This window comes from Tamandua tetradactyla, chromosome 4 (genome assembly GCF_023851605.1).
Source record: "Tamandua tetradactyla isolate mTamTet1 chromosome 4, mTamTet1.pri, whole genome shotgun sequence".
NCBI classification, from domain to species: domain Eukaryota; kingdom Metazoa; phylum Chordata; class Mammalia; order Pilosa; family Myrmecophagidae; genus Tamandua; species Tamandua tetradactyla.
This window is the reverse complement of record NC_135330.1, coordinates 163,023,619-163,095,707: the sequence shown is the minus strand read 5'-3', so window position 1 is coordinate 163,095,707 and position 72,089 is coordinate 163,023,619. Positions and strand designations below refer to the sequence as shown.

Genomic DNA, 72,089 nt, shown 5'->3' with positions numbered 1-72,089 from the left:
GTGAGGTTAAATTCTCCACACAAGTTCAGAAGTTTAAAGACCCACTCACCCAGAATTCATCCTGTGACCTGATCCAGAATTAGGAATGTGTGTTTAAGTGGCATGCTCCAAGGATCAGCCTTCACTCGGTTTATCATTTTCATCAATGAGTTGGGTTATGAAGACAATGATGAGAAGCCAACCAAATGTGTGATTTAGAGAAAGGCAGGAATGAGAGAAGATACACTGTTTGACACTTCAATTTAATATGACAAAACATAATAGAGACAAAGTAAACTCTTGCATTTATACTCCAAAAGACAATTCCATAAGAGTAGAGATAGGAGAGCCATTTGACTTAAAAGCAGCAATAGGAAAGAGGCTTAAAACTTTCAGTTGACTTTAAGTGCAGTAAGCATCAAAATATTTTCTCACCCTGAAAGGGGGAAAATTCAACTTCCCCAAGTTGAATTCTTGACATTTTCACAAGCAGTGCAGACAACCAAAGCTATAGGCTGAACCCCCAGTCTTGGGGTTTGTTCATATGAAACTTAACCCAACAAAGGATAGGTCAAGCCTACTTAAAATTAGGCCTAGGAGTCACCCCCATGAGAACCTCTTTTGTTGCTCAGATGTGACTTCTCTCTCTCCAGCCAACACATGAGCGAACTCACTGCCCTCCCCCGTCTACGTGGGACATGATTCCCAGGGGTGTGGACCTTCCTGGCAACATGGTACAGAAATCCTAGAATGAGCTGAGACTCAGCATCAAGGGATTAGGAAAACCTTCTCGACCGGGGTGGGGTGCGGGGGCAAAAATGAGACAAAATAAAGTGTCAGTGGCTGACAGATTCCAAACAGAGTTGAGAGGTTATCCTGGAGGTTATTCTTACGCATTAAACAGATATCACCTTGTTAGTCAAGATGTAATGGAGAGGTTGGAGGGAACTGCCTGAAAATGTAGAACTATGTTCTAGTACCCATGTTTCTTGAAGATGATTGTATAATGATATAGCTTTCACAATGTGACTGTGTGATTGTGAAAACCTTGTGTCTGATGCTCCTTTTATCTACCTTATCAACAGATGAAGAAAACATATGGAATAAAAATAAATAATGGGGGAACAAATGTTAAAATAAATTTAGTTTGAAATGCTAGTGATCAATGAAAGGGAGGGGTAAGGGGTATGGTATGTATGAATTTTTTTCTGTTGTCTTTTTATTTCTTTTTCTGAATTGATGCAAATGTTCTAAGAAATGATCATGATGATGAATATGCAACTATGTAATGATATTGTGAATTACTGATTATATATGTAGAATGGAATGATCAAAAGTTAAAAATGTTTGTGTTTGTTATATTTTTTTAAAAATTAATTAAAAAAATGTACTTGGAGGGTGCACGTATGGTTCAGTGGTAGAATGCTCACCTTCCATGTAGGAGACCTGGGTTTGATTCCTGGACCATACACCTGAAAAAAAAAAGGTACTTGGAAATTTATTGCTTTTTTTGTATATATGTTATATTTCACAATAAAAAAAATTTTTAAAGGTAAACAAACAAAAAAAAGAAAGATTTAGCACAATTTTTATTTTATTTTTTGTTTAAGTCCAGGGATGCATTTTTTAGATAGTTTTGGTTTGTTTCTCACTTTACTTTTTTTTTGTGGCCTAGATTCCCAAACATGCTAAAGAGATTGATCATCTTAGGGACCTTCGAACCATTCATATTTCTCTAAATATTTATAAAATATTTACAATTTTAAGAAATTTAAAAGTTTTACTATATTAAATTAACTTCCTTGGTAGTTCTAGTTTGCTAGCTGCCAGAATTCAATATACCAGAAATGGTATGGCTTTTAAAAAGGGGAATTTAATAAATTGCTAGTTTACAGGTATAAGGCTATGAAATTGTCCAAATTAAAACAAGTCTATAGAAATGTCCAATCTAAGGTATCCAGGGAAAGATACCTTGATTCAAGGAGGCCAGTGAAGTTCAGGGTATCTCTCTCAACTGGAAAGGCACATTAGCAAACATAGCGTCATCTGCTAATTTCCTCTCCAGGCCTCTTGCTTCGTGAAGCTTCCCCAGATGTGTTCTCCTTCTTCATCTCCAACAGTTGCTGGCTAGTGGACTCTCTGCTTTTCATGGCTGTGTCATTCTCATTCTCTGTTCTCTCAGAACCTCCCTCCTTATTCTCAAAAGGAACTGTCTCCAAAATGTCTCCTCTTTTATAGGATTCCAATAAACTAATCAAGACCCACATAGAATGGGTGGAGACACATCTCCATCTAATCATGTTTAATACCCACAATTGAGTCACATCTCCGTGGAGATATTCTAATCAAATTTCCAACCTATACTGCTGAATAGGGATTAGAAGAAACAGTTGCTCCTACAAGATTAATTAGGATTAAAACATGGTTTTTCTAGGGTACATAAATCCTTTCAAACCAGCACAGTAGTTAATCAAGTTTTTATGAATTGAACAGTTTATTTTTTTAATCAGATTATTTAAAATGCTTTAAATATCTTTAAAAATAACAGCACAATAACATAATGATTACAAAATCAATCAGTAATCTTACACCAAAACAAGTTAAATGAACTTTAATATTATTATTTTCTTTGTGCTATTATTTTTTTCCAGAGTGACTATTGGGTCCAACAAAGTCTAGATCCTTTCTCAGTTCCATTTCTCACTCTACCTTACATTAAGAACCTCAGTAACACTCCATTCCTATTTTCATAACAACACTCTTACATTTTATATCTTTTAAAAGCTCAAATAAAGCATATTCTGGGTGAAATGGTTAATCATCAATCTAGTCATGAAGGCTTTGCTTTTGGAGACCAACTATTTTAGCTGAGTTAAATGATCCAGATCAGGGGAACTGCCCTTGGAAAAGAAATACCAATTATCCCAAAACTCACCAGTAAACTTGTCTTGATATCCAATTCCTTGAGCTACTGGCCTTTTTCTGTTTTGCTTTAGTTTCATATGTATTTTTTTTCTTTCTTTTGGAGTAGACGTATCTTCAATGTGAATATTATTCCTAAATTGGCAGAGTCCAGGAGTGGAATGCAGGCTGTGCTGTGAGCATTTTCCTCGCATCACAGGAAAATCAATTAGTATCCCACCATCTTGCCTGCATCTGAGGTCCAGTTGTTCAACTTGCAGAGGGGCAAACTCAAAAAGGAATAGGCTATGAAATGGACCAGTATGCAACCCCAGCCCACCGCCATTTCCATCATCTGTTAGTACCGGTTCCTTTTGAAGGTACATGTACATTTATAGGTACATATGCCAGGACTCCTTAGTCAGTTAGAAAAAGTCTCAAACCTGTTCAGGTCATTACCTTTGGTTTTTAATGCCAGGGGAGTTTTTAGTGTTAAAGGGATTTACACTAATTTGTATTTAAATTAGGATTCAATTTATTGTATGTGGTTGTAGATCTTCAACACTTATTTTTTTTAAACTTTAAGCTCAGATAATCTTAATATATTTATAACCCTAACACAATTGGTGATAAAATTTAAAACATTGACTTGTTCTTCAATTAATGCTCAATTAAATTTCACATTTATGCATTAAAGATGGCCCCCTCCCTGCAACATTTAACTATCTGCAAGCTTGGTTAATTTAAACTTGTCAGATAAAGACAGGCTCAATATTACACATTTTTCCTTTTGCCTCAGTGTCCAAGATAGTTCCAATGTGCACTGTTACTGATTCTGTCTCACAAAAAATTATATTTTGTTCATCATAGATTAATTTTGATTTCTAAAATGAGTACGTTAAAATACGTAACTTGATTACTGAGATTTTAGCACTCATCCCTCCTTACATTTTGCTCCTGTTCTATTTGTTTCATCCTAGTCCCGGTCCTCTAGTAGATGCAAGTTGCATCCCCTCCTCTGGTTGTGACAACCAAAAATGTCACCAGACATTGCCAAATGTTCCCTCAGGGGCAATATCACTGCTACTTGAAAACCCGTGATCTAATGGTATTAAATATTACTTTCCTGACTCATCTCACACCTGACTTGCTGGAATTCTGATCCCCTTAATAGTTCCCCTACTCTCTTTCATTCAGATCATGTTTTTAACACTATAAATTGCTTCTCTCTTGTGTCCCCAGATTAGAAAAGGTATATACATTTTCTAACTTGTAGAAAGTGGCAGCAAAAACCTGGACAACTCCTCTTAATTTTTGAGGAAGAGCATTATTGGCTAAGCCTGAGAATGCAGGGACAGATGAGATAGGACCTGGCAGCTTCAGCATGTTCCTAATCTGTACCAGATACCTCTGGCACATGCCATCTCCTGACTTTCAAAAATGCATTTTAGAGATGGGCATTTCTTAAGTACACAGCAATAACACTGTAACAGTAAGATCTAGTTTTAGTTTCTTCTCTAATCAGCTGTGTGACTTAAGTCAAAACATGTAGTTTCTCTAAGACTTAATTTTCATATTTGTATAATAGGCATCAAAATAGTTCTTGCCCCAAGATGGAAAGGTCATCTAAAAGATGTTTTTGACTTCTCAGACGTCACCACCAGAAAGTGCTCAATGCCAAAAACTCCATATTCTTTTTTTTTTTGTATAATATAACATATATACAAAGCAAAGAAAGGAAAAGCAATGGTTTTCAAAGCACTCTTCAACAAGTAGTTACAGGACAGATCCCAGAGATTGTTATGGGCCACAATTCCATCATCTCAGATTTTTCCTGCTAACTGCTTCAGAACATTGGTGGCTAGAAGGAATAAATATTTTTTATCATCACAATCAACTTTTTTTTCTCTTTTGTGAAAAATAACACACATATATATTCTTTTTTTAAAAAAGTTCTGCAAAAAATGTTCTAAGAAATGATCATGAAGATGAATATGCAACTACGTGATGATATTATGAGTTACTGATTATATATGTAGAACGGAATGAGCATATGTTAGGAATGTGTTTGTTATATATTTTTTTAAAAATTAATAAAAATAGTAAATATTTTCTTACCCTCTCTATAAGGATTCTCCTTCTTGAGACTCTTCCTATGGGAACAGCAGGCTTGGTCATAGACTTACTTTGGCTAATGGAAAGTGAGAGGAAGTGAGGTGGTCCTTGTTGAAGCAGTGGTCCATTACTGCCCTCTTCTTTGCCCCCAAATGAGCAATATCATGAAAGGAATGAAAAAACGTTTTTCATCCTGCATCCTGGCATGAAGACAACATACAACATAGGTACAAGAGATGTGTGGTAGTCATAGAGTATAAGCAAGAGATAAATTTTTGTTTCATAAGCCAGTGAAATTTTGAGGTCGTTACTGCAACATGACAGCCTAACATGATGGATACAAAATTGATGGGATAATATGGCTATTAAGCAAAGCTTTGAAGTAATTATCCTTAGTCATCTTTGTTCAGGCAATATTAGGAACATTGTAAGTTAAGGGAAGCACACAATGAGAGGTCCAATGAAAAACTGGATTGTCCAGAGAAACAGAAATCTGGCTAATTGGGGTGGGTTAAAACTATGTTATATCATTACTTAACAACAAGTCTTGAGTATCTTCGAGGCATTTCATATATAATATGTTCATAGAAGGGTTGGGCATAGTAAAAATATTTATTCTAAAATATCACATTATTTAAAATAGTACCACTCACTATCACTTTCTTTCTTCTTGCCATCCTTTCTATTCTACAAACCATTTATATCTAAGAGTATATCAGGTGCTTAATTATTGCTTACTATCTCCTTCATGAGAATTTAAGTTCCCGAATGTGCTGTGGTTTTTTTGGAAATCCAGTACCCAAGTAGTTGCTCAAATATATTTGTTAAATTAAATAATTAATAATATCAGTCACCCTTACTAAACTGGACTCAGAGACAGAAATTGTCTCTGTGTTTGATAAGCATTATTTTCACAATTCCTACCGGGTAGTAAGTAATAAATGCTTTTTGACTGCTTTAATACATAGAATATTAGGGTAGGGCAGGCTTACAAATGACAAAGGAGGATAGAGTTGCAACAAGGAGTAAAATGATCCAAAACGGCAAATGTTGAAAATAGGCTGACGATGGCAAGAATTAAAAGATAAAGACATTTGATAATTAAATAATACTTAATAGATTTTAAGTCCAATTTAAGTAGAGAAGCATATCAATAGCAGATTATAATTGGCTAAGGAATTATTTAGAAGTGCAGAGGTAGCAGCCTGAAAGGTAGGCATGATGTAGTTTCACCCCCATATGCCAGTACTGAAATTCTTATGTCATTACACCAGTTTGAACTCCAATACCCCTCTGCCCTGTACTTAAAGGAGCCTTCTTTCTACTCGACATCTTAAACTTAAAGGATTGGCCTTTTTCACTTTCATTTTTGTGTGGGGAAGGAGCCAGAACTTGAAGACAGAAAATTGTAGGAATGTTTACTACCAAAATGAACATTTTACTCTCTGAGAATTATAACCTAAATATAAATAATTTTTCTTATTTGTTAGTGTAAGGGAAATAAGGAAAAAAAAGCAAGGTGAAACTAGAATATAAACAAAAGACTTGTAGTCCAAGAGAACATTTGCTAATTTCTCAAAATTTCCATCAGTTGGTCCCCTTTTGTGAGGAAGAAGCTGTACATCCAACACTATCAGGGCAGAATATTGCTCTAAACTTAAGTTTCAGAGATGGTTACATATAGCGGGTGTTTGAGCTCTTTTATTTAAATATTGAAATTTGGAGGTATAAATAATAAGGGTTGACTCAGTTCCATGTTTGCTAGTCTATCAGAATTTCTCTAAGCTTAATGATTTTAAATACGTTTAGCAGGACTACACAGCTTGCATACTGGTGGAAACGAGATAAAGAGGGGCATCATGGAATTGCAACCTAGGGAATATTAATGATGTTATGCAAAAAGCAACAATTAATCCATGAACCAGTTCAGCAAAGAGCTTTTTATCATTGATTCCAAGCTGGTCAGAACAAAAAAGCAGGTTCAGATTGTATCTTTGGTAAGCATGTGGACGATGACTCGGCTGTATTTGAGTTCCTATTATACTAGCGCACACTCCTTGCAACAAATAAACAAAGGATTAAGAATATAAGGGAGACTTCTGGGAAGATGGCCGACTAGAGTAGCTCGAGATTAGCCCTGCTCTATGGAAAGGTTAGAGAAGGGACAGGAGGGTGACTGAGGCAGCAGTTCTGCAGTATGGCTGACCTGGGAGAGAGTTCAGCACCACATGCGGCAACCCTGGTTGCAGAGGCCCAGGAATTGAGGCAGAAGTCTGGAGCCTCGTGCAGAGAACTGGAGCCCACGGGAGTACACGGACAGGAACATGGGACTAGGAAGTAAACCAGGCTGCATTCCTTGGATGTGCTACCCTCAACAGTGCAGCCCCGTGACCGGCAGCTCACCCCATACTCCATGCACCTGAACTCCATAACCCGCTCCCATTCCCCGAGCTCCAGGCACCCCCACCCCACCAGTCCCCAGTGCATGTACCTGCTCCACACCCCCACCCCAAGTGCAGCCCAACCCACCTCTCCTACAGCCCTTCCAAGCACTGCCTCCCTCTCCCTGTTCCCTGCAGGATGTGGCCAGCACATAAAGCTTTTGTGGGCACTAATCTCCATACCTAGGCTATGCCCCCCCTCCCCCGCGCCTATAGTGTCACAGAGCCTCACCCACCCTTCCTGAACTCAGCACATCTGTTTATGGCACTCCCAGGCCCACGCATGTGTATGGGCCCCAGTCACATCATTCAGCTCCAGGAATCTCACTTTACAGCAGTCCTAGAACCATGCATGCGCACAGCCCTCAGCCTCACTTCTCATCTATGATGAAGTGCCGACCTGCACAGCCAGGTCACATCTGCCCCCAGTCCACAAAGTCATAGCGCCGACCTGCCACAGCTCTACACATGTGAACAAAGGGTCCTGTGCCTTAGACCACCACACACTAGGGTTACGCCCCCCAGAGCAGTGCACCCACACAGCTACATCCTCCCTGGCCACTGGGCATCATGTTCATAAGCATCAGTGTAACATCCCCAACCTGTGCCCATACCAGTCCTGAAACAAATCACTACACTGAGTGCTCCACCCCTGCCCTGTTCCCTGCTGTACAAGCATCCCACAAACATAAGGCCTTAGACTACTGAAAGAAATCAACTCCTAAAGTAAATCAATCAAGATATTTACATGCCACAAAGACAGCAGAAGATCACTAAGCATATCACAATGCAGACAGGTATAGCCCTGCCTAATGACCAAATTAAAACACGAGAGGAAACACAGATACTGGAAGAACTAATCAAAGATGTTCATACAACTCTACTTAATAAAATAAGTGGGATAGCAAATGACATAAAGGAGATCAAGAAGACAGTAGAAGAGCAAAAAGAGGAATTTGAAAGAATAAACAGAAAAATAGTAGAAATCACAGAGATTAAAGGCTGTTGATCAAATAAAAAACATAATGGAGGTACGCAACACTAGATTTGAAGAGACAGAAGAAAGAATAAGTGAAACAGAGGACAGGATAATTGACTTTGAAGACTTAAAATGGCAAACAGCCAAATATGGAAAAAATTGAATGGGAACTCGGGGAAATGATAGACAAAACAAAGCACACAACATACGAATCATTGCTGTCCCAGAAGGAGAAGAAAGGAGTAAAGGGCTAGGAAGAGTAGTTGAGGATATAAAGGGGGAAAACTTCCCAACCCTCAAAGAGGACATAAATATACAAGTCAAAGAAGCCCAAAGAACTCCAAACAGAATAAATCCAAATAGGCCTTCCCCAAGGCACATACTAAACAGTCTGTCAAATGTTGAAGAGAAGCAGAAAATCCTGAAAGCGGCAAGAGAAAAACAATCTACTACATATAAGGGAAATCAAATAAGACTGAGTTCAGGCTACTTAACTAGCACTCTGGAGGCAAGAAGGCAGTGGTATATATATTCAAGATCCTGAAAGAGAGAGACTTCCAGCCAAGAATATTGAACCCAGCCAAATTGTCCTTCAAAATTGAGGGAGAGATTAAGGTTTTCACAAATAAAGAAGTCCTGAAAGAATTTCAGTCTCACAAGAGACTGGCTCTACAAGAAATAGTAAAAGGAGTTCTGCCATGAAAAAAAAAAAAAAGACAAGAGAGGGAGGTCTGGAGGAGGGCACAGAATTGAAGAGTACCACTAAGGGTAATTTAAATAACATGAAGAGAAAGGAAAAAGAACACATAGAGCTGACAAATAAAATAAAGAAAGGTAAGATGGTGGAATCAAGAAACACATTTTTAGTAATAACTTTGAATGTTAATGGACTAAATTTACCAATTAAAAGATACAGATTGGCAGAATGGATTAAGAAACATAATCCAGCTATATGCTGCTTACAAGACACTCATTTTAGACACAGGTTACAAATAGATTGAAAGTGAAAGAATGGAAAAAGATTTTCCACGCAAGTTGTAACCAAAAGAAAGCAGGAGTAGTTATACTAATATCAGACAAAATGGACTTTAAATATAAAGATATCATAAGAGACAAAGAAGGACACTATATACTAATTAAAGGATCAATTCACCAAGAAGATATATCTTTATGTTCCCAATCAAGGAGCTCCAGAGTACGAGACAGACATTGGCAAAACTGAAGGGAGCAATATATGTTTCAACAGTAATAGTAGGAGACTTCAGTACACCACTCCCCTCTATAGCTAGAACAACCAGACAGAAGAATAGCAAGTACATAGAGAAGTTAAATAACTTGGTAAATGAATTAGTTCTAACAGACATATATAAGTCATTACACCCCAAAGCACAAGTATATACATTCTTCTCTAGTGCTCATGGAACATTCTCCAAGATGGATCATATGCTGGGGCACAAAACAGGTCTTCATAAATTTAAAAATAATGAAATTATTCACAGCACTTTCTCTGATCACAATGGGATGAAGCTGGATCTCAATAATGACCAAAGAATGAGAACATTCACAAATATATGGAGATTAAATAACACACTCTTAAAACAACCGATGGGTCAAAGAAGAAATTGCTAGAGAAATCAGTAGCTATCTGGAGATGAGTGAAAATGAGAATACAACCTATCAGAACTTATGGGATGTTGCAAAGGCTGTGGTGAGAGGGAAATTTATTGCCTTAAATGCCTATGCTAAAAAGCAAGAAAGAGTAAAAATCGAGGACTTAACAGCAAACCTGGAGGAACTTGAGAAAGTACAGCAAACTAACAACAAAGCAAGTAGGAGGAGAGAAATAACAAAAGTTAACATAGAGATAAATGAATGGGAGAACAAAAGAACAACAGAAAGAATCAATAAAACCAAAAGTTGGTTCTTTGAGGAAATCAGTACAATTGATGGGCCACTAGCAAGACTGACAAAGAAAAAAAGAGAGAGGATGCAAATAAATAAAACCAGAAATGAGAAGCATGTGTTACCACAGACCCTGAAGAAATAAAAGAAATCATAAGAGGTTACTATGAACAGCTATACACCAACAAACTAGGCAACTTAAGTGAAATGGACAAATTCCTGGAGACACACAAACAGGCTACACTGACTCAGAAAGAAATAGAAGATCTCAACAAATCAATCACAAGTAAAGAGATTCAATCAGTCATCAAAAATCTTCCTACAAAGAAAAGCCCAGGGCCAGATGGCTTCACAGAAGAATTTTATCAAACATTCCAGAAAGAACTAACACCAATTGTGCGCAAAGTTTTCAAAAAAATTGAAGCAAAAGGAACTCTATATAACTCATTTTATGAAGCTAATATCATTTTAATATCAAAACTGGGTAGAGATGCTATAAGGAAGGAAAACTACAGGCCAATCTCCCTAATGAACATAGATGCAAAAATTCTCAATAAAATATTAGCAAATGAATCCAACAGCACATTAAAAGAATTAGACACCATGACCAAGTGGGGTTTATATCAGGAATGCAAGAATGGTTCAACACAAGAAAATTAATTAATGTAAATACAGCACATTAACAAATCAAAAGGGAAAAAAATCACATGATCATCTTGATTGATGTTGAAAAAGTATTCAACAAAATTCAACACCCTTTTCTGATAAAAACACTCCAAAAGATAGGAATCAAAGCTAACTACCTCATATGATAAAGGGAATATATGAAAAACCAGTAGCCAGCATTGTACTCAATGGAGAGAGACTGAAAGCCTTCCCCCCTAAGATCAGGTACAAGAGAAGGATGCCCACCGTCACCACTATTATTCAACATTGCGCTAGAAGTTCTAGCTAGAGCAATCAGGCAGGACAAAGAAATAAAAGGCATCTAAATTGGAAAGGAAGAAGTAAAATTCTCATTATTTGCGGATGATATGATACTGTATTTGGAAGATCCTGAGAAATCTACAGCAAAGTTACTTGAGCTAATCAGCAAATTCAGCAAGGTGGTGGGATATGAAATTAATGTGCAAAATTCAGTAACATTTGTATACACAAGCAATGAACTGGCTGAGGTGTGAGTTAAGGAAAAAATTCCATTCAAAATAGCAACTAAAAGAATCAAATACTTAGGAATGAACTTAACTAGGAGTGTAAAGGACCTGTACACAGAAAACTACATAACATTGCTAAAAGAAATCAAAGGAGATATAAATGGGTGGAAAGACTTTCCTTGGTCATGGATAGGAAGGCTAAAAATAGTTAAGATGTCAGTTCTTCCCAAACTGATTGACAAATTCAACACAGTACCAATCAAAATTCCAACAACCTACTTTGAAGATTTGGAAAAGCTAACTACCAAATTCATCTGGAAGTGAAGGAGACCCTGAATAGCTAAAAGCATCCTAAAAAAGAAGAACAAAGTGGGAGGATTAACACTCCCTGACTTTAAAACCTATTATAAAGCCATGGTGGTCAAAACAGCATAGTACTGGCACAAAGACAGAAGCATTGACCAATGAAATTGAATCGAGAGTGCACAAATAGATCCCTAAATCTGTGATCAACTGATTTTTGATAAGGCCCCCAGATCCTCTAAACTCAGACAAAATAACCTTTTCAATAATTGGGCATGGAAGAACTGTATATCAATAGCCAAAAGAATGAAAGAGGACCCTTGCACCCTACACAAAAACTAACTCAAAGTGGATCAAACACCTAAATATAAGAACTAGCACCATAAAGCTTCTAGAATAAAATGTAGGGAAACATCTTCAAGACCTAGTAATAGGAGGTAGCTTCCTAAACTTTACACCTAGAACATAAACAACAAAAGAAAAAATAGATAAATAGGAACTCCTCAAAATCAAATGCTTCTGCACCTCAAAAGACTTTGTCAAAAATTTAAGAGGCAGTCAACTCAATGGGAGAAAATATTTGGAAATCACATATCAGACAAATGTTTGTTTTCCTGTATATACTAAGAAATGATACAACTCAGCAAGAGAACCAACAATCCAATTATAAAATGGGCTAAAGATATGAATAGGCATTTTTTTGAAGAGCAAATGCAGATGGCTCAAAAGTACACGAAGAGATGCTCATTTTCACTGGCTTTAAGGAAAATGCAGATCAAGACTACAATGAGATACCACCTCACACTATGAGAATGAGTGCTATTAAACAAACAGAAAACTATAAATGTTGTAGAGGATATGGAGAAACTGGAACACTTATGCATTGCTGGTGGAAATGTACAGTGGTGCAGCCACTATGGAAGACTGTTTGGCGGTTTCTTAGGAAACTAAATATTGAGCTCCCCTATGATCCAGCAATATCACTATTTGATATATACCCAGAAAAGCTGAAAGCAACGACACAAACAGACATTTGCACATCGATGTTCATAGCAGCATTATTCACAATCGCCAAAAGATAGAAACAAACCAATGCCCATCAACAGACGAGTGGATCAACAAAACGTGGTATATACATACGATGGCATATTATGCAACAGTGAGACAAAATGATGTCCTGAAGCACATGACAAGATGGATGAGCCTTGAGGACATAATGCTGAGTGAAATTAGCCAGACACAAAAGGATAGATACTGTATGATTACACTTTTATGACCAGCATAAAGGTAATCAGAGGTTTATAATACAGAACATAGGGGACTTAGAGATACATGGAAGCTAGAGGTGGATGAACTGTTAGCTAATGAGGTTAAACTCCAATATAAGGGAATAGATAGCAGCAAAGGTGATTCTCTAGTGGGTGTAGAAGTAATATTACCATATTGAAGAAGAACAAGATTGAAAGCAGTTGTATAGACCTATGTGTTCCACTGACTCACAGTAGAAATATGAATGCATTCTCATAAGCATTACTTCAAAGATATGATTCTTGTATAAAGAGTGTTTAAGTCCAGGGTACAGGGGAAAACTGCTATTGCATGCTATGAGCTATGTTCAAAAGGAAACCATCTGCACTACCACAGCAACGCAGAGGTAAATAATGGGGTAAGGGAAAAGAGTTAAGAGGAGGTTTAGATTTCCTATTTGGTGAGGGTGTATTTATTGGTTTTCCGTCTCTTGGAAACAATGAAATGATCTAAAATTGAAAATGTTGATGGACTGTGTACTTTGGGCCCCCTATATGATGCCTGATGAATGCAGGTGGCTGAAGGATGCACTGATGGAGAAGTAGATTGGTGAACAATGGTGCATATTTATGAACGAAGGTTATGCTGCTGCAAAAAGGAACAAAGTTGTGAGGCATGCAATAATGTGAATGAACATGTGGCACATTTGGTGAGACCAAATAAGCCAGAAACAAAAAAAAACAACAATGATATGGTCACCTTTAGAAAATGCTTATAAGAAAACAGGGGTCTAGACAGTAAGCTTTTAGAGCAGACATATTATTATTATTTCTGGATTTTGAGAGACTGTTTTATATATATAACCCGATATTTAGAGATAAGAATGAAGCTGAACAGGTTGGGGTTAAAGTAATTTAGAATGTAAGCATAAGGAAGATAGTGTGTATATTTTAGAACCACACATACTCTTTGAGACCAATGGAAGGAAGGTTTATTTTATCTGGAACTGAAATTTTCTGTAGTGCATAATCTAATTCAACCTGTCTGTATGGCTCATTTGAACAATTGAAACACAGGAAGTACAGAATAATAAAGAGGTTCTTTAATCCTGTATAGATTATTGTAATGCCTGGGAACATCCTTGACTATGTTAAGCAGATAATCAAAAGGTATTGGCAAAGTCTCCTGAGAAAGACTATGGAACTATTAAGCATTATCAGGGAATCCCCTGATACTGTGTCAAACATTAGTGACACCCAAATCAATAGGCCATGCCCTCGACCATGAGGCTTACTCTTATGAAGCTTATGTAGGTAGCTGAGAAGCTTAGATTACATATAGGTATGCCTAGGAGTTACTTCTGGAGGACCTCTGTTGTTGCTCAGATGTGGCCTTAGTCTCTCTATGCCCAACTCTGCAAGTGAAATCATTGCCCTCCTCCTATGTGGGACATGACATGCAGGGGTATAACTTTCCCTGGCAATGTGGGAGATGACTCCCAGAGATGAATCAGACCTGGCACTGTGGGATCAACAATTCCATCCTGACCTAAAGGGGAGAAGAAGTGTAATTAATAAAGAATCAGTGGCAGAGAGAGTTCAAATAGAGTGAAGTGGTTACTCTGGAGGTTGCTCTTATGCAAGCTTCAGATAGACCTTGCTACCTATCATAAGCTGCAAACCTCCAACGAGGACCATTCCAGCCAATCCTAAAGAACACCTAGGGCAATATATATGATTCCACAAGGGTTCCATGCACTGGACTAACTTTCCAGAAACCTACAACCTCCAAATGAATCCCTGACCCAGATAAGTCCTGAAACCTAGCCCAGCCTCTCCAGAACATCAGATAGTTCCATCTCCCTACCCCATATTAGTGGCAGACCCTTACAATATCAAAAATTTAGAATTGCCATAGCCCAAACAACCCTAAAGAGAGGGATGGAAAGATCAAAGGTGACGGTGGAGTTATGCATAGAAGATAGGACTTAACAAATGAATATGAATGCTGAATCGTTAAACTGATATCTCTTTTTAGTCTCCAGTATTTTAGAGCTGCTAGAAGTAAAAACCTAAAGTTGTGAAATTGTAACCCATGTCACAGTCTGAAATTTGATCTACAACTTATTGTGGTGCTGTGCTTAGACATTTACAGCTTTTTTGTATATATGTTATTGTTCACAAAAAAAGAAAAAAATAGAAGGCAGATCTAATATATTAAAATCACAGATGCAAAAAAAAAAAAAGAATACCCAGAGCTCTGAGATCATATAAAAGTTGCATGCACTAAGTTCACTTTTCAGAAACCTACAACCGTCAGATGGTTCCTAGGCCGGGTGAATCCCGAAACCCAGAGGGGTCAGCCTCTCCAAGAACATCAACCAGTTCCATCCCCTCTTGCCATATTGTTGATACCCTTTTTCAACATGAAGAAAGTTGGGATAGTCATAGCCCAAACATCCGTAAAGATTGGGAAAAGAATCAAAGGAGGAGGAGTTAGAACAGAGAAGATAGGATTTAACAAATGATCATGACTGCTAAATCATTATGTTGATATTTCTTTTAGTCTCCAGTGTCTTGGAGCAGCTAGAAGGAAAAACCTAAAGTTGTGGACCTGGAACCCATACCAAACCCTGAAATCTGTTCTAAAACTACTTGTTAAAATGTACTTTGAAATGTATTGCTTTTTTTTTTGTATATATGTTATATTTCACAGTAAAAAAAGTTATAGAAAAGAATACACAAGAGTAGATGCTCCCGGGACCTTGTATTTTTCCTCAGAGGCAAGTCCAAGGTTCATTCCTATCAGCATCTCATACTGGGAGATGAGGGAGGAATTGTCCCAGTTAGCAGAGTGCAGAACATGAGATTTTGGTCTTTTACAACCCAGGGGTGGGGGTTGGGTACTGGGGATCTGGGGGAGCAACTGGGGGTTGAGGGCTGGTGATATTTGCACTCAAGTACTGGCACTCTTATTTCTTAGTGCTTCATCAGGCCAAACTTCCAGTGTCACAGGCCAGACTTAAGATACCACAGACATCACTTAGAAAATCACCCATCCTCCCAAAGGAGGTAGGAGGAGAAGTTCATTTCACAATTTCATGCTCACTTTAGGAAACAGAGTTGTATATCCAGCTAATAGAAAATAACCATTCCTTGGGTAATAGGCCTCTACCATTTTGCTGATCATAGCTGAAAGCATAAGTCCCCACAGAAATCAATAGTCTGTACTTCAAACCCATCACAATCTAAAATAGATAACAAAAAGAAAAGAGTACTAAAATAAAGACATGAAATCCTCTTTCAAATCCCTCAAATTAAAGTGTGAAATTATTGAAATCCAGAACATAAGGCAGAGAGACTCTTGATTAGACCAAAATAAACATTGTTTTCCACTCAAGACATACTAAGGATGTCATTTGTCTAAGTTTAAAATTAGTTATTCATTCATTTCCTTTTTTGGCCTAGGGTACGTATTATTCAGAAATACAGTAACCTCTTTCAGGATTAAAAGGGAGGAAATTTTTTTTTTAACCGTTAAAATGATGAATTTTATGTCACGTGAATTTCATCTCAATTAAAAACACAGAATATAATTTTTATATGAAGGTCTTTCATTCATTATGTTTCCATTGGTCATCTGCTGTGTAGCAAATAAAATGATCTCTTCTATTTAGTACAGTGCCTTTACTGGAGATATCAAAAACAGTCCATGGAAATAATTCAGTTTAAAGTCAGTCACGTACCAAGTATTGGCTTTGGTGCCAGAAATATATTTAGGAGACAGTACTGATCCCCACACAAAAATATACAAAAATGAATTAATTATAATAAAAATCACTGCTATTCATTGAGTACTTGTTGTTATGCTAGACTCTATGCTGGGTGCTTTTGTAAATATATATTTTTTAATTTACTTTTTATTTATGATATATAACCACATACAAACACAAACATTCTTATAAAATCATTCCATTCTTGTATAATCAATAACTCACACTATCATCATTGTTGTATATTCATCATCATGATAATTTCTTAGAACATCTGCATCAATTCAGGAAAAGCAATAAAAAGAAAACAGAAAAAAATTCATACATACCATACCCCTTACCCCTCCCCTTCACTGATCACCAGCATTTCAATCTACTCAATTTATTTTAACATTTTCCCCCTATTATTTATTTTTAATCCATATGTTCTACTTGTCCATCGATAAGGTAGACAAAAGGAGCATCAGAAACAAGGCTCTCACAACCACACAGTCACACTGCGGCAGCCATATCATCATACAATTATCTTCAAGAGACAGGGCCACCGGAGCACAGCTCCACATTTTCAGGCAGTTCCCTCCAGCCTCTCCATTACACCTTAACTAAACAGGTGATATCTATTTAATGCGTTAAGAATAACCTCCAGGATAACCTCTTGACTCTGTTTGGAATCTCTCAGCCATTGACACTTTGTTTTGTCTCATTTTGCTCTTCCCCCTTTTGGTTGAGAAGATTTTCTCAATCCGTTGATGCTGAGTTCCAGCTCATTCTAGGATTTCTGTCCCACGTTGCCAGGAAGGTCCACACCCCTGGTAGCCATGTCCCATGTAGAGAGGGGGAGGGCAGTGAGCTTGCTTGCTGTGTCGGCCCAGAGAGAGGCCACATGTGAGCACACATGTGGAGAAGAGATTCTCTTGGGGGTGACTCTTAGGCCTTAAGGGGGGAAATTTGACATAATAAATGCATTAAAACTATACCAGCTAATCAGAATTTACCTAATCATGAAATTTGAATGGAGCTTCCTAGTCTAAAAGTCTCCCCATTCCACACAGTTTTCATTTCCTTATGAAGTTATACTTTTAAAAATCCCACCAAAAATTATACTATATTGTATTTCCAGGGAAAATGAGTGTACATTTTTTTTTTTAGGTCACAGCTGATCTTACTTATCTTGCTTAGATAAAATTACATAGAAAAGAAATATTAGAAATCCAAATGACTATTCCACAGATTACCTCATTCTGTGATTTCTGAAGCTACAGATAAAAGAAAAATGCTCACTCACAAAGTAAACTAGTATACTGCTGTTCTAGTTTGCTAGCTGCCAGAATGCAACACACCAGAGATGGATTGGCTTTTAATAAAAGGGGATTTATTTAGTTATAGTTATTCAGAGGAAATGCAGCTAACTTTCCACGGAGGTTCTTTCTTACGTGGGAAGGCACAGGATGGTCTCTGCTGGCCTTCTCTCCAGGCCTCTGGGTTCCAACAACTTTCCTTGGGATGATTTCTTTCTGCATCTCCAAAGACCTGGGCTGAGCTACGAGTACTGAGATGAGGTATGCTGAGCTGCTTGGGCTGTGTGCTACTTTGAGGTCTCTTATTTAAGCACCAGCCGATTAAATCAAACATCATTCATGGCAGCAGGCATGCCTTCTAGCCAACTGCAGATGTAATCAGCAACAGATGAGGTTCACATGCTATTGGCTCATGTCCACAGTAATAGAACTAGGCACCTTCACCTGGCCAAGTTGACACGTGACTCTAACTACCACAACTGCTATGAATGATTCCTCTTGAGGATAAGATACACAATATAGTCATTATTGGCAAGTTCTAGGGCGTGGGTATGTGCCAACAGACAGGCACTTGTTCAAAATTGTACAAATTACACTAAAAACATGGATCAAGGGGAGGTCAGAAAGAGTACATTACAAAGAATGAGGAGATGATCACTTAGTTTACCTAATGGAGTAGACTTAAGGATAAAAAAGATTATTGACCCAGTGGATGCTTATATGAGACAACCCATCCTCCCCAATTAAGAAAGTGTCATTCTCATAGTCCACTTAGTTTTTCATCACTTTTTAGGTATTTGCTTTTTACCAGAAACTAAACACTAGGAAATACAAAAATCTAGAGAAACCATAGGATTTCAGTAGGGTGAGGAACTAACACAGACAGAAAGGGAACTTTAAGCAGTTTAGGGTCAAAGGGACATTGGATTGGAAGGAAATAAAGTATCCATAGACCTACTTGAAGAGATAAAAAGCACCCACGTTATGAAGCCTTGTCTAAAAGTAAAGGAGACAGAGAAGGTAGGGGGTGATGGGGAGTAGGGTTGAAGTAGCTGTGGATGTTAATATTTAAAAAATATATTTCAAATACAATTCCAATGTTCGAATGCCAATACCTAAAAATACAAATAAATAAATGAAAAGGGAGAGGTTAAGGATACCCGAGTTTCTCTTTTCTTAAGAAAACCTGAAGGGGTATGTGGCAGGACTTTATGAGAAGGCTGCTGTAGAGAATGGAAGGTACAAAGTTTGGGCACTTAGAAGAATTACCAGGGCCAGACTGAGATGGGCGATCACAAATGTATTATGGTTCTCATGGTTTTGTGATTTTGCAATAGCACGCGATAAAAACAAACAAACTATCAAACAAAAAACCTATGTCAAAGGGGGAACAATTCGAGGAACTGAGGATATTTAGTCTGGAATAAGAGAAGTCTGAGGAGAAAAATCTCAGTGAAAATGACGATACCTATTCTAAGGGGTTTGAGGGGTTACCCAGGGCTCATTGCTAGAGGCAACAGGCAGGATGATTTAATTTATCAAAGAGGAAGAATTTCCTTACACTTAGCCCTGTTCCTGGAAAGTATTGAGAAACTTATTACTAGAGGTATTTAATGAGACAACAGTGAAATCTTGGCAGAAAGATTAAGGAGGGAATTTGCTGTGGGGACAGGGGTCAGATTGACCTGGGCCCATGGTTTTCAGACATTGGTAGCAGTATAACAAAGTCTTACATGGAACTTCCAATGTCGTAATGGTGTTGAGTAGTCTAAATCTATTTATACATTCATATTAAAAACATGTAATCATTATAAAGCCAATCTCGATAATACTGAGGCTCTACTTATGAAGGTAAAAATTTGAATGGGGATGTTTATTCATCAACAATTGTCAAGCAGTCTCTATGTACCAAGCACTGGCTCTCAGTTTTGGGGAAACAATACAGTTAAGGTTCTTCCCTCCTGGAATTTATACTCTAGTAGAGGAAACAGATTATCAGCAACTAAACAAATAAATAAGGTAATTTTAGATAGCAATAAGTACTTCTAAGAAAATAAAATACTGCCGTGTGGTAGGAGGTAGGTGGCTGGGTGTAGACACACTGAAGTGAGGGTCAGAGAAGGCCTCTCTCAGGAACTAAAAATTGAGCTGAAACCTGAAGGACAGATAGGATGCTAAGCAAGAACATGGGAAAGGGAAGACCAAGGTGGAAATGAACTCAACATATTTAAGTAACAGAGAGTGACTGTGGTCTTCAGTGGCTGCAGATCAAGAAGGAGGGAGAGAGGGTTAGATGAGGGACAGATCAGACAGGATCTTATACACCACTTCTCAAACTATCTAAAGTAAAGAAGCATTTAAAACTTCTTTTTCCAATTTCAGACCAGCACGAGATCCAGTTGTACGTGATTAGTTCTTAGCTTGTGTCTCATGATAATCATCATGTGCGTTTGATGTGTTTCAACCGGATTATATCCTCTTCAGTGAGATAAGCCTGCCGATCACCGGCTTGATAGTTGTGGCAATGTCAAGTTGTTGTTAAAGTTTCTAAATGTTTACTTTCAACTTCTGTACTTACTATACTTATTGTGTGCAGACTGGAAATGTACAGTTTGTGGACCTGCAGACCACACTTTGAGTAGCACTACGGTAGGCCACGGAAAGGAACTTGAATTTGAGTGCAGTGGGAAGTATAGATGGGGATTCAAGAAAGAGAGGAGTTGAGGAGGGCTCTAAGGATTTCGGCGGTACTCTTTGCTAAGATAGAGAGACTGGTGGAGGAACAGATTTAGTGGAGAGAGTAGAAAGCAAATCTCTATTCTGACCATGTTAAGTGAGGATGTCTAGACCTCCAAGTGAAGAAATCAAGTAGGAAGTTAGATATATGAGGCTGGGGCTTGCAGTTGAAGTCCAAGCTAGAGCTGTGATTTTGAGGAGTCATGATAGCCTGCATTTAAAGTCATGGGACTAGACGAATTACCTAGCAAGTGCTGTTTTGGATAAAAAGACATCTCAGGACCTAGATGTGGTGCCATTGAAACCTGAGAGTTGTCTCCATTTGTCTTAGTATCAAAAAAATTTGCATCTAACATTTATGGAATCCCAGGGTTTCACAAAACAGAGAATAAAACCCAAAAGTACCACAATACTGCCATGAAGCAGCAGTCAGTAATACACATGGAATGAAATGAGCTCCCCTAACCCTTCCAACTCTGAGATATTGTGATTCTAGTATTATTCAAGCTTTTTCCCACCCATGGTATAGTGTGGGTTGAATGGTGGCCTCTCAAAAAAAATAAGTCCATGACCTGGAACCTGTGAATGTGGTCTTATTTGGAAAAGGAGCCTTTGGGCAGATGTAATTAAATATCTCCAGATGAAATCATCCTGGATTATCTGGGTGGGACCTAAATCCAGTGACGAGTGTCCTTATAAGAGACACACAGAGGGGAGACAGAAGAGACAGAAGAGGAGGAGGCAATGAGAGCACAGAGGCAGGGACAGGAGTGGTGTGGCCTCTAGGCAAGGAAGCCAAGCATTGCCAGCAGACCCCTGAAACTGGTGGGGACAAGGAAGGACTCTCTCCGAGAGCTTCCAGAGGACGTATGGTTCTGCCAACATCTCGATTTTGGATTTTGGCTTCCAGAACTGAGAAAATACATTTCTGTGGTTTAAATCTCTTAGTTGGTAATAATTTGTTATAAAAAACTAACACACATGGTAGTTTTTAGCTGACTTTTGCAACATTTCCTTTGGAGCTGTGCTTTATTTTGACCCAGTAGTTCTCAACTCTGGTTGCATATTAGAATCATATGGTGAATTTTACAAAATGCTGGTGCCTGGGCCACACCCTCAGAGATTCTCATTCAGTCAGCCCAGGGTCCAGGCTGGCATTGGTTTACAGCCAGAATTGAGAAATACCAATTAATTAGTCACAACAACAATATCAGGGGGTGACACAGAGGTGCCTGGGGTGGAGATAGGAGAGCAGCTGTATAATCTGCTTTGGAAAATAACATTCTGCATCTTACGTCCAAGTAGAAAGCATTGGAAACCGGCTGAAGTTGTTTCACATCAGCTCTTTATACAAACACTTGAGGCACTAAGATTGTCCTGTTTGCTCCTTGAAGGAGTAAATGAATGCTCTGCCAGGTGTCCTCAGAAGCCCTGGGGAGGCATTACCATTCAGACTGAAGCTTGTTGATACTTAACTTCTAGAGTAAATCAAAAGATGAAGCGTGTGAACCTTCACTCCAAATTGTCCCTCTGCCTTCATTAAAATTAGGCAATGACAATTTTGAATTTCTGGAGGCAGGCTACTTTGTGTAAAACAAAACAAAAAAAGACCAAAACTCACGTCAAGGGGTGTGTGTGAAAGGGTAGTTCAGTGATAGAATTCTCACCTGCCATGGCAGAGACCCAGGTTCAATTCCTGGTCCATGCATTTCCCAAAAAACAAACGAAAATTCAACAAATGGTGCTGCAATAATGGGGTACTCACATGGAAAAATAATGAAATGTGACCCCACCATACAGCATACACACAAAAAAAGAAACACGCACATATACACTCACATACACAAAACGCCACCTGATGATGTGCCAAAGAGAAGAGTAAGTTATTATTTGGAGGGAAGAGAACTGCTAATTGTGTAACCAATCAATTCCCTATGCGTACTGCTAAATAAATGTTTCTTTATTTCTAAAGTTGTGTGACCTCCTCTACTGATTTTTTCGCACATCAGTGAGCAGTCATGAGGGAACTGTACTTAGCAGTAAACCTTGTTTGTGAAGCTCCTTTGATGAAGAACTAACTGCATCTATTGACTCCCTGGGAAGTCTTCGGTCACAAGCTTGGTTGGAGTATATGAGCCCAGATAAAGACGGTGGTTTTATTCTCTTGAAACATAGCCAGAAACTTTATCTACTTCATTGTTCACTTTGGGTCATGTGCTAATGATGAGGATTCCTCTAATGCTAATCCCCCTAATGATGGCTTCTCCCAGCCGTTACCCAAATCCCACAAGACCCCATGGCTTGGCAAGCCAGACAGAATAAAGGCAGCGTGGTGTTTGGCTTTTGAACTGAGTTCAAGGCAATTAAAGTCAAGAGCTAAGGGGAAAAGGAGGGGGTTTTAGAAATACCAGTGTAATAAGTAGTCCGACTGGAGTGCTCTGTAAATTAACTCAATTAGACAAAGCCGAGTTTAGGAGGGGAAAACGGTAGGAAGTGCTGCCCTCGTTAAATTTGCCTGTTAGAAGTGCTTCTAATGAAATTAAATTTGCTTTAGTTGTTTCAATCACATAAAATAGTGTGTGCATGTGCATGTACTCCTGTGCACACGTGTGGGTTCTGTGATTTTTTGGATTTTTTTTTAAGGAGAGAGGAGTAGAATGCAAAACTAAATTCAGAAAACAAGAAAATTTTGAATGAATGCTCAAGAGTGGAAGACAAAGAGAGAGGCAGGAGAGAAACAAGGAGTGGAAGCGAGAGAAGGGACTGGAATAAGAGTGAATTCTCCTAATTGCAAAGCCATGAGCCCCATTCAGTGGGGGCTTTTGTTGAGTTGCCTGGGCTTTGGGATCCTGCCTGGAACGTGGGCTCAGTTTCCCCGAATCTGCATGACGGTGGACAGCCTGGTGGCCAAGGAGTGCTGTCCGCCTCTGGGCGTGGAACCAGCCAACATCTGTGGCTCACAGGAGGGCCGGGGCCAGTGCACAGAGGTAAAAGTGGACACCAGGCCCTGGAGTGGTCCTTATATCCTGCGGAACCAGGATGACCGCGAGCAGTGGCCAAGGAAGTTCTTCAACAGGACCTGCAAGTGCACAGGTGAGAGACCCGTGGGTGATGCTCAGTTGGGTGGGGAGGGCCCCAGCAAGGAAAGCGAGCCTCTGCTAAGAAAGACATGAGACTACTGACAGAGACTGTTAAACAAGGTTTTGAAAGGCAAATGCATATTGAGGTAAGGCTGCTGACTCAGTTATATTCTTCTCACTCTCTCATACATTTAGTTAATGTGAATAACTGAATAAATATTGCACAAGGCAAGTCTGGTTGTATGAATCTGTGCCAATTTACCATTGGCTTGCTTCTTGAAAGGGCAGTTAAAGAGCTTAGGCATCAGCTTTGAAACCTGGAGCAAGTCCTTTCAGGATTGATTCAGGGCCCTATCTTCTGAATGGGTTTATACTTGTTGAAGGGGGTGAGAGGGCGTTGGGGCTTGGCATTTAAAATGAAGGCATTGGAGGCAGGTCTTCTATACCCCTAGCCTCAGCGTTTCTAATTATTTGAACAAATCTTAAGCAAGGTGTATCTTTCTCGTTAAGGTTATGACTGGGATGTAACTTTGCCATACTTGGAGGGAGGTAACAGGACAAAACTTCCTTAGGATGCTGGGGAAGGGATGGTTGTTCTTAGATAAAAATGGGGTTTATTCACTCTTGTCTGGGTTTGAACTGAGCATTTGAATTTTTCTCTGTGTTCTGTGGCTCACCTCCTGCTCCTCGACGATTTGCTCTGGTTAGACTCATTCAGGACTGTTGCTCTTTCCAGACCAACTTAGGATGGCCCCACTTCTATTAGCAGTCAGGGCCTCCTAGGTGGTGCTCTTTCGCTTTGAATTTCAGGACATCTGACTAAGTCCTTAGTGGCTGAGCTGGAAAGTTATTTAGCATACATGATAATCACCATTCTGTGATTCCTACCCTGTGATCCAAAGCAAGATATGTGTCCTTCAATTTATTCTCCTCCAAGAGGAGAATTGCTTTTTCATGTGTGGATGGTGGTCTTTAGCTTCCTTCCCCAATGTCCAAGTTTAAACCCCAGAGATTCTCCTCCCTGGTAGCCTCAGATTTCCTCTGCAAATAATGTCCCTGAGATGATCCTGAGGCTACTCAAAGTTTCTTAAGGAAGAGATGTACGTTAGCTTCTGGCAACCAGACTGTTGATGACCCCAAATTTTGTTGGTTCATTGGAAAATAAACATCCCATAGTCTCCATGATTGCAAAGTTGATCAAAGATTTTAGCTTAATAGATAGAAACAAATACAAACTTTCAGGGAAAAACTCAATTCTGTGCTCAAATTCTCTATTATCCTCTGTAAGACTAAATTGGAACAAAAAATTAATGACCTTTATTGTCAGGATTGGCAGAATTTCAGGATACTTTGGCATTAGTAATTCACTTTACAAGGTTTACAAGCCAGTTAGCATTTATGAGAATATACCAGTTGCAGCTGTGTCTTTGGGCTTTTGAAAACAGTATGCACCAAATTGTTTTTGAACAGTTGGCTGAGAATTTCTTGTTTGTACAAGTATTAAGTACCTCTCTTTTTCAATCTCTTAAATGGGGATAATGATCAAACCAAACTTGTAAAGTCCTTTTGAGCTCAGTAGATGAAAGGCACTGTGTGAGCATAAAGGATTGCTATTAAAATAATAGAATCTTTAATTAAAAGGAGTTGTCTATTTAGAACTCCTTGTAAATTCATTAATCAGTGGTCTTTAAGCTTATTTAACCTAAAAGACTTCTAAGTTGAGTTGATGTAGTTCTTGTAGGAACGTGCATAGTTTGGTGATTCTTACTCTCCTTTTTTTTTTTCCAGTTATAAGTAGGTGTAGGACTCTTTTTGTCTTTTTTTTTTTTTTTAGGTGGGGGACTCTTAACTTTTGAAATTTGATTTTTTGCTCAAATACAGACTCTATGGTACATAGATTGGGATCATTAAGGAATCTGTTTTTCTTTATCTTCATTTCCTGGTAAGATAACACAATCCCTTTAAAAAGGCACATCTTCTTATGTTTTTTTTGTTGTTGTTGTTGTTGCTGGTATTAGTAGGTTAAGGGGGAGAAAAGTCAACCCATGCTACATGGATATAATATACTCATAGGAAATCTAAATTAAAGAAATAAACATTTGTGTGCTGGTCTTTGGCTTGGTTTCACTTTTCCATTGTCTTCAGCATATAAACAAATCTTTAGGCCAGGTTTGTAAGCTTAAAAACAAAAGGGACCCGATTGTAGAGTTTGGTACATTTTTTAAGAGATGGTGGAATTTTTTTACTGGTTAAATTTCTGGGTTATAGGTGAGCTCAAATTCAGACAAATGCGCTCTTATTAGTATTTATACGTTGCTTTTAGGCGGAAACTCTAGTTATGTTGAAGAAGACATTCCTTATTCACCGTCATTCTGAAGCATCTCTTGAATCTTCTGAGTCAGGTTGAATCATTTTCTCCTTTGTTATGCCACAGGGTATTGTTTATTCCTCTGCTTTTATTTTTCCCACAATTAGACTTGAGTTGATATTTCATTGTGTATATGTCCTTCTTCTTCACTAGACTGAGAAAGGCATTTTGCCTTATTTATATTTGTGTCCCCTAGTGTCAAATGCCTTTTATTCAAATAGTCATTGATTCCTTTATCACCCACACAATTGACTTTTATTTAGCATCAACTATGTTAGTTCTTCTGAAATAAAGAGGGTGGAAACCAACATGATTCTTAAGGTGTCCCCAGTAGAGTGGATAAGTAAGACAGACATAGAAACAAATAGTTGCAATTCTATTTAATTAGTGGTATCTAATAACACTAGTCTACTAATACTTAATATAGGATTTACTACGTACCAGACACTATTCATGTATTAATTTGTTTGTTCTTCATAAGAACCTTATGAAGTAGAGCTTCTATCTCAGAGTGAAAGGCTCTGAGAGGTTAAGTGATTTGTCCAAGGTTACCAAGTATGACTATTTGTCTGATGTATGAAACCCAATGGAAGCAGAGGCAGGCATGCTTAGTGTAGATGGCCTGTTATGTAATAGGTGTTGAATAAATTGTTGACGATAACTGAGGAACACAATTAGTCATTGATTCTTCTGTTTCTGCCAATGAAAAAGAATCATTGTGAGGAAAGTGCAGCAGTCTTACAATTGATAGCATAAATTGTGAATTACTCAATTTCAAAGGTGAGACCCCTAATTTTATGCTTTTAAATATAGACATTTATTGAATTTATTATTACAGAAATTGGATGTGCTATTTCTTAGTGTTTTGAAGGAAGGAATTACTCTCCTATAACAGAGATGTGACCATACTTTCACCTCCAATCATCTGACTATAGGTAAAAACTGGAAATTTGACTGAATTTTCTATCAGGTATTTATTTTTCTTCAGATGCTGCATGTGTTCAATCCCTTCTCAAAATATCCTCTATTTCTGTAAAAAGCTGTCAGGGTAGGTGAAACATTTTAATCAGAGATGCTTTAAAAATATAGAGTTTTATTAGGTAGTTTGAGGAAAAATAAGTAGATTCCAAGCTCCAAGAAACCAGAGGGTAGGACTGTGTCTGGTTTTTGCTTATTAGTGAATCTCTAGCACCTTGCATAACATCTAATATTCTAGTAACTGCTCGATAAATTTTGTTAAATAAATGATATTTATTGAAGAGCTTCATTTCAGTATTCAAAAACAGATCTTAATGTTAATTCAGACACTTCAAAAACATGATTTTCAGTCTTGAGAAAAGTATAATTTTTCCTTTTAAAGTATTTTTCACTTACATTCTCATATGGTACTAGAATATAGGAAAATACAGATGGAAACTTGAGCTATGTAAGGGTAAGTAGAATACTTTGAATATTACAAAGATCATAGAACTTAAGTGACCAATTACCGTCTTTTTATTTCTATTTATTCTATTATTAAGGGAAAAAGGTCCATCGTGTTAAGAGAAAGGAAGCATGTACATTTTCTTTATAAAGTACAAATGCTTATCATTTTGTTTTCATGCTATTTGGTAAGTGTTCTTTTCTTTTAGAGATAAATAGCATTCTCTCTCCTAACATCACAATATTTTTTAGTTATCTCTATTTTAGTACTTATAATTGATCAAAATTAGTTACAGGGCCTATTTTTTTCTGCTAAGAAATGTGAAAATCCTGAAGGGCAGGGAGAGAAAGGAAGAAGGAAATTTATGTTTATTGAAGTATCTACTGCATACTTGATTTTTCCCTCCTTCATTCACAGTGAAGTCCAGGCCTAGAGAGTTGGGATCACTGCTTTCCAGGTGAAAAATGTGATGAAAGGGGAATTAAGAGGAGCTGCAGGAGCAAAGTGCCAGAGAATCTGACCCTGATGTGCAGAATCAAGAAAGACCCTATAGAAAAGCCTATACAAAGCTTTAAGGAGTAGGGTAACCCAGGCAAAGACGAATTTGGAGAGGTGGTGAGGAAAAAGTGTTCCATGTAGAAGAAATAACAGATAAAAAGCCTGGGTGCCTGGGGAGGGGAGGGAGTGAGCTGGCATGTAAGTCAAGTGCTTTTCGTAACCCCTTTATTCCTCTCAGCTCCTACCAGAGTTAGTGCTCTTATCCCCTTTTGTTTCAATGAGTTCTTTCCAACAACATTTAAACTTTTATGCTCTTACTTATCACCACCTAAGAATGAGGTGCTGGAAATACCAGAAGCAGTACTCGAGAAGGCTAAGAAGGGGGAAATCCAGGGAAAGCTACAATAATTTAAGCGTTAGACACTAATCAGAAAGATGTTTCGAGCTTGATATTAGTAATCCTCATTCCCTGGGTGTTGATAAAGCAGAGACATTTGTAGGTTTGACAAGGAACCCTGCAGAGATTTGTACTTCCTGATATCATGGGAGCTAATTCACCTTTATGACCTGCCAGCCGCCATTGATTTTGTCTTAGCTTTGTCTCTGTGAAATAAACCAGACTTTTTATGTTGGATTTCACTTAAATTCCTGGAAATCAACTTATTTATTTTATTTTGGTTCTTCCTTTAGCTAGATGTATGTTCTCTTTCTTCTCTGAATCGAAGGCCTGTTTTGTGTCAGCCAGCCCTCTCATCTGCCACAGAGATGGCAGGACACAGCAGCGTGAGCAGAGTCCCAAGTTGGGGAGGGGAGAGAGAACAGGAAGGGACACCTTTGCATGATCCACGAGAGGAGTGAGAGTTGGGAAGAGAGCAAGGAATGCTGTTTCATATCCTGTTTCTTTGTGGGAATATTTCCCAGGAATTCTTAAATCCTCTGGCACTCTATTTCTAGACATAAGGCTCTCAAGAGGAGAGGAAGGGAAGGGAGTTGACTTTCTTTGCCCTCTGTAGAAACTTCTCTTCCATTCTATCCAAGAGTTTCAAATTCACAAATTACTTCCAGACTGCATAAATCTTTTTTTTTTCTCTTTCCCTTTTTTTTGTAAACTAGGAAACTTTGCTGGCTACCATTGTGGGGACTGCAGGTTTGGCTGGACGGGCCCCAACTGCAATCAGAAGAAAACACCAGTTGTTCGTCGGAACATCCATTCCTTGACTCCTCAGGAGAGGGAGCAGTTCCTGGGTGCCTTGGCCTTGGCGAAGACCACCACTCACCCCGACTACGTGATCACCACCCAGCACTGGCTGGGCCTTCTGGGGCCCCATGGAACCGAGCCACAAATTGCCAACTGTAGCATTTATGATTACTTTGTGTGGCTCCATTATTATTCTGTTAGAGATACATTATTAGGTGGGTTTTTTTCCCCCTTGGCTTACAGTATATTATTAGAGGTTTGGAATTGCTAAGAGAACAAGAAAACAAAGAAGGGTTAGGTTTCTGAAAGTCATGGAATTATCAAATTCTGCCTGAGGTTAGAAGGAATCAGTTTCTTCCTATACATTGACTGCAGACACTTTAAAACATTCTCTTCTCTAGTTTGTGTTCTTGGTTCAAAGTCTAAACGAGGCTTTATGAAGCTGTTAATCCTCAATGGTAAGAGTTGCTGAAGTGGAGATGGATTCATTCTGAAAACATTTCTAAATCTGGTGATGCAAGGCCTCTGTGAACCTCATTTCAAATTAGAGGAATTAACTGAACATGTGCCAAAGCCCGTGAAACTCTTTATGCAGAATTAGTGTTTGTGCTGGAAGCGTTACACTCGTGTATGTCTGTCTGCAGACTTTTGGATAATCATTTGTATTAACCATGCCCATTGTTGGAAATCCCAAAGATTTCTGGAGTTGTTTGTCAAGGAAAAGCATAAGCTGAGACACAGCAATCTAGAGTCCCTACTGCCTAGCCCTCTGAACCTAAGTTATGTGGATGCTTGAGAAAGTGGTCTCTGCCCTTCTGGATCCTAAAAATTGGGGTCTGGGTGGGATTTGAAGTGGGGGAATTATCTGTCATGAGCATCATTAATCTAGTAGGTCCAGTTTCATCCTCAATGATTTTTTCTGTTGGGGAAAGGAACAGACAGACTAGTTTATTCCTAAAGTGTTTGAATATATCCTAGGTTCCACTCAGAGCTATTCTGAGCCCTTGGCTGGACCTGCAAATGTCCTTACTTTTGGGGTCCCTCACTGGGGTCAGAGAAAATGAGGACATAGAGCTTACTTTGAATAGTGAGCATCTCCTTGGGAATTGTCCATCCTTGTGCTTATTTCTTGTCCCTCATTATTCAAGTCCCACTCATCATTTTCCTTCAGGACTTTAAACATTTTTCTCAGTAAGAGCTGTGTAGCCAACAGCAACAACAGCAGTTCATTTCTCAGTGTGGATCTTTTGAAAACTTGCCTCACTGGTAAGCATCTGTCTTTCTCTGCCAATAGATATGGAGGCTTTTCTGGCTATAAACCTTTATAGTTTTCCTGTCACCACTCTGAGGAATTTTTGCTTTATGAGAGGGTAGTTTCTCAAGGGGAAAAGAAAACTATCGTTTCTGCTCATATCTAGGAATTAAATTTATATTCATGGCTGCTCAGCCATCTGAAGTTATTATAGGTACTTTGAAAAAGAATCAAGCTAGCTAAACTTTCTACATAACCATCAAGGCCTGTGGTGAAAGGTGGAAGAAGGATGGAACAAGCAGTAAGAAGGCCATTAAATCACCCAAAGCTTTTCATTAAAATTGGCAGTTCCAGTGGCCAGCCAAATATTTGAATATATTTTTCTCTCTTCTAGTTTTGACGACCATACTTGTCAGCTGGTAGCTGTAACAGATTGATGGGTGACATAAAATCTGTGGAAGGTCTTTTTGGTTATATACATACTTCATTGAGACCAAGTGCAACGAAATTGCTGTATTACTAATTAACCCTTCCCTAATATACAAAGAATAGGTTAGAAAATGTCTTTCAGGGTGCACAGGTGGCTCAGTGGTAGAATGCTCACCTTCCTTGCAGGAGACCCAGGTTTGATTCCTGGTCCATGCACTCCCCCCCGCCAACTCCCCCCGAAAAAGTCTATTTAGTTTAGGTTTCAATGTTGTACTATTTTGGTTATTCTATTTAGTATTGAAGAATTGTTGCTTAAAAATTAAGTAAGTGATGGGGCCTTTTTAAAGCTGAAATTAACCTGGATTTCTGGATCTCTGTTGAAAAATTAAACTTTTGAGAGTGAAAGGAGAGCTTATTCTAAAAATGTCATTTGCTTTTGAAATTGTTTTGTTATTGTTGCTTTCAGATAGAGAAATGCCAAAAAAAAATGTTTTTTTTAAACTGAAATATCATGGTCTCATTGGTTTTGCAGACACATCCCAGGTAAGGTTTTAAATCATTTAAATTAGATTCTGTGCTCTTTAATACTTATCCCAATTGTTTTAGGACCAGGGCATCCATACAAGGCCATAGATTTCTCACATCAAGGACCTGCCTTTGTTACCTGGCACCGGTACCATTTGTTGTGGCTGGAAAGAGAACTGCAGGTTAGTCCAAATTTTGCATTTGGTGTTCTTAATTTTGTTATAAATTTGGTCAAGACCCAGATCAGTGTTTGCCTTCTAGTTTCTTGTTGTATCTAGTGGCATGAGTTAAATGACTGTGCATAGTGTTTGCTTTTAGCAACTCACCGGCAATGAGTCCTTTGCTTTGCCCTACTGGAACTTTGCCACTGGGAGGAATGAGTGTGACATATGTACAGACCAGCTGTTCGGGGCATCTAGACAAGATGATCCAACTCTGATTAGTTTGAACTCGAGATTTTCCAGCTGGAAAATTATCTGTGATAGGTAAGGACATATGTACCTGCAATGGAGACCATATTTTCTTATGCCTTAGTAAGGCAGATAGAAAAACACTTTATATTTCTGTTTCCAGTGCATGTTGGGTTCTGTTTATGGGTTTCTGAAAATGATTTACCTGTGGAAGGTGGGATTTTAAAAAGTCTAAGCCCTTTAATAAAAAAGCAGATGTATCAAATTCACATTAGTGAATTAAGTGTGCTTGGTCATAATTTTGAGAGATCAACTCTATTAAAATTAGGAGTGCTTTCTGCATTCGGTCAATATTTGCTAAGCACTTTTCATATTCTAAGCAATGTGATAATACTGAGAATATAAGGATTAATAAAATATAGCTACTCCCTTTTTAAACTTTTTTATTTTTACAATTTTTATTATGAAATATGACATATATACAAAAAAGCAATAAATTTCAAAGTACATTTTAACAAGTAGTTATAGAACAGATTTCCAAGTTTGTTATGAGTTGTAGTTCCACAATTTCAGATTTTTCCTTCTAACTGCTCCAAGACACTGGAGATTAAAAAGAAATATCACTATAATGATTCAGTAGTCATACTTATTTGTTAAATCCTAACTTCTCTGTTATAACTCCTCCTTCTTCCCTGATCCTTCTCCAAATCTTTAGTGATATTTGTGCTATGCCCATTCTAACCTTTTCATGTTGAAAGGAGTGTTGACAGTATGGGATGGGGGAAGGAACTGGTTGATATTCTTGGAGAGATCGACACCTCTGGGTTTCAGGACTTATCTGGCCTAGGAACCATCTGGAGGTTGTAGGTTTCTGAAAAGTAAACTGTACATGTGACTTTTGTAGAATCTCAGATAGAGCCCTGGATATTCTTTAGAGTTAACAGGAATGATGTTGGTTGTGGTTTAGCAAATCATGGTAATTAGCAATGTCTAGGTGAAGCTTGCAGAAGAGTAGCCACCACAATAGCCTTTTGACTCTATTTGATCTTTCTTAACCACTAGTACCTTATTTTGTTACATTTCTTTTCTCCCTCTGGTTGGGAAGGCATTGTCAGTTCTACGGTGCAAGGGCCAGCCTGTCCCTGGGAGTCATGTCCCATGTTACCAGGGAGATTCATATCTCTGGACATCATGTCCCATGTAGAGGGGAGGGTAATGATTTTACTTGCAGAATTTGGCTTAGAGAGAGAGAGAAGCTACACCTGAGCAACGAAAGAATAGTAGTCCTTTTGAATATCATTTTATATTTGCAAAGAGGGGCTACTTGTAAAGAAATTACAGTACAACACGAGAAGTTCCATACTAGCTGCATGGGCAAAACTGAGAACACAGGGAAAGTATCAAAAAGGCAGAAAAGATTTTTCCTGAGACTTTAAGTGTGAACAGACCTGAACCAGATATAGGGGAGGGTGGGAGGTGGTATCCTAGCTGGAAAAAACAGCATGTGTGCAGCTGGAAAGTCTTCTGGAGTCAGTCTTGAATGGCTGGACTACAGGGTGCTGGTGAGTTGAGTGGAGTAGGGATGGGAGACATAGAAAGGATGGACTGCAGCCTGCAGTTCACGAAGAATTTGGTCCTCAGAGTCTTTAGGTTTATTCCTCTTTCTGCACATCTTAGAAAAAGATTCCCTAAGAGGATTCTTTGCTTTCCTTGATTCATTTTTTTCCCACCTGAATCCCATTTTTGACCCCGGTTCTCTAGATTCCCTCTCCAGTGTCTTTAGGCTGCTCAACTCACAGAGCTCCAGTTCGTGGTCCAGACTTCATGTCAACACCATCTGGACTTAGGCACAGCCGTGTTTGTTGCATCTGAGCCTAGCTGGCAGAGATCCCATATTCTACATTTTGACTATTCCCTACAGATCTCAGGACTCTTGCTCCACAACAAGCAGATGCATAATAAATATTTACAGTGTGATTTAGCGTAATTCCATAAAGTACCATTTTCCATGGTGCCTCCAGATATTAATTGACAGTGTGTAAATAAATTTAGAGGACTGCTAAGTTAGAAAGTTTTCTTGTTTCAGAGCTTCTCAGAGCCTTCCACATGAAAGCACATTGAAAGCACTCTCCAAAAGAAGCCCAAACTTATTTGACCCTGGAACACTTATTTCACAGATCATCTCACTGGAACACACTGTGGGAAATGCTGCCTTTGAGGCCTTTTTTTTTTTTTTTTTGGTCTGTTTTTTATTGTCCTGGCCCCTTTCAGCCTTGTGTGTTATGTGCTGATTCTGCTCTCACATACCCCATGCTTTCCATTCATCCATTATAGCCTCCTGATATCTTTTAGATTGAAAAGTTTACTTTAAACTTTAACATTCTAGATGTTTACATAAAATTTTGTTTCTCCTAATGCAGTAATGCTCTGATGGTTTAGAAATTTTGGGTCCCAATAGCCATGTAGGAGACAGTCTTTTGTAGGCTTAAAACTTTCTCAGTCTCCAAATTTATCACATAACTGTGGAGACTCTACCTTCTACCTGCCTTGGAACCATTTTCCAATACGGTGTTTCTTTTAATACCTGTCCTCTATTTGGTTTCATCTGTCTTTCCTTTGATCTCCTGTATTTGATTTCAGTTTGCCTAAAAGGCTTTCCAACTTTTTGCAACCACCTCTGCCCAAACAGGCTTAGCTCAGCACAACATGGGCCGCTCTATTCTCTCTTCAGGTAGGTAAGGTGAAGTGCACATAAGAGGAGTCTCTGTCTTGCCTGGTAAAATTTCCCACTGTCTTTCCAATGGAAGCTTAATTTTCATTCAGATATTTGCCTGTATACATATTGTATCCATCAGTGTTTTTGAAACTCCTTAATCCTTAAGTACTTTAGAGGATGGTAATTTTATCACATTTTTACAAAACTTGTAAGCTAATTATAATAAAAATTTACTGTTCGTGAGTCAAGACATATTATTTTTAATCTTCTTACAAATCTTAGCTTGGATGACTACAACCTCCAGGTCACCCTGTGTAATGGAACCTATGAAGGTCTGTTGAGAAGAAACCAAGGGGGAAGGAACAATGAGAAATTGCCAACTTTGAAAGACGTACAAGATTGTCTTTCTCTCAAGAAATTTGACAATCCTCCTTTCTTCCTGAACTCTAGCTTCAGCTTCAGGTTGGTACTATGAGCTCTGCTGGCTTGACATTTTACAGTTCTTTTAGATTTTTATGCCTATGGTTGTAGTGAATAGAAGGAAATCTAGGTGTTGGGAGACATCTACAAAGCTGAGTAATGGAGAGTGATAAGAAAGGCTACAAGGGAATAGTGTTAGGAAAGATATCATCTACCCTCTAAAATTAATAGCATAGTTTTAATATCTTCTAAGCTGTTCAAAATCAACTTTTGTATTTCTAATTCCTATACACATAGGTACAGACTTAGGAATCAGTGCTTATCATACAATAGAGTATTTAAAAATTTATGTGATCATGCTCTTTCTTTTTCTCTTCTTTTAGTATCTTTTGTTGACATTAGAAATTTATCAGTCATAGAACGTACCTTTGCAGTGTGAGAACTCAGAGGAGTATTGTACCTAAATTTAACTCAAATTATAGCACACCAATGGTATTAATATATGTGAAATTTAAAGACCAACTAGCAATTTTCTTCCTCCAAAAAGACTTTAAGAAATAGAAGAAATATATTTAGACATAAATACAATTTTTAAAAATATTTTTATTGAGATATCTTCATGTACCATACATCCAAAGTATACAATCAATGACTCGCAATATTATCACATAGTTGTGTATTCATCATCAGGATCATTTTTAGAACACATAAATAAGATTTTTACTAGAGGTGGTGAGTCTGTAAATAGAGATGGTGGATAGGATTCTGGGTCTTCTCCATAACCAGATTCCCAGTCCCTCTCTAAACTGTATGTAAATCATATGACTGATAAATTGGCTGGGGTCAGGGATGGACTAAACTGAGACTTAACTGCAGAGCTTGTGCTGAGTGAGGCTGGGCTTAGAGTCTGTGCTGGGCAGAGTAGTATCAGAGGTGAGGTAAAGGGTAACATTTAAGACTGTCCAGAAAAGGAGTATGTATTGATTTTAAATTTTTTATGTGTGATAATGCTAACAAAACCGATTGTATTATGTATCGATTTGATTAAGGGAATAGTTCCCAAAGTGTAATATCCAGATCACCATAACTGACAACACCTGGAAGTTTACTAGAAAGGCAAATTCTTATATCCTACTTTGCATATACTGAACCAGAAACTCTGAAAATGAGGCATGAAATATGCATTTTTCTCCACTGATTCCCATTTATGCCTAAATTTGAGGATTATCAAATTAGGGTATGGACAACCAGAATTTCTTGGGAATGGTTAGTGAGAAAGAAAGAAGGCTAAGGGAATGTAGGAATATATATTACAGAAAATCCATAGGTCTATTTAATTGAGAAATTAAATATAGAAATTGAGAAATATGAATATAGAATTACATATGAATTAAAGTTTTATTGATCGTGAGCTGTTTGTTGGGCATGATGCTGAGCCCTGATAATAAAAATCTAAAGAAAATATAGTCCCTGCCCTATAGGAGTTTTTATTCTTCCATGGTAGACAGAAATGAAAGTAAATACTTGTCAGAGTATACAAAAGAGATAATTAAACTGAACAGGTGCAGAAGTGGTATTGATTAAAAATGTCTTCCTTTTATAGAAGATCATCATGAAAGGTTTGGGCTAATTCTTGGTTAGCTATGAGAGCTTCCTGTGGCCTTACTCAATCTCAAATTGGAAGACTATCATCTAGGCTAGAAGCAATAAAAAGAGATCATTACCAATTTGTGACTGTTATCACTTACTTACTTGTTTCTCTTAGGAATGCACTAGAGGGGTTTGATAAAGCAGACGGGACCCTGGATTCTCAAGTGAGGAACCTTCATAATTTGGTTCATTCCTTCCTAAATGGAACAAATGCTTTGCCACATTCTGCTGCCAATGATCCCATTTTTGTGGTATGTTCAAAAACTCTGAAAAGTTTTTTAAAATTTCAAGATAATGTGTTGAAATGATTTGCTTTTAAATACGGTTCAGTGGTGTTTTATTGTCTGTGATGCATGAGGTTGTAAATTAATTTTAATCTACAGCATAAGGGTGGTTAGATAGCGTATGAAGTCCCCCATGCTTCAGGGTGGTTAGCTTTGGAATGACACTAGACAGGGATCTACAGTTCAGAGGTGGATTCATATTTATACCAGAAAATTAATGAATTAGCAGGCTGGTAGATGACTTTTACTGATGAAATGAGTGGTGCTGGAGACATATGGTGGGTCAGAAAGATTGCCCGACTGCCCTTGCCTGAAGGAAGTGTAAGAACCAAGAAAGCCCAGTAGCTTGGCCACTCCGGAGCACCACACGGCATCCAGAGCTCTGTTTGATATATGGTCCTGGGTCTCTGCATTTCACAAAAGATTCTGATGAAAAGTGAGCTACCCCTGCTGTCAGAATATTGTGCCCACTTTGGGGAAAAACTTTCATGCAAGACATACATCGCAGGAGAGTCTGGACTTGCCTGGGCATACAAGAACAGGTTCCTTGACCCCTTCTGGTTCTGTTTGCTAATAATTGATAGCGATTGTACTGGAATATGGTCTTTTACTTGTTTTCATGGTCACATACCACCTGATAACAAGTTTATTTGCTAGGGGGGAGCATATGGCCAATGTGCAAGAGGCTATTGACATTAACTGAAAGAACCTGGTATTGCTGAATGGACAATTTAACTCGGGTCAGTTTGCTTGCAGACTTGAAGGTTATATTATTCATGTCTCTTTCATTTGCGAATGAACAGAGATCCAGTTCAAGCTAATATAGGATAAGAATTAATTTATTTGGCTTTATTACGGGGAAATTCAGAGGTGCCACTGGCTTTAGGCAAGGCCGAATTTGGGAGCTCGAATGATGTCAGCCTTGTCTTTGTCTTCATAGGTAGTCTCTTTTCTTGTGGTAGGCAAGCTGGCTACTGCAGGCACATACCTCCATGTTATAAACTCTGCGCACAACACAGGAAGGAGCTGTGCTTCCTGAGAGCCCCAGGAGAAAAGCCTAGCATTGACCAGGACTGGGTTACTACCTTCTCTGAGCCAATCAGTGTGGCGAAGGGACCAAGGATGTAGGCAAACCCTACATAAACCACTGTGGAAGAATTTCTGGCATGAAAGAAAGGCTCTGTTAGCTAGAAGTAGGAGGAGAAGGGGGAGGGGCTGCAGACAGACATAAACACCAAATGCCTTTAACAAGGGTGTTAATATAAAAACTCTCACTTAATGTCACCTATTTTGTTAAATGGCTTCAAACTTCTGGGATGACACACAGCAAGTAGGAGAATCGTGAAGTTCCATGGAGGGACTTCAAAGTTCTTTATAACTCAAAGTATAAGTAAACTGATGGGATTGCAAATTTTTGAATTACAAACTTTATTAGTTTTAAAAATATGCTTATGAGGGGCTTTCTTGAGACAAAATGGTGGCGAGAAAGTCAGGGCCATATTATTCCATTTGTCCTCAGACACTGCCCTACTGCCCCAAACCACCAGGCACACAATGTAGTTGAACAAATTGGCTTATAACCTGTAGAAGTGAGAATGGGAAACCATGGAGTGTCTCAGTCACTGAATGCTAGAAAAGACTTAAAGGATTTGGGCTTGTGTTAGACAATTTTGGGGAGTATTTAAGGAAACCCAGTTTTACTCTGAATGAGATGCTATCAGGAAGCAGGGGTAATTCTAGGACTGGGTATCTCTGTAATTCTAATCTATAGGGAGGGCACACTAGACTGAGGTTATGGCTATAATTGGTCAAGAAGCAGTGTCATTCATATTAGGTGGGAGAGGGGCTGTTTGGCCTTTTGGGGCCTAAACAATACTCATGTTCTATCTATGCTCAGACACGATTATGGGCTATCTTGTTTTTGCCTTGATCCATCACAGTCACAGAGTGGCCTTGTCTGATGTTGATGCTCCAAGAAATAGTTTATGTCCAATAGGAGAACATCAAGTCTCTGCTTGTAGGACTAGGCCAGCTCATGGGTGTCAGTGACTCCCTTTTTTCTTTCTCAAGTACAACTCACCAACACTAGCTTAGAAGCTTTAGGTGACGTGCTGGTTTGAAAGGATGTATGGACATGTTTTAATCAAAATCCCATTTTGTAAAGGCAGAATAATCCCTGTTCAATACTGTATGTTTGAAACTGTGATCGGATCATCTCCCTGAATGGTGTGATTTAGTCAAGAGTGGTTGTTAAACTGGATTAGGTGACAACATGTCTCCACCCATTTGGGTGGGTCTTGATTGGTTTACTGGAGTCCTATAAAAGAGGAAACATTTTGGAGAATGGGAGATTTGAGAGAGCAGAGAATACTGCAGCACCACAAATACAAAGTAGAGAGTCCATGAGCCGGTGACCTTTATGAAACCGGAAGCCAGGAGAGAAAGTTAGCAGATGACGCCGTGTCTGCCATGTGCCCTTCCAGCCGAGAGAGAAACACTGACTGTGTTCGCTCTGTGCCTTCTCACTTGAGAGAGAAGCCCTGAACTTCATCGGCCTTCTTGAACCAAGGTATCTTTCCCTGGATGAATGCCTTAGATTGGACATTTCTATAGACTTGTTTTAATTGGGACATTTTCTCGGCCCTAGAACTGTAAACCAGCAACTCATTAAATTCCCCCTTTTAAACGCCATTCTGTTTCTGGTATATTGCATTCCGGCAGCTAGCAAACTAGAACAGGTGACAAATGTTTGTGTTTAATTTCAGTAGTATAGCTTATTATAAACTACTTTAACACTTTTTGTCTTCAGCCTTGTATGACTTGGATAGATGGTTTTGAGGAGTTATGAAAAAAATCTTATGTCTGATAGTTTTTACTTTACTAGTATTTTGAGTTTATATTATTGCCCAGTTTAGATCATATGGTAGCAAACACTATTTTTTTTCCCCCAAAACATCCTTAGTTTAACATTAATCTTAGCAATGCATCCTCAAACCATCCATTTGTAGCAGTTTGTTTTTCATGGACTCCTGGGAGGCCACATGACACGGTAAAAAGAGCATCAGGTCACAAGTCAAATCTGTTTTATTTAGTCCTGATTTATGCAATCTGAACTTGGGAGGGTCATTGAATTATCTGGCACCTGAGTTTGCTACTCTGTGAAGTACAGGTCACATGACCTGATCTGGTGTTATGAAAAAGTGTTATGCTCATTAAAGCAACTCTTAATAAAGTAAGGTAATATGAAGGTGCTCTAGAAACTGTTAAGTAAAATACAAATATTATCATGAAAATAATAATGTGTTTTATAGTTGTCTGTGTGAAAGAATTCGAGAATTATGTGTTAGGGTTTAAATTTCCAAATCTTAATTAAAGTTCCTTATCCAGTTCTCCATATCAGACAGTTACAGCCTAAGGCTGTTTACTGACAAAAACAAAGGCAGAGGAATTGCAAAGGTGATTTATTATATTCACTCTGTCCTGAGTACAAAAAAATATATATATATGAAGAGGGAGGGTGAAGGTGTAGCTTCAATGACTCTAAGCTTGTGTAATGGTGTGAAGGATGGAATTTTCCAGGTATAGGTAATTTGGGGGCTCCCACACAGATTAAAGCGTGGTAAGGGTGAGCGTCAAGAAATCCTGCAATAGAAGCAGTAGGTGGAGATGCTCCTTCTTTCTAAAAATGTTTCTCCCTTCATATTTGTGTAGCAGCAATAAACAAAGAACTGTGAGCAGTGTGGACTATTGGTCTTACCCTCGAAAAAGGTGGGGGCTCATGGGTGAGGTCTCCACAATCTTCTTTGCTGTACTCTAGGTTGCATTCCTTTGACCGATGGTTTTAACTTGATATTCCAGGTCATTTTCCTGGCTTTACTCTCAGCCATCAGCTTATGCCAAGCTTTTTTGGTGTCTGCCTTCTCTGCAGAGACACTCTAAGTCTCTAAATATGTTTTTAATAAAACATAAATTTTTAACTATATAATTTTTACACTCAATCCATATTCATAAGGAAAAATTTCATAGTGCTCCAAAATATTGAGTACAACAGGGAAAGGAGGACTTTTGACAAACAAACTGAGGATTATCTCCTCAACTTTTCTCACCTACAAAATGAAATAATGGTGACTCTAATAATTTGATTTTCAGCATCTTAAGTCTCCAAGAGTGCTAAGCCTTATCTTCTACTTTTTTTTAAACTTTTTTTCATTGTATTAGTATAGCATATATACAAAGCAAAGAAATGAAAAAGCAATAGTTTTGAAAGCCCACTTCAACAAGTGGTTACAGGACAGATCCCAGAGTTTGTCATGGGCTACCATATGATCTGCTCATATTTTTCCATCTAGTTGCTCCAGGAGGCTAGAGGGCTTAAAGATTTTTTTATCATTGCAATCAACTTTTTTCCTTCTTTATTTTTGTGTGTGAAAAAAAAAAACATATAGACAAAAAAGCTATAAATTTCAAAGCACAGCACCACAATTAGTTATAGAACATATTTCAGACTTTGACATAGGTTACAATTTCACAATTTTAGGTTTTTACTTCTAGCTGCTCTAAAATACTTGAAACTAAAAGAGATATCAATTTCATAATTCAGCACTCATATTCATTTGTTAAATCCTATATTCTATGTATAACTCCACCATCACCTTTGATCTTTCTGTACCTCTCTTTAGGGTTGTTTTGGGCTATGGCAATTCTAAATTTTTGATATTGTAAGGGTCTGTCACTCATATGGGGTAGGGAGGTGGAACTATCTGATGTTCTGGAGAGGCTGGGCTAGGTTTCAGGACTTATCTGGACCAGGGACCCATCTGGAAGTTGTAGGTTTCTGGTAAGTTACTCTAGTGCCTCGAACCCTTGTGGAATCTTATGTATTGCCCTAGGTGTTCTTTAGGATTGATGGGAATGGTCCTGGTTGGGGGTTGGCAGGTTATGAAAGGTGGCAAGTCTACCTGAAGCTTGTGTAAGAACAACCTCCACAGTAGCCTCTTGACTCTATTTGAACTCTCTCTACCACTGATACTTTATTAATTATACTTCTTCTCCCCCTTTTGGTCAGGATGGAATTGTTGATCCCACTGTGCCAGGTCTGGATTCATCCCTGGGAGTCATCTCTCATGTCCCCAGGGAGACTTTCACCCCTAGATGGCATGTCCCATGCAGTGGGGAGGGTGATGATTTCACTTGCAGAGCTGGGCTTAGAGAGACTGAGGCCACATCTGAGCAACAAAATAGGTCCTCCAAAAGTAACTCTTAGGCATGCCTATAGGTAGTCTAAGCTTCTCCACTACCTACGTAAGCTTCAAAAAAGTAAGCCTCATGATCAAGGGCATGGTCTATTAATTTGGGTGTCTGCAAAGTTTGACACATCCCTCAGGGGACTTTGCCAATACTTTCTGATTAATATTTTGCCTAATATACTCTAGGATGTATCCAGGCATTCCAATGATCTATACAGGATTAAAGAACCTCTTTCTTAATCTGGGTTCCCTGTGTTTCAATTGTTCAAATGAGCTATGCAGATAGGTTGAATTAGATTCTGCATTACAGAAAATTTCAGGTCCAGATCAAATAAATCTTCCTTCCATTGATCTCAAAGAGTATGTGTGGTTCTAAAATATAGACACTGTCTTCCTTACCGCTATGTTCTGAATTACTTTAACCCTAACCTTTTTGGCTTTGTTTTTAATCTCTAAATATCAGGTTATATATATAAAGCAGCCTCTCAAAATCTAGAAACATTAATCACCACTCCGGACTTAATGTGTCTGCTCTAAAAACTTACAAGCTAGGCCCCTGTTTTCTTATAAGCATTTTCTAAAGATGACCATACCATTCTTGTTCTTTTGTTTCTGGCTTATTTCGTTTCCCCAAATGTCCCACATGTTCATTCACATCATTGTATGCCTCACAACTTTGTTCCTTTTTGTAGCAGCACAACCTTCATTCATAAGTATACATCATCATTCGCCAATCTATCTCTCCGACAGGGCATCCTTCAGCCACCTGCATTCATCGGGCATCATGTAGAAGGTCCAAAGTCTACATCCATCAGCATTCTCAATTTTAGATCATTTCATTGTTCCCAAGAGAAAGAAAACCAATAAACACACCCATGCCAAATAGAAAATCTAAACCTCTTCTTAACTCTTGTCCCTCACCCCATTATTTACCTCTGCTGTTGCTGTGGTAGTGCTGATGGTTTCCTTTTGAACATAGCTCACAGCATGCAATAGCAGTTTTCCCCCTGTACCCTGGACTTAAACATTCTTTATACAAGAATCATATCTTTGAAGTAATTTTTATGAGAACTAATTCATATTTGTAGTGTGAATCAGTGGGACACGTGGGTCTGTACAACCCCTTTCAATCTTGTTCATCTCCAATATGGTAATGTTACTAACAGACCCACTAGAGAATCACCTTTACTTCTATCTATTTTCTTACACTGGAGTGCAACCTCATTAGCTAACAGATCACCTATCTCTAGCTTCTTTGTATCTCTAAATCCCCTATATTCTGTATTATAAGCCTCTGATTATACCTTCATGCTGGTCATGAAAGTGGAATCACACACTATCTATCCTTTTGTTCTGGCTAATTTCACTCAGCATTATGTCCTCAAGGCTTATCCATCGTGTCATGTGCTTCAGGACATCATTTTGTCCATATTTATAGTTGCCTCTTGTTTAATAGCAGCCGTTCTTAGTGGTGTGAGGTGGTATCTCATTGTAGTCTTGATCTGCATTTCCCTTATAGTCAATGAAAATGAGCATCTCTTCATGTGCTTTGGAGCCATCTGTATTTTTTCTTCAGAAGAATGCCTATTCATATCTTTAGCCCATTTTTAATTGGATTGTTTGTTGTTTTCTCGTTGAGTTGTATGATTTCTTTGTATATACAGAAAATCAAACGTTTTTCCGATATGTGATTTCCAAATATTTTCTCCCATTGAGTTGGCTGCCTCTTCACCTTTTTGACAAAGTCTTTTGAGGAACAGAAGCATTTGATTTTGAGGAGTTCCCATTTTATCTATTTTATCTTCTGCTGCTTCTGCTTTGGGTGTAAAGTTTAGGAAGCTACCTCCTATTACTAGGTCTTTTTTTTAATATATGGTCAGGCACCAGGAAAGAAACCCGGGTCTCCAGCATGGCAGGAAAGAACTCTGCATTTATGTTTTTTAATCCATTCTGCCAATCTGTGTCTTTTAATTGGCAAATTTAGTCCGTTAACATTCAAAGTTATTACTGAAAAGGCATTTCTTGATACCACCATCTTATCTTTTTAATTTTATTTGTCAGGTCTATATATTCTTTTCCCTCTTTCTTTTTGTATTATTTAAATTACCCTTAGTGGTACTCCTCAACTCTGTGCCCTCCTCCAGAATTCTGTGCTCTCCTGTCTTTTTTGTGTGTCTTCAAATCTGGTGTTGTGTACCTTAGTATGTTTTTTATTTGGTCAAAAGAGTCTTTAATCTACATGATCTACTATTTTTCTATTTATTCTTTCAAATTCCTCTTTATGCTCTTCTACTGTCTTCTTAATCTCCTTTATGTCATTTGCTATCCCACTTATTTTATTAAGTAGAGTTGTATGAACATCTTTGATTAGTTGTTCCAGTGTCTGTGTCTCCTCTGGTGTTTTAATTTGCTCATTAGGCGGGGCTTTATCTATCTGCATTGTAATATGCTTAGTGATCTTCTGCTCTCTTTGTGGCATGTAAATATCTTGATTGATATTCTTTAGGAGTTGATTTCTTTCAGTGGTCTAAGGCCTTGTGTTTTTGGGATGGTTGTACAGCAGGGAGCAGGGTATGGGGTGGGGCACTCAGTGCAGTGATTTGTTTCAGGGCAGGTATAGGTGCAGGTTGGGGATGTTACACTGGTGTTTGTGAACATTAGCACCCAGTGGCCAGGGAGGATGTAGGTGTGCAAGTGCACTGGTCTGGGGGGCATAACACTGGTGTGCTCTGGTCTGCAGCATGGAGCCCTTTGTGCACATGTGTAGAGCTGTGGCAGCAGGTCGGCATTATGCCTTCATGGATTAGGGGCAGATGTGTTCCGGCTGCGCAGATCAGCACTTTCTCAGATCTGGGGAGTGTGGCTGAGGGCCATGCGCAAGCGTGGTTCTAGGACTGCTGTAAAGTGCGGTTCCCAGAGCTGAATGACGTGACTGAGGGCCAGTGTGCATGCCTGGACCTGGAAGTGCCATAAATGGATGCACTCAGGCAGGGCGGAGTGAGGCTGTGCAACACTGTGGGCAGTGGGGGGTGGTCAGGGGTAGCCTGGGTATAGAGGTTAGTGTCCGCAAACTTTATGTACTGGCAACAGGGAGGGGGAGGCAGTGCTCTGGAGGGGTGCGGGAGAGGTGGGCTGAGCTCCACCTGGGCTGGGGGTGGGGGACAGGTATGTGCACTGGGGGCTGGTGGGGTGGGGGCACCTGGAGCGTGGGGATTGGAGTGGGTGACGGGGTTTGGGTGCATGGGGTGTGGGGTGAGTTGCTGGTCACGGGACTGCTCTGGTGAGGGTAGCATGCCCAAGGAATGCAGCGTGGCTTACTTCCTAGTCCCTGGCTCCCTCCCATGCACTCCTGTGGGCTCCACGCCTCTGCTCCAGGCTCCAGCTTTCTGCCTCTCAGTTCCTCGGCCTCTGCAACCAGGGCTGCCGCATGTGGTGCAGAAGGCTCTCCCAGGTTCAGCTGCACCCCTGAATTGCCACCCTAGTTGCCCTCCTGACCCTTCTCCAACTTTTCCGCGGAGCTGGGCTAAGCGCGAGCTAGTCTATTTGGACATTTTCCCGGAAGTTGAGCTATCTTCTACTTTTGAGGAAGCCCACTAAATCCACAAGGGCTGGGAATTTTTTTCCAGAAATGGCCAGCTAGAAAATTTTGACATTTTGAGGGTCAGAGGGTCTCTGTTACAACTACTCAACTCTGCTACTGTAACACAATAGCAGCCATAGTACATATTTATCCATAGTAAGTAAACATACGAATGTGATGTATTCCAATAAAATGTTACTTGAAAAAAATAGGTGATGGGCCAGATTTGGCCCATAGGCTTTAGTTTGCCAATCCCTGCTTTAAAGAATCAAATATCCTGTTCTGTAGTAGGGAAAGCTCTTTATTTATATTTCTCTTCTTGCTCTAGGTGGAAGCCCACATAATGATTTTATGAGGAATTATGTGACTTACATGTATTTCAAAGATACTAGAAGTTTAATCATCCTTGTCTTCATTACCTTTCATATTTTAAATTTTGTTTTTCTTTGGTAATATATTAACATGTACATATAAATAAACAAAAAGCCACAGAACTTTCTTTCAGAACCGAAGGAATAAATTGTTGGCACTAATTACAGCACTCACAATTACTTCAGACCATTTACAAAGAGTTTCATATTGAAGTTAATTCAGCCTTAAATGATTTTTTGCATATTGAGATCCAGGTTAAAGCATTTCTGTTAACAGATTTATAGCTCTGGAATTTCAAAATCACAAGCAATTCAATATATTGCATATAAGCAAGAGAGGTACAAACTTGTATGTGGTCACAATGATAGGTAAAAGAAGGAATACCATTAAAGTATAGGAAAAAATCCTAAGCCAGTCTCTGAAATTCTAATAATTACTGAGGTAACAGAAGGGAATACACATATTTATCATGAAAATAAGATTAGGCCACAGGAAGGCTAAGTAGTGTTGTCTTCAATATTAAATTTAGATATAGTCCACAAAAGAATAAGAGAAGGAAACCAACAGAATGTAAAGTGAAATAATTACCTGCTAAGAAAGAAATTATTTCAGAGATTGGTAATTTTCTTCCTGTTTCCTAAAGATGCCACTTTTTTTAATTGAACATTTTATTTTGAAATAATTTCAAAATTTGCAATTGGACAGTTGCAAAAATAATGCAAACCCATAAGAGAGAATCCAACATACCCTCTACCATGTATCTATATCTACCAACATTTAATATTTTGCTGTATTTGCTTTATCATCCTATCTATTAATCTATCGATTGATCAATCTAATGATCTATCATCATCATCTATCTATATCACCCGACACTATTCTAAGTGTGTATTTGAATGTTACCCTTTTAGAAAGTACACTTGGAGTTCTAAGTTTTTTCAACTCCTAGGTGGCTGGGGGTTCATAGGTCATGTGGGTAATACTCACTCTATAGCCCTGCATTTGTTGTCCACCTTATTCACGGAAATTCTATATGGGTTAAGACATACAAGTACTCTTACAATTTATATATCTTAACAATTACATACAATTAGATAAGATAGGCCTATTAGTTTAGAAATGCAAAGCAAGAGAAGAGGGCTATTGCACTTTAAAAATGAGTTTCTAAAAACAAATATCTAATAGACTATACTAAGTTAATCCTTTAAGACCACTCCTTACTACTCTTCTAGGCTGCAATATAATTAGTAAAGTTAGTAAACCACAATAACAAGTATAAAATACTTCTAAGTTTCTGTGAGTTTAGTTGAAATGCCACAATGCTGCAATTAATAACCTTGAACATGTAGCATAAGCAGAAAGAATAGAATCACCATGTTAAAGGGCAAATAAATGCATTTGCAGTTTTGATAGATACTGCCAAATTGCCTTCAGTAATGTTTAGCCAATTACTACCTGTTTTAGTTTGCGAAAGTTGCCGGAATGCAATATACCAGATGTGGTTTGGCTTTTATAAAGGGGATTTATTATGTTACAAGTTTACAGTAGTAAGGCCATAGAAATGTCCCAACAAAGACATCCAGAGAAAGATACCTTGAATGAAGAAAGGGCTGATGACATTCGGGGTTTCTCTGTCAGCTGGAAAGGCACATGGTGACAACTGTTCTACCTTTCTTTCTTAGTTTCCTGGTTCAAACAGCTTGCCTGGGAGAATTTTCTCTCTGCATCTCCAAATGTCTCTGTATCAGCTCTGAAGCTTTTTCCAAAATGGTTTCCTCTTAAAGGGCTGCAGTGAGCAGATGAAGACTTACTTCAAATAGGTGGAGATACCTCTCCATAGAAACCATTTAATCAAAAGGTCCCACCCACAATTGGGTGGATTACATCCCCATGGAAACAATAAAAAGATCCCACCCTACAATATTAAATCAGGATTAAATGACATGGCTTTTCTGGGGTTCACAGCAGTTTCAAAGTGGCACACCTTCTATTCTCTTCTGTCACTGTGCAATGAGAGGATGGATAGAAAAGGATAGAGTTACAGCAAAATGGAAACACAAACCATTTGGGCTGATGTTGAACTGACATGCCAATGTTGAAAGTCTTTCTCCTTCAGTGGCCTCCTTGAAGCCACATCCACTTGCTTCAATCCTGCAGACTTGCCTGGATGACTTATGTGCAACCTTACTGGCTCTTCTGGTGCCCTGTAACAGAGCATCTGCTTTGATTTCTTTCTTTCCTCACTCTGCTTCCTTTGCCTCTCTCCAAGTCGGGCTGCCAGGATCCCACCCTGCAGCGGAGATGGCCAGAGCCACCTATGAGGTCTTTCCATGCCCAATGGTGGCCCTTCCAGGCAGATGGTCTCAGCAGCACCCCTACTAGACAGGATGGTTCAGCACACAGCAGCCTGAACTATTTTTGTAGATGGAATCAAAACACGCTGGGTCTATATCACGAAACTTTTATTAATTTTTTTCTTTTTGTATTATCTATTCCTTTCTTCAGACTCCGTTCAAGGAGATGCTCTTCAGTCTTCTGCTGCAATTAGAGTCCTTTCCATTCTCTCTGCTCCTCACCCTTCCCTTTCCAAGGAGAGGGGAGCAAAATGGTTTTAGGCACAGGCTTTGGTCATTATGTCAGGCCAGGTGGGGCTGGAGAGGGAGATCCTCTGGTTCTAAGGTTTTCAGTGGTCCATTGCCACCCTCAGACTTGTTTTTCTAAGTGGTTTCAGCTCTGCCACCCTGGTGGAGGTTCTTGTAAAGCTGCTGAAGATGGGCCAGTCTTCAGGGTTCCAGGGTCTGCACCCGGCCCGGGATCCTTGTCAGCAGCAGGTGAGCTGCCTGAGCCACCTTGGGCTTACCTGCCAGCCTGGGCTCCTTTCCATGCTCTCTGACCACCTAAGCTGCCTTGGATACCATTTGTTCCTCTCCTTCCTGGAAGCCTTCCTATTAAATTTTATTTTAATCTTAAATGTCTGAACGTTTTGCAGTGTCCAGGGCTTTGAGCCTCTTGGTCTCCATTTTGCTTTCCTTTTTTCCTTTTTCCTCTGCATGGAGTGATTATGTTGACAATAATGGATGATGTGCATCCCTTCCTGGTTTACTGCAGACATTTCTCTGGGTGTGTGTGTGTGTGTGTGTGTGTGTGTATAATTCAACACTGCATTAAAGGGGGATTTTTCCATTGAATAAAAGTGTGGTTTTCCAGGAAAAAAAAAAAAGACACACAACTCGTCTGCATTTTATTAAATTTCCTTATGCCTGCAGGCACAATATCTATTGATTGATTGCTTTTTTCCACAAGGGATATGTAAAAACAAATGTTACCTGAAAACCTGACTAATCACATTTTCTTCAATATTGTCCCAAAGTTGAAGTTTGGTGTTTTTATTCCCCTTCCTAAAACTACCCTTATTTTCTTGGAACAGAATAAATAAGTTTGAATACCAAAATTTGGAACCTCATTTCTGAAGCACTCTATTTTAAATATCAAAATATAGCTTTGTATCTCCACAGCAGAGATAAGGGCAACAAGAGTATAGTTTTACTTTACTTTTGCTTTTATTTCTTACTCTCAAATTGCATTTGGCCTTTACTGGTATATTAACTGAGCTCATTTTCAACTTGTGTCTAGCAAAGACACCATCAGTTTCTAGAGAGCAAGTCAAGGTATCTTATTTAGGGACAATGCCCGCCATTTTAATGAAAGTATGTCTTCTGTGGGTTGTACTTTTTCCCTTTCTATCCTGTGTATTGATTATTGCTTGCAGCATTTTGTTTATTGCATTTTTTGCATCTTCTTGGCACATACTGGCCTTAAAATGTTCTGTTTTTTTTTTTGCTATGCTCTATATACTATGTATATAGTTCCTACTAGAGCATTTAGTCTATAATATTTTATAACCTGTCTGAAACCTATACTCTCATTATTTTTCCCTTTTCTTCTCTCTCTCCAGATTATGAATTGCTTTGGCATCTTTCTCCTTTTTAATTATTTACAATTTGCACTGCATGAATTGTGGTGCTTTTCAAAGTTATTCACCTCCCGCAACACTGAATCTGGGTCTCCCTATGTTTTGAGAGTTTCTTTTCTTTTTTTCGAATTGCAGTTTGATTTCTGACTTCAACTCCGACAGTGTCTAAAGATTCATGATTGGTTTAGAAGCCACAGGTCAAATCCACTATTTTCCTTCATTTTTAAAATTTGAGGCTATAGTTCCAACATCAATTTCCCTCTATCTAGTTGGCCTTGAGGGTTGTATTAATAATTGCATTACAGTATGATGGTGTTGGGTATAGTAGAGTATCTGATTAAGATTTCCAACTCTAGAACCAGATTATTTGGTTCAAATTCTCGCTCTATTACTTCCTAGCTGTGTGATAGCAGGGGAGTCATATAACCCTTCTCTGCCTTATATTCCTATCTATATGACCGGATCATAATTTATGATTATCATAATCATAAATCAAGTTTTTTTGAGAATTTAATATGTATTTATCAGTAAAGTCCTAATAAATGTTAACTAATTTTTTTTGAACTGCTGTGTACTTTTCTGAATGCTTTGTTCCACCCTGGCTTATATGTAGAAAGTTTGTGATTTTAGGAGTACTTAGAAGGCTCCATTTACCTGCAAAGTGCAAATTCCTCCACTCTTCTTCCATAAGTCCCTGTTCAAAGTTAAAAGTAAAATAACAGAGCTGAGAATTAACATCAAGAGACTGAGAGAACCTTCTCGACCAAAAGGGGGAAGAGTAAAATGAGGCAAAGTGTCAATGGCTGAGAGATTCCAAACAGAGTCGAGAGGTTATCCTGGAGGTTATTCTTACGCATTAAGTAGATATCACCTTGTTGTTCAAGATGTAGCGGAGAGGCTGGAGGCAACTGCCTGAAAATGTAGAGCTGTGTTCCAGTAGCCATGTTTCTTGGTGATGACTGAACAATGATATAGCTTTCACAATGAGACTCTGTGAATGTGAAAAACTTATGTCTTTTAGTTACTATATCAACAGAAGAGTAGAACATATGGAATAAAAATAAATAATAGGGGGAACAAATGTTAAAATAAAATCAGTTTGAAATAGTGGTAAATGAAAGCGAGGGGTAAGGGGTATGGTATGTATAATCTTTTTTTCTCTGTTATCGTTTTATTTCTTTTTCTGTTGTCTTTTTATTTCTTTTTCTAAATCGATGCAAATGTTCTAAGAAATGATGAATATGCAACTATGTGATCATATTAAGAATTACTGATTATATATGTAGAATGGAATGATTTCTAAATGTTTTGTTTGTTAATTTTTTTAAATTTATAATAAAAAAAAAGTAAAATAATATTGTTAGGCAAGCCATGGTGGCTTAGCAGGCAGAGTTCTCACCTGTTGTGCTGGAGACCCGGGTTCAATTCCTGGTGTCTGCCCATGTAAAAAAAGAAAAAAAAACTGTAAAAAAAAAATATTGCTGACAGAGCAATAGCGATAGATAGCAAACATTTAATAAACATCTTGTACATAAGAGGCCCTGTGATAGGTGCTGTATCAACATTATCCTCTCTTTTTTTCTTTCTGGCTTCAGTGTTCAGCATCCACAGTTGATGTTCTTAGATCCCAGGTCATCAGGTCCATGGGCTATGTTCTCATCTCAGACCACATTGCTGGCCTTCTCTCAGCACTCTTTCCTCACCGTGGGGTCAGGGAACTGTTTTCCCTGCATATGCTGGGTGAGGCTGCCCTCAGGCCTTTTCTCTTTGCCCTGGTTGGCTCTTACTGCAGAACAAATGAGCCCAAAACATAGTGGCTTACAACAGCAATCATTCTATTATCTCTCACAATTTCTGTGGGTCAGAAATTTGGGAAAGGCCTGGCTGAGCAGTTCTGGCTCAGGATCTTTCAATCAGGTAATGGCTTGTGTCGTTGCGGTTATGGGTTGACCAACCATGTCTCTGTCCTCATGAAGTCTCAGAGCCTCTCCAGGTGGTCTCTCTGTTGTGCTTGGCTAGGGTTGGTTTGGGCTTCCTTCCATCACAGTGACCTCAGCAAGTGGCTGCTTACATGGTGGCTCAGGAATCAGACCCAAGGCAAGCTGCTGCAATGCATTTTATGTCTCTTCAGGTGTATTTTGTTAGTTACAAGAGAGTCTTAGGTTAACCCAGTTTCAAGATCTCAACCCTTGATGAAGGAGTGACTAGAAGAGCATTTGGGTCAAGAGATACTATGGCTAGATTTAGAACAACCTGGCATACCCTAGACACCTTTCCCCATGCATCACTTAGGATTTGGCTCAGCTGCTTAGAGCAGAAAACTTATATAATAGAAGCCTAAACCAAAAAGAAATGTGTTTTTCTCTTATGTTAAAGAGCTCCAGTGGCAGTATTCTAAGGCTGGTATGACATCTCCACAGTCATCAGTGACCTAAGCACCTTCTGTCTTTCTCCTCTTATAACTGGCTTCCTTCTTAGGTTTGCCAGTTGGATATAAGATAGCTGCTGTTTCTCCAGTCATAACATCCACATTCCAGGGAGCAGAAAGGGACCCCTTTCAGCTGAGACAGACCCCTTTAAGAGAATTTTTCCTAGACATTCTACCCAATGACTTCTATTTAAATTTCATGGAATATGCTCTCTACCAGGGAAGGTAGAATGGACCAAAATACTTAGCATGTTGCTTTGCCTAAAATACAAAGTAAGTTCCCAAACAAAATAGGTGTTTGGGAAGCCACCAGCTGGTTTGCCACCCTCAGACATTTCCCTTTTGAGTACCATGCTGGAGGCAAGACTTCTTTTTGAGTCTTGCAGACCCGTCGTCTGTACCTGGAGAAGCCAGTTTCCCTCTTCTCTGAGAGCCTTTCAACCTCATCTGGAGTTCCCAGGGCTCCGTGCTGGAAGTACCCTGCTCAAGGACCTACACCAGCAACTAACTTAGCTCCTGCCGCACAGCTGATGCTCTCCTTAGAGGTAACTTTTTCTGAGCTTTACTGGTGGTAAATATTGATCACTTACATTATTATATGTTCTTCCAAATCTGCTGTTTATGCAGTAAGCTCTATGGCTTTCTTCTCAGGGCTTAACTTTTGTTATTCAAAGCCAACATTTTAGAATTCAAAAAGTATTTTCTCCCTCCAAAGCCCAGGACTTTTAATCTTATGATTTTCCAGGTGATTGTCTCTGCCATGAATTTAAAAAATTCATTCGGGAAAAAAAAATCTCTTCAGTAAATTACTTGATTGCTTTTCCTACCTCAAATCTAGCCATATGAGACAATGCAGTTAGAAAGCTCTCACTGTTACTGGAATAGGGGCTAATAAATACCAGTAAGGGGTAGGAAAGGAACCTTAGGTAAGAGTTGAAAATATTAGCTACTAAAATAAACACCAGTAATACAACCAGAAGGGCAATGCAATTAAAGGAGTTGAAAAGTGGAAAAAGCAAAGAATTCAGGTTTGTGGGAAATCTGGAAAGATGTCTCAGGGCAGGGAGAATTTGAGTTGGTCCTTGAAAGACTGATGTCAGAAAACAGAAGGAATCGCATTGCAAGATGGGGGAAAAGGGAGCCTGTTTGTGTCAAATTGTGCAAAAAAATGCCTGAGCCACTCTACTGTTTTTTTAGGAAGTTTATATATTTTTAGGAAGCAGTATTGAATGACAAAGGATGTATGGGGAAGCAAACAGGGTAAAGTATTTATACAAATAAGACTACTTTGCATGACATGCTGTCATCTGCCAACAAATATGTATTATGCCCTGATGATCCAGGTAACATGTTAAACCTGAGACTTCAAAGGTGAAGAGAACTAATCTGTGATCTTAAGAAGTTAAGGGTGTGTTGGGGAAGTAAGTATATAAAAATAAGTTATAGTATAATTTGATAAGTGCTGCAATTGGGATATGTATAAGGTATAGTATGAATGTTCGAATGGACTCATTTAAGAAGTATTTATTGAAGCAAGTCCTCCTTCTGCACTCTCCCACCATGACGGGCCCTGAGGTGACAGGTGCTAGGGGTACAGGGGGACAGGAAAGCTGACACTGTTCAGCTCTTGGCACTTAGAGTCTAGGGAGTGAAAGAAGAATTTTAACTGCCAGGTATAAAGGCCATGCAGAAACACTCACATTTTCATCCTGTTGAGAAATTAGGGCTATGAATATGGAAATTTTACTCTTAATACTTTAAAACTTGTAGTGATTGCTATTATTTGAAAAGGACTTTAACAGCTTTCTAGAGATAAAGATGAGCACTATATGTATTACAGTATTTTGGACTTTCTTGTGCTGGCATAACGCTGAGAATTCAGAGTGAGAAGGTTGTATAACGAGCAGTAGAAGGGTGTTTCTAGTGAGGACAATTTGAAAACTTATTTTGGAGATTTTCTTTTCTTTTTTTTTTTAACTGTCCTTTTGTATTATGGTAATAGTAAATACACTGCTTCTTTATCTACTGTTAATACCACAGAGTTTGAATATTGACTAAAATATGTATCTCATCATACTTGCCTTTTCTCTGAAATTAATAAGTTAACACATATATTTTGAAGGTCTAAAATATGTCCAGACAAGTGTTAAATCTGCAACATGAACTTTCATTTGTGTGCTTGAGAAAGAGATTCTAATTCTGTTTCCCATCCCACTTTATAGAAAGCTTGGAATTCTGATTGAAGCAGTTCGGTCAACATTAACCTGATGCTCAATTGTCTTGCAGGTCCTTCATTCGTTTACTGATGCCATTTTTGATGAGTGGATGAAACGGTTTAAGCCTTCTGCAGATGCCTGGCCTCAGGAGCTGGCACCCATTGGTCACAATCGGATGTATAACATGGTTCCTTTCTTTCCTCCGGTGACTAATGAGGAACTCTTTTTAACTGCAGACCAACTTGGCTACACCTATACAGTTGACCTGCTAGGTAAATAATGCAACTTCTAAATGGCCTGACTCATTCATTCTCTAAAGGAGCTTGCTTGCTTCTTTTTTCTGTTTGTTTTTTTAAATATATATAATGTAACCTAGACCTTTGATTGATACACCCAGAGCTAGTTTTATTTGTTGACCATTTTCTAGAATATATATGTGATGGTTAAATTCATTTGTCAACTTGGCCAGGTTATGGTGTCTGCTTATTTGGTCAAGCAAGCACAGGCCTAATTGTTACTATGAGGACATTGGTGGGTTTAATTCATCAGTCAGTTGATTGCATCTATATCTGATTACATCTACAATTAACAAAGGAGATTGCCTGCTGCAGCGAGAGGAGTTTCATCCAATCAGTTGAAAGCCTTAACGGGAGAACTGATAAGTCAGAAAGGAGAATTTCTCTCTCTGCTTCAGCCAGCCAGTTTCTCCTGGGGAATTCATCGAAAACTTCATTGGAGTTGCCAAATTGCCACCCGCCCTATGGAATTTGGATTTGCCAATCGGCGCAATTGCATGAGCCAATTCCTGTCATCATAATATTTACATATACACTTGCCTCAAACAAGTATATTTACATATACACTTGCCTCACATATAAGGGAGATGCCAAAATACTCAGTAATCATGAAGTCATAATATAATGAATATTTTTATAAATCTAAGTTAAGACAAAAAATATAATGAATAAACTCTCAAAATTAAATCTCAGTCTACAAAGTAATTAATAATATTTCTGAGCTTACACCTCTAACTCCAAAGTCATCCAGTCCCTGGTATCTGTCCCTCGTTTTCCTTCTAGTTCTGCCTCTGCTGCTGCTCATTCTCCTTACTGTTTCAAAGTTTCTTTTCTTTGGGCAGCTGAGGACATGTCTTTTAAACTTATTTCTCTCTCTTTGCTGTCTGGAATTAATAATAAGTTTGGAATATACTTCATGAACTTACATCCAGTCTCAATTAACATGTGTATACTGAGAGCCCAAACATGCCCAGAATGTGTTAAATCATTGGAAGATACAAATTAATGTTTATCTAATGATTTGACAAACACATTTTTAATCTTTCCTGGGGAGATACATGTATAACTGAAAGGTTAGAGAAAAGAGTTGAGAGATTTGGGAAAAGTTTCTTGGAGAAGAACCTTGAACTAGATTCAGAGGGATTGGCAGATTTCAGGTAGGTGAGGGGGAAAGCAGGGAGCATTGTAAATGGAAGAAGCATGGGGGACAGGACAGTCAAAAGTATGCTTGGTCAAGATGGAAGACCAGGAGATGAAAGTCTGCTTATACGGGACAGCTAGTTAGAGAATGAGAATTACGTTTGGATCTGATTATTGAGGGCTTTCAAATCTAAGCAGAGGAGTATGGAAAACAACAAAAGGCAATTATTTTTTATTCCTGAACAAAGAGATGTCAGAATAAATATTGGCGTTTTAAGAAGATGAGACCGGCGGTAGATACTTTGGGATTGTGGTAGGGGAAGATAAAAAAAATCCTCTTGATGGGATTTCATCAGGATGGGTGAGGACCTCACTGGTATTGGAGGAAAAGGACTAGAAGGAGAATCTTACATTTAGAGGAATATGGCTTATAGAACTAGATCCCAGTTTAGAGGAACTGAAATTAAGATGATCTTACCAAGGAAAAGAAATGGTAAATAGGCAAAAAATACTAAAAAAGCAGAAATCCACTAATTTTGTGGAAAAGTGCTTATAAAATATGTTTGAGTAGAGGATTGAATTTATCATGTGGAAGTTTCTGATTTTATTCATAAGTATTTAAAAGGGTACAAGTGTCATCTCCTCCTGCTGTTGGATGTCTCCTGTTAGAAGACCAATCTGATGTCTGTTAAGCATTTATCAACATATAAAAAAGGCAGAGAGCAGAGCAGGTCTCCTTTGCCTCAGGGTTGTATATTTTGCAGTTCCCCAGATACCATTTTTAGCACGTACTTTTACAAATGAGTTTCTAACTCACAAAAGTAGTTACGTACTTCCTCAGAGAGTTTATTCTGCACAAGTATTTATTGTAAGAAAAATGTTAAAATGCAATATAAGCTGTATTTAAATAATAGAATGCCATTTCTAACCTCCTCCAGAAGAACAATTGTGGATGTGATAAATAGCTAGTAAGGAAGGAGCAGATAAATTTCATTCTAGCAAGAGTAGTTTTGCTTTATCAACAAAAAAGTGCATGTGAAAGGCAAATTGGTTTCTTCTTTCCTTATGTCAGGGCATCCAACTGATGAAAACTGTGATCATAGATTCTTCTCTTCTGTTTTAATTTCAGCCGAAGAAACTCCAGGTTGGAACACAGTCTTCCCAGTGGTGGTGGGAGTGCTAGTGGTTTCGGTCGGTCTTTTTGCACTGCTGGTTTTTCTTCACTATAGAAGACTTCGGAAAGGATATGCACCCCTGATGGAAACACATTTAAGCAACAAGAGATACACAGAAGAAGCTTAGGGTGTTCATGGCTTACCTTAGAGAAGAGGCTGGCCAAGCTGCAGTTCTGACCCTGCTAATGCACAAACTAATCCCCACATTTATCCCTTTAGTTTAAAATCTTTGGCAAAGGTTCTTCTGTGGTAGTGATTCCCAATACAGAATATGCTTAGCTGTTGTTTCCTGTTTGTTTAACAAACTCAAGTTATTTCTGTCATCAAATAAAGACAGAGTGACAATTTGTGGTATCTGATGATTCCTCATATTGATTCAATCTCCCAGGGTTCTGAGAGCACCAAGAAATTGATGGGGTGAATTCATTTAAAGTTGCAGGTCAGTGTAATTTGAGACCTGGGCAATATAATGGTTCAGTCTCTCTTAGCTTGTGTTTTCATTTATAATGGAGGCGGGGAGGTTGGGGAGGTGGGGTGGCAAATGCTATTGATGAATTTCTAAAGTCTCTTTCAGCTATAAATACCCATGTTTCTAGGTGCTCACTCTCCCTGATTATTTTCCTGGGACTTCCTTTTCTTATTTTCTCTGTTGTTTATTCTCCAGCCTTTAAAATGACCCTGAAGATGAAAATAAGCCTTATTGTTAGAGGATGGAGATTGAATGCATGAATGAATGATCAATTCTGTCCTGTTGTAAATTAGATTTTACAGAACTTGTTAAAAATCTGTAGCTTTTAACAATAGACCTATGGCAGGATTCAATTAGCTGGATAAACATTGATCTTATAGTGGTAAATAAATAGATGAAGAAATAAAATTGTAGAGCTTTTTAGTTCTTTAATATACTGTTTTAAAACTATTAACAAGTAGAGAATCATTCTTTCCAGGAAAGGTGGGCTAAAGAAGGCTGGTGAAGTTGTAAACCTGAACATGAAATAATTCGATTCGGTTCCCATTACTCTGAGCTCTCATCTGATTGATCCTGAACCAATCCCTTAACCGGGTAGCCCATGAAAAATTATTCACATGTAATGCATTTGGCTTGCTGGTAAGAGTTGATTTTATACTCATTAATACTATATTGTACCGACAGTTGCATGTGAATATTAAGCAATTAAGCCTTACCATTTTAAATCAAACCATCCACATAGAATATGATAATTTAGAATCAAATGGCTATGTTTTGTTAAGTAACCATCAGATCATGAGAAATAAGAATGAGGCAATCTTTACTAAGATGTTCAGACTTAACAAGATGGTCCCCACTTTTGAAAAGTTGAGGTTATTGAGATTGCAAGGCACTTTTCATTGGCTCATATTTGGTACTGGTGCATCAGTATGAGGCCAAAATCTGGAGAGTGACAGTCTGTAGGCTACTTTTTGGCTCCTTTTCTCTGGAATGGATCCTGTTAAAGAGGGCTCTGGAGCTGCCTTCTACATAGAGGGGGCCTAGAGAGGGCAAGATTCACCAAGACCCAGGCTTATCCTCTGGAACAGGATTGCTAAAGACTCCAAAGCCAGAGAAATGGGCATCATTTAAACCACAACCCATGCGTAGATCTCAGTCCCTGCAATAAACAGTACGCATGGACAACACAGCAGCGTCTTCTTCCCATGTTACACTCTGGAAAGTTAATGCTGGCTGTGATCGCGAAAAAAAAAGTATTGGGGAACACATTATTACATCCTGCTTTTAAACTAAAAGAAATGTATATTAAAATGAAAATATAATTGTGCATGGTGGATATGTTTCTAAAAAGTTATGTGTAAACCAATTATATGTTAAAAGTACCAGGAGAAATTATTTTTATAGATGAATTATTATGAATGATTCTATAAAGAAAATAACCTCTAGCTTGTCCTTCTGGCATATTAGGATTTTAATACATCAAATTCTTATCAGGTTTCTTTAAATCAAGATCTATCTGAGTTAGAAATAAATAGTACTCATTTTTACTTAACTACTGTAATCTACAGTGCATGAAAATTTTAATAAATATTCTTATAATGTCTTCCTAAGGAAAATAATTTCCTAGTTTTGTTGTCCATATGTAAGTAATAACATTTTCCAGCATGTTCTAACATTATAATAAATCAATGATGAATGCCTTTTAACAAATCTAGAGGTAGGCGTAAACCTGTAGAACAAGAAGTTGGTATTTACTTTCATTGCATATTATGGAAATGAACTCAGAAAATATCACTGAGCATTGTGGGGTTATATTTCACAATAACAGAAAAAAAAATCAACCTTGAAGAAAATGAACAGATCACCCTATATGCTTGTATCCTTAATATTAGAAAAATTACATATATGAATCATGATTTCAATAGAAACGTTTTTGTAAAGCTAACATTCACAAGTGAAATGGAATCCAACAACATCTGTACTTCCTGAATTAAATTCCCCTCTAATTCTAAAATGCTTTGACAATAACTTGTATATTGCTTCAGATTTAACATTGTTAATCTCACATTACCAAGAAGTGGAAAGCTTATTAAAGAGGAAAATTTTAGAAAGTATATTTTGCAGATTATTATTTATCTTTTTGGGGACTGTTGCTTTTTAACTTGTGAACATCAATTCCCATCTTTTGGAAACAGAAGACTACTTTCTGGTGAGTTTCTAAGCAATTGCTACTTCTCTGTTGTATACAGGAGAATGAGATGGCCTTTTTCCATGTGAAGAGTTATTCTCAATATCCCACATTCTAATGACTAATCCTGGGGTGGGGGTAGGATGGTTAGTTCAAGTACCTGACCAGAGAGAAGGGTACTGCAGCAATTAATTTAGGGATACTTCAGGCCGTTAAGGTCAGTCAACCTCTAGGCAAGTCCCTCCAGAAGAAGAAAATCAGAGCCAATGAGGTAACTGCTATGAGGTATTCGCCATCTACATTTAGACTGGAAGCTACTAGAGGTCAGGTGGTACAACTCTTTGCACAACTCCACTGCAATGATCAAAGCACCTTTTCATAAGTGTTCAGAAAATGTTGGTTATTAGTTGACCTAGGTGCATAAAAGTATAGCCAATTCATGTCCTAGTGGGAGGTAATTACTCTCCTAAATGCAATGGCAAAACCCAACGTGGAACTCTCCCTATTTCTGCAGTGCCTTACTCATCCTGGGTACTCAAGACACCCAGCTACTTTGACTTTACCTGCAATGGCAGTTCAAGCTGAAAATGACCACTGCAAATTTAATTATGCTTTTGTCAGGTAGTTTAGTGAAATTGTGAAAAATAACACAAAAGACATTTGTGAGCTATAGCATAGGTTAAAGGCAACAAAAACACAGATTTGTATTCAAGGCCTGTATGCGCTATATAATTTTATGGGGACTCTAGTCATTTGGCAGAAACCAATAACCTGCTGGTATCATTTGGCACATCGACTCAAATCAGATTTCTGGGATGTAATATGACTGAATTTGGTCCTCCTTCTTCTAACCATTTACTACCCTTTGGCAGTTTATAAACATAAGCTAAAACTATCATCCTGCCTCCCAAGTATCATCGTTCAGTGTTGTAAATGATGCCAACTAGAAAGGCTTAAGATTGCCCATCTTTATTAAAATAATAGAGATTTCATTGCTGGAGTTACACACCCTGATTACTCATTCCCTTTGTATGTTATTGAGTGTTTCTGAGTTTTCAATTAGCACAATGACTGCTCTGATTACAAGCAGTGGAATTAGGTTTACAATAAAGCAAAACCTGCCCTCTTGTGCTTTATTAGAAAATTGCACAATGTTGTAAAATTCTTAGAGCTATTTTCTTCTGCCATGCTTAATTGCCTGTATCAGAGAGAAAAAAAAACAAAACAAATGCTGGAAGATTTTCCATGAATTCTGGAACCAGAACAGGTAAGGCACAATATTTTGAAGGAAGCGATTTCCTGCTCAGGCAAGGTAATAATATAATTTAAGGCTCTCAGAAATCCCATTTTTAAATGTTTTGAAATGTTAAATGTTCACCAGGAAACCATAAAAGTTTGGGGGAACATTTTAAGCCTCTGGGCAAAAATCTTTCACACTTGGCAAATACACACAGGATATAATTTAGTTAGATATAATTTATGTGATTGCATAGCAGATGGAGATTACGGAACTACTTTCTCAGTTGAATACAGTGATAAACAAGCTGGTTTTGGAAAAGGTTGTAGGAAAAATATTGGATTACTGTGTTGACCATCAGATAGCTGAATTCAGGTGGAGGTGTGAGCAGTTTCAGAAAAATGTCTTTAAATGTGGAAAATTTGCTTTTCAAAACTGAACTATTTGAATGATAATGCCATCAGCAAATGTTTATTGGATGCCCACAGTGGGTTTATCTTACTTTAGGTGGTTGAAAAGGGGATTTGAATTTCTCTTTAGTTTTTATGAAGCTTTCCCTTCAAGTAATTATAGATGGATAAAGATGAAAGAGAAACACAGGGGCAGCTTATTTGTTTGCTTATTCCAAGAAATTTTGCTTAAGTGAGAAAAATTGGACTCAAACTTTCCAACTGACTCCTTCTCTAGCGGTTCTTTCTAAATGGGGATTCCACACATGGTGATTATAGGTGTTAGTCTTAGTTTGTCAGGGCTGCTGTAACAAGCTACCAGACTAGTTGGCTTAAGCGACAGGACTTTATAGCCTCTGTTTTGGAGTCTGTAAGTCTGAACTCGATGTGTTCGCAGGATCAGGCTTTCTCTGAAGTTTGACCATTCTGTTCTTAAGCATTTTAGTGATGGCTTGCTGGCAATCCATAACTGAGCCTCTGCTTCCATCCATGGCCATCTCTCTCCATCTGTCTCTTCTTTTGTGTCCAAATGTCCTTTGCTTTTAAGGACTCCAATCATATTGGATTAAAGCTGACCCTAATTCAGTTTGGCCTCATCTTTGACTAATAGGGTCTTCAAAGATCCTATTTACAAACAGGCGTGGGGGTTAGGACTTGATCATGTCTTTGTAGACAGCATGATTCGATCCATAACACTATTTTCATGGAGAGCAGGGAAGAGACAAAAAAAAAAGTGAAGAAATTGGAGAGTCAGATTGGAAACATTTACAATGCTGCAAGAAGATGCACTCTTCTTTCAAGGAGAATCATTAATTTACTCACTCTTGCTAAATATGGGATAATGGGGCACACACACTAAAGACTGAATTTCCAAAGTGGTAAATTTATTAATTATGCTTCCACTTAAAGTTTCATTTCCAATCTTTTCATTTGCTTTTTCAAATAGCAAGTTCTATCTTGATTGTTGACACTAATTCTTTCTGTGCCTTCTTAAAGAATATTTATATTTCAAAAGTTTTGCATTTCACACCAAGGAGTTCTTCTGCTCAGCTAAAAGGCATATGTGACGATGCGTTACATCCAGTTCCACTGTGACAAGCAAGTGAGCAACTTTGAAAACAGAAATGTAATCTAAATTGCAATCCAGGCAGTTACCTATTGTGTCTTTTTCCCTTTTTGTCTGCAGCCAGCATACAACTTTCAGCCTTCTCTGGCTCTAAAACTCCTATTTGAATTGCACACTTTCTTTTCATTTTAAGCATTTTACAATTCTGAAGCTTGCAACATTTTACAGATTCAAGGTTGTTTTCTTTCTTTCCATGCATTTTTCTTCTCAGCAATGTCCTCTTATCAAGAGTCAGGCTTCTTTGTGTTTTTTTATGTTTTACTTGAGATATTCCCAGCTCTCTGATCTCATGCCGACTCTAAATCATTTGCTGTCATCTGCAGGAGCACCGAGCAGGCATCTGGGGCGTCTCGGTGCCACTCTGTCTGTCTGCCGCCTGGCTTGCCAGCATTATCAGCCCTCTCCAATCATCAAAGGGCAGTACAGCCCAGGAACATGCAAATCTGTTCCTTTCCTGCCTCAGTCTGTCACAGCCCACATTTTTCAGCTTGGCTGCACTAAAGCAGACAAGGTAAAAATCATTCTGAAGCTGACGCTGGGTATAATGAATGTAAATTTGTTGTTTTTAAAACACCAGATTTTCAGTGCATCAATACAGTAAACACACCTTGCAGCTAGATGGCTTCCTTGGACCAGCTTTTTCCCCTGGCAGGAGAGATGATACAATTGAGTGGCTTTTATCACAGACAAATCCACTCACCTTTGTAGTAGCTGTCAGACGGTCAAAACTCGGGTGCTCTCCCGGCAGGTTTGCTGAGGCTTCTGGGTATGCACCTAACTATCCAAAGCCACAGGAGAAAACAGACTCCTCTCGCCAGGGCAGCTCATTTCCAGTTTCTATCTTGTCAGCTTCCCCTCCCTCCGCCCCTAGAACTTGTTCCCTTCCTCTGAACACTAAAAATGCCTCTGGAAAATATTAGTTTAAAGCCGACTATTTTGTTTCTATTCAAACCACCAATAAGTGATTTGACCTTAATTATCTCCCTGGGTTGAACTCTCTGGAAGCAGCATCCCAGCTCATCCCAGGATTTTCTGTTCCACGTTGCCAGGGAGATTTTACACTTCTGGGAGTCATGCCCCATGTTGGGGGAGGGCAGTGAGTTCACCTGTCCGAGTTGACTTAGAGAGAAAGGCCCCATCTGAGCAACAGAAGAGGCTCTCTGGGGGGTGACTCTTAAGCATAATTATAAATAGGCTTAGCTTCTCCTTTGCAGGAATAAGCTTCAAAGCGGATTTGCAAATACTTCTTTATTCTCTGCCCAAATTACTCTGGGATGTATCAGGGCATCACACTAACCTGTATAAACCAATAAGATCTCCCACCCTAGTTAAGATCTCATATAAGTAACATTGTAATATGCTTCCAGAGAATTTAACAAAGGCATTGTGCCAAAACAAAATGTAAACAGGCCAGGGGGGCTTGGGGAAGGGGTATGGATTCCTTGTTGAAGAAAAGGAAATGTCTTCATATAGATTATGGTGGCGATGGCATGTCTATTAGGTTGGATTGTATATGTGGAATAAAACTTTAAAAATGAACAAGGAGAAACAAATGTTAGAGAAAATGTGGAGAAGGAGATGTACCTATTCACAGTTGGTAGGGAAACTGAGAGCTGCAGCCCCCTGGAGCCTAGGGTAGAATTGTCATATGATATGAGATCCCATTGCTCAGCATATACTTGGAGGAACTTAGCGTGGAGGAGTGGACATTTGCTTACTGGTGTTTCTGGCAGCAGTGTTCATGAGTCACAATGAATGGAGGTGGCCTAAGGGTACAATGATTGCGGAATGGAAGGGGGAACTATATTGTATACATACAATGGACTACTGAGTGGTCCCAAGAAGAAATGAAGATGTGAGGCATGCAACTAGGTAAAAGAACCTTAAGGACTGTTTTGGTGAATGAAATGTCAGAAACAAAAAGGCAAGTATTATGCCTCAATCATATGGATTACCTATAATATAAAAACTTAGTGCATAGAAGTTGAGAGCATGGGTTATTAGGTTGGAGTCTCTTGTAAAGGGTTCTAGATTGTAAGCTCTTATAGCAGTCACATATATTCAAGAATTGTAATTGCTTTTTCTAAATTCTGAGATAGTGAGCTGTTTGCATGTAACCTGGTCATTTCCAGAATCTTTAGGTCTTTATGTGACATCTGATATTCAGAGTTAGAGCTCTGAAGTTATGAAAGTCGGCAGTACCCCATACAGGAACTGTTTAAAATGTTGAAAAAATAATCAGACTTCGAGTAGAGATATGAATGAAGCTGATCTGGATTGTGCTAAGATAAATCAGAAAACAGGGTAAAGGATGATATTGTCCATATTTTAAAATTTCAAGTTCTGTGTGAGTCCAAAGGGAGGGATTTTTATTTGGTCTAAAATCTATATTTTGCTTGTGTGGTCAAGTTAAATTAGGTAATGTACTTGTATACTTCAAATTTAGTTCAACACCATAAGTACATGGAATCTTGAATAGGGTATGAGATTTTGTTGGTTTGTCTAGGTTAGTGTGATGCCCTGATATTTCCCAGAGTAATTTGGGCAGAGAATAGAGAAATATTTTCAAGTCTCCTTGGGGACTGGGGAGAAAGGAAGAAATATTCAACTTGCCCATTTGGAGAATTTCTGATAATTTTGCAAGCAGTGGGGACAACCAAATCTATAGGCTGAGCCCTTGATCTTGAGGTTCACCCCTATGAAACTTATTCCTGCAAAGGATAAGCTAACCCTACTTAAAATTAGGCCTAAGAGTCACCCCCAGCGAGCCTCTTTTGTTACTCAGATGTGGCTTCTCTAAGTCAATTTGGCAGGTGAACTCACTGCCCTCCCTGTGTGGAACATGACTCCCAAGGGTGTGAATCTCCCTGGCAACATGGAACAGAAATCCTGGGATAAGCAGGGACCTTGCATCAAGGAATTGAGAAAGCCTTCTTGACCAAAAGGAGGAAGAGAGAAATGAGACAAAATAAAATTTCAGTGGTTGAGAAATTTCAAATTGAGTCGAGAGTTTATCCTGGAGGTTATTCTTATGCATTATATTGATGTCCCTTTTTAGTTTATGGTGTTTGGAGAGCTGGAGGGAAGTACCTGAAACTGTTGAACTATATTCCAGAAGCCTTGATTCTTGAAGACGAGTGTGTAAAGATATAACTTTTACAATGTGATTGTGTGATTGTGAAAACTTTGTGTCTGATACTCCTTTTATGCAGGGTATGGACAGATGAGTAAAAAATTATGGATAAAAATAAGTAAATAATAGGGAGGATAAAGGGTAAAATAAATTGGGCAGATGGAAATACTAGTGGTCAATAGAGGGAGTATATGAGTTTATTCTTTTTATTTCTTTTTCTGGAGTGATGTAAATGTTCTAAAAAATGGTCATGGTGATGAATACACAGCTATTTGATGATATTGTGAGCCATTGATTGTACACCATGTATGGAATATATGTGTGTGAGGATTTGTCAATAAAAATATTTAAAAAAAAACAAATGCCATCCTCGAGTGATGTAAATGTTCTAAAAATGATCGTGGTAATGAGTACACAACTATGTGATGACAGTGTGAGCCACTGATTGTATACTGTGGATGGGCTGTATGTGTGTGAAGATTTCTCAATAAAAATGTTTTAAAGAAAAGATTACATGTAATTATGGTGTTCGAATAAACTGACCATATATGTTAAATTAGATACTGTGGTACCCAAAATATAAATTTTGCATCAAACAAACATCTCTTCCTTTGGTCTCACACAGAATTTGAAGTTTTAAAATATGAGCCATATCATCCTTTACCCTGTATTCTGATTTACCTTTGTCCTCTCCACATCAGCTTCATTCATATTCACATTGCTTTAAGTTCTATTAATTTTAAAGGAAATAATTTGACTAACATGTAATGTTCTTCCAATATGCAAGATCATTTATTTACTAAGTATTTCCCTTCTTCCCTCCCCTTATCATTTTTAGAACATTTACATCACTCGAGGATGGCATTTGTATTTTTTAAAATATTTTATTGACAAATCTTCACACACATGTATTCCATACATGGTGTACAATCAATGGCTCACAATATCATCAAATAGTTGTGTATTCATCACACTTTACACACTTTAGGTGCAACGTAGGATTGCATTTTTTTGTTTTGTTTTCTTTTGTTTCTGAAGCTCACCGGATGATTCTAATGTGCAGCCAAGGTTCAGACCTCTGAAAAAGACAGATGATAGTTGAATCCATGGGTTTGGATGAGATAATTCAGGGAGAGGAGGAATGGAAGAAAGGTGAGACTGGAATATAGACAGATTTCCTCAGATACTTGGGTAAAATTCAGGTGCAATCACTGAGAATTCTTTTAGAACATTCCTAACCTTGAGTACTCATGTAGATAGCTTAAAATAATACTGATGCATGGGTTCCACCCTCAGAGATCTTGATTTAATTGGCCTGGGGTTCCACATAGATTTAAGGATTTTTATGCATAGCTGAGACTGGGTACCATTGCCCTCCAAGGGCATGAGCACAAAAAGAGGGAAAAGGACTGAGTAAATAACATTAGGTTTACATGGACTTTTGATCCAAGTTTCAATATTGTCATGAATATTTCATCAGTTTCCTTCTTACTCCTCCATCCCTGTCTTTCCTTGCTCTTTACTGCTTGATCCACTGATATATCCTTCCACTCAGTCAGCCCCTCCCAGGACAAGAAATGACCTCAGTCCCATTTCTAGGAAGCACATAGATTTCCTTTTCTACCCAGACGTAGAGAATGAGTCACAACTGCTCAGCTTCTGTTCTGTTCTTCAAGACCTTGTAACTAGTTAGAGCCAGGTTCAGTATTCACAGGGACATCCCATTTCCTAAGCAGATTGCAGCTAGCTAGGCAACCTGGGAGTCACTGAAAGAATGTACCTTGTTTTACAAATTGAAAATTGTTTACAGAAGAATTGATCCCTAGTGTGGGTTTTGAGGGACAAATTTGAGTATTTAGGTGAAGGGAGGAGACAAAATATAATGACATGCCCAAAGGCAGGGAAGCTTGGAAAACATGGTGCCCTTAGGGAGTTGGAAGGAGCAGTTTCCTTCCCACTCTTCCATGGAGCAAGAGCACAGCACAGCATTCCTAACTTATTCTGCTTCTTTCCAAATGCCCTCCCCAGTGTCTGTAACCCCCGGACTCAAGCCCTGCTTTGAATCCCAGGCTAGTGGCAGAGGACTTCTCTGCTGCCAGCCTTGTTGACAAAACTACTCCCTGGACAGGTTAGAGCCCCGGCCCTGAATTGGGGACCTCCCTCCCATAAGAAAAATCCCTGGAATGGGGAAGCTGTTGCTCTCTTAAGTCTGGACCTTGCCTTCTGACTGGACCCCAGTGCTAACTTTTCATCCACTCATACCTGGGATTTCAAAATACCTTTTTGAAAACTTTGCCTGGAAGTCCTAGCTACCTCTCCAGAGCTCATTACCCCTGGATTGGACTCCTGAATCTTGAACACCGTCTACACTTATCACTGGCAGGGCAACATGTTGCCCAACTCCAAGGGCTGCCACCCAGTGCATTCTATGTGAATGAACCCCCTGGGGTTGTACAGCACTGCAGCCTTGCCTACTTGCTTGCTGTGTGTGGCCCTTGATGCCTTTACAAATGAGCTATGGTAGAGGAGCCAGATCAGACCTGGAATTCTGACTCGCCTGTGGGCTGGGAATAGGCAACACTGACACTTAGTCATGCTTTGTTGGAAGTAGAACCAGACTTCTGAAAAAGGCAGGCTCTTTCTGCCCTTGTTGGCAAAATGTTTCCCACAAAGGACACAATTTCTTTTAAAAATTATTTTTCTTTTTTCTTTTCAGACCCAGAGTTCTACAACCTTCTCAATTAACAGTTGTGTTAAAAATAAACATAAAAATAAATCAGCAAGAAGAGTTGACTTGGGATTTTAAAATCACATAATCTTTGGGTCACGAGAGAATTTATTTTCTCCTTTGCCTGTATGGGTCAAACTCACTTGGTGTTTACAGAGCCCAAACCCTGCTGGCAAGATTAGGGGTTAGTCATAATCCCTCAGAAACCATCCCATCAGTATGATGGAGTCTGGTCATCTGCTTCCTCTCTCCTTTCTGATGTAGCCTGATTGTTAGGTTCTGTTATTTGGGTAGGAACCTACTTGTCTTAAACCAAGCATCCTACCGTATACAGCTGCAGTGTTTCAGTGATGATGTAAACCTGAAAACCAGAACAATGGGACGAGATCATTGCTGAGGATTCTGGGAAATAAAGCTACCGAGATGTTCCATTCCTGAGGGATACAGTGCGAAGACATGAGACCTGGAATCATGGCAGTCATTTTGCCACCTTGAGAGAGCTCGAATCAGCTAGAGGGTCTCCCTCATGCTTGATGGTTTATTTTTAAGCCAATTCAAGTTGGGTTTTCTCTTATGACAAAAAATTCTAACTGATAACCTCATATTCAGGGAATTTCAAAATCAATGAGGAAACTTAGCTTGTTTGTAACAAACTGTCTTCTTCATTTTTTTTTTTTTTTACAGAAGCCCCAATCCATGCCTCTGATTTAGTAGAAATTTTTCTTTATTTCTTCCAGGTTTCAATCATAGCAGAGCAATACCAGGGCTCCTCTGTGTGTTCAGCATGTGGCCTCTGGAAGTAGACCGAGTAAAGGCATTTAAATTCCAGCTCAGTCGTTCATTAATCATGCAATGTTTTCTAAACTTTTATTCTTAAACGACTCTGGGACTTCAATTTTCTTATCTGAAAGATGGGGATATTAGCCATGCTCCCCCCCTCCCCCCACACACACCCAGGGTGTTGTGAGAATTAACTGAGTTAATATACAAAGTTTCTTCATAATGGTGCCTGGAACACAGAATATTGATATTATTGGTCAAATTCTTTTGGTACATGAAACCAGTGCTGTAGAAGGTTAATTTTCATGGATCAAACAGGAAATCGTGGCTTTGTGTTGGATTGTTGCTCTCTCTTCCCCATGGAAGGACCTGTGTGATGGGTTGAGTCTCCGAGCCACAGGTGGTTTAAGTTGGTGAGAAGACCTCTCACCACTGAGTGAAGAAAAGAGGGAAGGGAGAAAGAAAAAAGAAGAGACACTTCAAGGAGAGCCAAGCATCCTGCTAGGCCCCAGAGGGCACCATTGCCTTTTCCACTTGATGGAGAGAGAACTGGAATGTATATGGTGTGTGAAATGTTAACTGTGAGTGAACTTTAAGCAATTGGCACGGCGCTTCTCCTTCATTACCAGTTTCATTTTTTTTTTTTTTCCTGCTATTGAAACCCGGGAAAATGTTCTCAGGTTCCAATTATTTCTAAGAGATGGAGAATTTCAATGGTGGGCTCAGATTGGATTTACTACAGACATTCCTTTTAAGAGGATTTTCAGAACCTGCCCTTTCTTTGTTTTGCATCACTTGCTTGGCTTTGGGATGGGAGAAGGAAGTGGGTAATTGGAAAGGAAAGGGCTGATTCGTTTCCTCACTGTCCTATCTGGAGCTTGAGCTACTTATTGCCTGGCAGTATAGACAGGAGAATTGAGAAAATTTGTCCCCTGCTTAGCCACATGCCCAGTGGGTCCCTGCCAGGACACATTCCCTCAATACTTTAAGGTTTCCGGTTACAAGTGTAACTTTCCAGGGGTCGCTTATTTCTCTTTGAGTATTTGTCTTCAAGATCTGACTGTTGTAGAGCACAGTCTTTCAAAATGTATGCATTGTTCCTCTTAAATTGCCTTACACATGCATATTGGGGCTGCATATATTGTTGAATCAATGAGAATTGTGAGCTACACTGCATAGGTGCTGCCAGCCAGCAGCTCAGTTTTGGCAGCGTTGTCAGATTTTTCGCCCCTGCACTATTTATGTCATCTTGGATATTTAACTTTATGTTTAGTCCTCTATATTTTAGAAAAGTAAGTGGAAAGTTTTTTAAAAAGGGGGATTAATACTAGTGATAAATTTCATAAGCTTCATACATTTGAGACAAAGGTGGAAATCAAATGGGGGTAGATTTAACCTCACTGGAATATAAGCTGGCTCAATGAGGTTAGTTGTGAAAGAAAAGAATAGAAAAAACAATAAAAATACTCAAAATATGTCATCAGAGATGTTGAAATAGCGAGGCATAATTAGGAATATTGTAGTTTTTTTTTTTTTAACTCTCTGAGAATGTGTATTTAGTGTTGGGCTTTCAAGGTCAATATCAACTTCTTTGGATAATTATCATCATTAGAATTAGAATCAGCTGCTGTCAGGTAAATGGTCTTTGGCCAAGGCTAATTTTAGTCTGCGATCTGAACTATTCTTTTCCATGATGGCATTAAAAAATAGCAATATAATGGGTAATTATTTAAACTGTTAAGAGAAATTAAGTACATTTTTAAGAGATTACACACTTACTAAACAAAATTTAACAAAACAAAAGCAAATATAATTTGGCTCCTTTATCATTAATCACTGTTACCGATTCAAACCTTAATAAACAGAAATTGTATTCCTAACCCTCATTAAAAAGTCCTTTTCAAAAGTGACAAGCCTGTGACTGAGATCACAACATTGTGGTCCAGATGTGGTCACATTTCTTTTTTTCCTGTTAATTCCTCTATGACTCATTTGCTGTATTAGCAAGAATTCTAGGATTCCCTTCTTGGGCTCTCTCCCACCTGAATCACTAAAACACTGCTTGGGGCTTATACAGTCTTTGGTCTGACTTCCACCCCTAAGGAAAAAAGCACCGGTACATTATTAATACACTCTGCTGAATTTTGGAAACATTGTTAAGAGTTCAGCAGATTTTCCTGTTTCCTGTATATTGAAAGGATCCATGCATGGTGTCCACTGTTGTCCTTCAAAGGGTGCTGTGCTTTTCCCTTTATGTAAAATGTGGCTTTGGAACAGAGAATTGCACACATTTCACCTCTGAGGGAGCATAAGGTTATAACACTCAACCCAAATTTTGGATTGCATGGCCCATTGAACTTGGTAAATACTGACTATGGCCTTTCTAGCAAAATTTCTTTGACTAGTAAAAGGTTTTCGTTCCTCATCAGTTATTTGTACCATTCTTTCCATCTCTCATTTTCAATTAAAATG

The 72,089-nt window shown here is 38.6% G+C and overlaps 1 protein-coding gene across 1 annotated transcript; it reads left to right on the top strand.

Moving 5' to 3' along the window:
• Positions 1 to 23,128: 23,128 nt before the first annotated feature.
• DCT (dopachrome tautomerase) lies at positions 23,129 to 57,974 on the top strand. The gene is made up of 8 exons (XM_077155848.1): positions 23,129 to 23,921; positions 29,311 to 29,610; positions 31,683 to 31,783; positions 31,920 to 32,086; positions 35,010 to 35,189; positions 36,913 to 37,048; positions 54,967 to 55,168; positions 57,462 to 57,974. The coding sequence occupies exons 1-8, from the start codon at positions 23,522 to 23,524 to the stop codon at positions 57,632 to 57,634; spliced, it is 1,659 nt and encodes a 552-aa protein (XP_077011963.1). The 5' UTR covers positions 23,129 to 23,521; the 3' UTR covers positions 57,635 to 57,974.
• The last annotated feature ends 14,115 nt before the right edge of the window (positions 57,975 to 72,089 follow it).

Coding starts and splice junctions, on each gene's coding strand:
- DCT (XM_077155848.1), top strand. CDS start 23,522: ATGAATGCTCAAGAGTGGAAGACAAAGAGAGAGGCAGGAGAGAAACAA. Junction 31,784..31,919: donor GGCTGGAAAGAGAACTGCAG/GTTAGTCCAAAT, acceptor GTTTGCTTTTAG/CAACTCACCGGCAATGAGTC. Junction 32,087..35,009: donor TGGAAAATTATCTGTGATAG/GTAAGGACATAT, acceptor TACAAATCTTAG/CTTGGATGACTACAACCTCC.